The sequence below is a fragment of the Rhinolophus sinicus genome, linkage group LG05 (assembly GCF_036562045.2).
Source record: "Rhinolophus sinicus isolate RSC01 linkage group LG05, ASM3656204v1, whole genome shotgun sequence".
Taxonomy (NCBI): domain Eukaryota; kingdom Metazoa; phylum Chordata; class Mammalia; order Chiroptera; family Rhinolophidae; genus Rhinolophus; species Rhinolophus sinicus.
In genome coordinates this window covers 182,737,950-182,809,493 of record NC_133755.1, presented here as the reverse complement: position 1 = coordinate 182,809,493, position 71,544 = coordinate 182,737,950, and the positions used below count along the sequence as shown (strand labels likewise).

At 51.0% G+C, this 71,544-nt stretch overlaps 1 long non-coding RNA gene across 1 annotated transcript; it reads left to right on the top strand.

Moving 5' to 3' along the window:
* Window positions 1-35,801: 35,801 nt before the first annotated feature.
* Window positions 35,802-38,225, top strand: LOC141571742 (uncharacterized). Its single transcript, XR_012496833.1, has 2 exons — window positions 35,802-36,137; window positions 36,232-38,225. It is a non-coding gene; the product is annotated as an uncharacterized LOC141571742 (long non-coding RNA).
* Window positions 38,226-71,544: the final 33,319 nt, after the last annotated feature.

Below are 71,544 nucleotides of genomic sequence, written 5' to 3'. Positions count from 1 at the left end.
GAGGTGTCTGGCACTGTCCGCCACAGTCATGGACGCAGGGGTCTCGATCAGAAGCCCCAGTTCTGTTAATCCAATCATTACTAGCCCACCTGCCAAGTGACTTCAGTACAACGTTGTTCCTTGTGGCAGAGTTTGTATTAGCGGAAGGTTGGAAACGACCCAGCCGTAAATCTGTCTGGGGCTGCTTGAATACCAGGCAGCTGTAAGAGCCAGAAGGGTCTCTGCACACTGGTGTGGAAAGGTCTTCAGGATGATGCTAAACGACAAAGCAAAATACACAACTGTGTGTAAAGAGGGGATGACAATGTGTGTTAGCATTTGCATGAAGAGACACGGAAAGATAAGCACACGTCTAATGCAGAGGATTCGCTGTAAGGGTGATGGGAAGGGGGTGTCACACGTGTTTAAGGATCGTTTGGACATTTGAACAACGTGAAGTATCACCCGCTAAACGAAAAGCTGGAGACTCGGTGACAGGTGATGACGGCGCCACGTCCCTCGCTCTTCCCCTGTGGTGTCCTTTGAGGCCGGCTCAGGGGCCAGTGCACCCGGCCAGTTCAGGCAGGTGTAGTCACTCCCTCCAGCAGCTCCACACGCACCGTCCGTAGGTTTATTAAAGCGTTTACTTCGTTCAGTCTTCCGCAGGGCTTAGTCACCAGCTTTCCTGTCTCCCCCAAAAGACACAGTTCTTGAGGGGAAGAGCTGTGTGTTACTCACCGCGTGCTTTGTGCAGCGGCTGACGAGGGAGGACTTTAGGGTGCCCCTGAGAAGGCTTGCGCCTACGTGCTGGGTTCCGAAACCTCGTTGGTGACTGGGCTTCTCTCCGGGATGAACTGGGGTGCAGAGGGCTTTGGGAGCAGGTGCCCATCTTTGGGTTGACCACGGAATGCCATGGAGTCCCAGGTCCCCTCTAGGCCATGTTCTGTCTGACCTTGGAGTGTCGTGGACGGGCCAGGTGCTGAGTCCCTCCCCAGGGGAACGGTAATTCTGTTGTCCAATGGGAGGACAAAGAACTCTCCCGCCTTTCACCATCCACACAGATGAGTCTACACAGTGCCCCATAATTGGAGAATTGCATCATTTTAAAAAATGTGACATCTAGCTAATGAAAACAAGCAATGATAATAATGATGATAACAATTAATGAGATCTTTGACTCGATCGATACTTGATTAACTCATTTGCCCCTTTTCTTCATCACTATTTAAAGGGGAGCTCAGTTGTTGAGTCAGCAGAATTGAAACCAGGCGCTTTCCCCAAAGTGCCTGGGCCAGACCAAGGTTACGGCTGGGTGAGATGGTCAGCGCAGGCTCTGGGTTGTGGGGTGGACTGCACTGCGGTGTGAATCCTGGGGGCCTCTGCATTCGACAAAGCTCCCTGAGAGGGATGCTTGGCCTGCGTGGCACTGTGGCGTCAGCAGAAGGTTTAGGGGGCTGGCTATGTGGTAGCCCATGGTTTGGGGGAGAAGGCGAGTCCAGGTGGCCAGCACACCTGGGGAGGCCTACGCAAGGCCACCCCTGCCCCCCGACCGGCTTCACAGAGGGAACCCCAGGGACCCAGCCTCATCTTTCGGAATATTCCTCAGCCACTAATGGGACAGCCTTCTCCCCGGGCCTGGGAACTTGTGCCCCGGGTAAGGTTCAGGGCTGCTCCTTTTACATTCTTCCCTTAAAGACCCTGCAGACTCTCTGACACCAGGTGGCCAGTGAGAAAATGTCAGAGTCCCCTCGATAGCAGCTGCTGCCCACTTCCTACACCTGGGCTGGCCACTGGCTCTCCCAGTTCTCCAACCTGCCTAGGATCCTGCAGTGAAGGCTCTCAGCCCTGACACCAGGGCCAGGGAGGTTGTCTACCTGACCCCTAAGAGCTCTACCATATTGCCACCCTACGGAAAGGCCTAGAGACTGCAGCTATGCCAAAGAACCCAGCAGAGTCTGAGCTGTGGAACGTCAACGCAGTCATCCAGAAGGACGGGAATCAGGTCTTCTCCTAAATTCTTTTACTTCTTCAAGAGCGGCACTGGGAGAGGGCTCAAGGTCTGGAAGGAGACACAGACACAGGTGTGGGAGGAAGGAGCAATAAAAATGGAAGGTTTCGCTCAGCCAGGTTAGCGCTGGTTCCAGGAAGGGATGGGCAAGATGGACAGACGCAAACTGATGGAGTTGTGTCTGATTCCTGAGCTTCTCACGGTGCTTGGTGATGGGGGGTCAGGAGGTGGAGGTGACTAGGTGAGGGTGGGGACAGCAGGGGACAGGGACGGGGTCAGGGAGTGTGCCCTCGGTCCTTTGGGGTAGGACACCACCAGGGACGTTACCCATTTTGGGCACACACTTCTTTAGATGGTGTCCTTCTCAGTGTGTGTTTAGACTCGCACACACCTGAAGTGTTCCCCAGTCGGGGAGAGAACACGCGTGCCTGGTAAAAGGCCCCCGTTGCGAGCAGTCGTGTCAGGGTGAAAGTGAGCGGGGCAGACGGTCTTAAAAGTGAAGGAAGGGCCTTGGTGTTTATTGTGGGAGCAGAGCACCCCCATGAAGGCCCTCTGGGCCCCACGACCACGCTACTGAGAACATGCTGGGCTCCTCGGAACCCAGCAGAGGGGGCAGAAACAGGCCACGTGGCTCTGTCCCGAGCAAGCCCGCAGGTGTGTGGGGCCGTGTTGCCGACCTGCCTCCTCCCACCACCGCTCCTTGTTGCTCATTCTTGTCCTCCTGCCTCGCACTGCCGTCCTCTCCCACGGTCTCCCAGCTCCCTGTGTGACGGGGCCCTGCTGGCGCTCGGCTCAGAGGAAGCTCTGGCCCAGGTTTCTGAGAACAGCCTACAGCATCCCAATGTCCTGTCGGTCCTGTAATGTGAACCCTCTGGGACCAGCGTTGTAGCAGCAGTATCACTGCTGTGCTGTTTGCCCTCTGACTCAGAGGACGGTTTAAAGGATCTCCGAAGGCCACTAGAAACCCCAATAAACCCTTTCCCAGAGGGAGGGCGCTTTCTCCTTGTAGGAACCTCCCTGTATGGAGACGGTCTCCCCTCTTCTTGCTTAGCTGCAGTGAGACGTACCGTGTGCGGCTTCAGAAATGTCCAAGAAGGAAGGTTGGGGGCTGGTGGGGGTGGGCAAGGGCCTGGGGCCTCTGGAACAACTGTCATCAGCCGCCGAGGTCTGCGAGGTCTGCAGCTCAGGGAGTGAAGGGGCCTCCTTGGCAGGCACGGCGCCACCGTGTCTTCGTGGAGCAGATAAGACAAACTGTTCCTGTGAGAATGCCAGGAAGGCAGCAGATGTGCCGTGCTCTCCCCGGGAGGGTGAGTGTGAGTCCCTCGTCCTCAGGACACGGTGGCCCTGCTTGTCCTCCCTGAGCAAGAAGGACGGAAAGCGCACTTGTCTCCCAGGTTATGTGGGCTTCTCACTGAATGGGCGCCAAGCTGGAGGCCTGTGCCCTAAACCGAGACCAGTGCACACGAGCTGCCCAGGGCCGTCCTGGTGCCACGCGTGTGCCCACGTCTCCCGGGCACAGCAGCCAGATCCAGGGGCCTTCAATCCCCACTGGTTTCTTAATCTTTTACTTCAGAAATAATCGCTGCTCCAACCTGCTTTCTGGTGACTGTGCCCATTGAGTTGATTCGCTACTGTCTTAATTCCACTCGGAAAGTCTGAGGTTTTTGTAAAACTCTGGAACAAAGATCTGTTTTTTCTGCATGGCGGAGGAAACCCCGCTGAAGGCCGTGAAGGCTGAGGAACCCATGATCATTCATGCGGCTGAGGAGAGCAGGAGGAGGAAGTCACGCCTTCAGCCTGTGTAGCTGCAAAGCCACAGAGCAGCCTGGCTGTTCCCGCCGGTCCTGAGCCTGCCTCCAATCTGAGGGGCATGACGGGGGGCCCTGAAGGTGTGAAGGGACGTAGCACTGATCAGAACACTTCTCTTGTCTACAGATGACTGCACAGGTCCTGAGAAAAGTGACAGGCCTGAGGTCGCTCAGCTGGCTGGAGACAGACAGAGGCCACGGGCCTGTTCAGCACGCACAACTTCTGGGCAGCGCTGTCCCTCCGCCTCCGGCTCAGGGCCCACCGCAGTCTGGGGGGCACTGTGGGGGGGCCACTCACGCCTTTAGCGTGTCAGGTCCACCATGAATCCCAGGCAGCTGGTGGGAAGACTTGGGTCAGGGCGGCTGTGCCTGCCCTTCCTGTGAGCAGACAGGCAGCTTTCGTGAAAATGAAAGCCGAGGACTCTGGGAAGCCACACAGGACGAGAAAGGACAGAAATAGGTGATTTGAGCCCCCCTTCCAGCTTTCAGATTCTGAATGTGATTTCTCAGCTTCCTTCCCAGGAAAAAGAAGTCCCCTCACCATAGTGCTGGTCAGGGTCAGAGAGTGGGCTGCTAAGAGAAAGCCGGTCATCGAGTTAAAGGGTCAGTCCATTCAGGTCACTGAGGCTCAGGCCAGAGAGGGGCAACCTCCTGGAGGGGGGGAGGGGCAACAGAGGGTGAGGGCAGCAGGAGGAGATCGGGAGAGGCAGGAACGGGAGAGGGAGGGACCGGTGACCATGAGGGCAGGTGACCGAGGACCTTGCTCAGGGGTGTGGCCAAGCAGCCCTGGAACGGCTGTCCGCACTGCTTTCCCATGGAGGACTCCCAATCCTGAAATACGGGACTCAGACCCCCGGATGGATCCCGCTGGGCCGTTTGAGAAGCTGCAGAGCTACGAGCAACCTTGGTGGCTTAGGTAACTCATTCCTGAAATGACAGGCGTGTCCCCCCACCCCTGGAGCACACCCACGAAGTAGACACACAGGTCCAGCCACCTCTCCCGTGGGGTTCAGAGTCAGCACGAACTGGGAGGCGTGCACTGCCATCAGCGTTTGCAGAAGGACGTGGGCATGCACCCTAGCGGCTCGTGGGCTCTGAAAGCAAGGCCGGCCCCAGTCTGTCCACTGAGGAGAACCCACGGAGGGCGGGGGGTGGGGCGGGCAGGTCTTAGTGCAAGGCTGTGCAAACCTTACACAGATGGAAGAGTTAGGTGGTAGTGGCACTTTGGGCTCTCCATTTCTGGAGAGAAGTCGGAAGTGTATCAGACCCATGAGGAAAGCCCGCACACAGCCTGCTACCCGCTGGGCCCTGCGTTGGGCCCTGGGCACGCTTTACCGGGCTACACACACCTGCCCCGCAGGAACACTCCCATGGCCTTGAGGATTTTCCTAAGGTTGTGCGACTCAGGTGCTGGGGGCTCTTTTGCATTTGTAATGAAAAAGGTATGGAGATGGATTTTACAGGACATCCAAGTGGCATTTCACGTAAGTGTAGTGAGATGTACAGATTATTTACAAGGGGGTGTGGGAGTCCAAAATCTGGAGAACGCTGGTGACTGACAAAGTGGGACAAGGTTCTAACTTTTAATAAACTTGGAATCCCAAGGAGACTGTAAAGTTAAACCACCTGACCATTTAGCAATCTGTTCATTTAAGGAAAAATTAAATCATGAGGCCCTTTTCTTTTCCTCAAGGGTCTTAGAAGATGCGCTGATTTTTGAAACTAAACCTGCTGACACAGATGCTGTCTGCTGGCCTCACCTGCGTTCCTGACAGCTGTAATGGGTGCCCCCAGAAACGGGTTTAGAATCAAGATGCTCCCTGTGGCATAACACGCACGAATATTCCACACTGTGCTTTTTAATCTTCTGGGACAGCAAAGCCCTTTGAAAATCTGCAAAGCTATAGGCCTTCCTCCCAGAAACACACACACACACACACACACACACACACACACACACACAACCACAATTTTACAGAACACTTTATAGGTTTACAGATGCCTCTGAAAGCTGTCCAAGAACCCACATCCGCCCTCCGTCAGTGTGTGGCTGTGTCTCATCAGTCATAGCCCTCTGCTCGGCTGTGCCCACGAGTCCATCCGTGCCCATTTCCTAACTGGCCAAGCCAGGCCTGCATCCTCAGGTGATCAGAGAAGCGAGGGCGTGTTCTTTTCTACTGCCCTAAAAGTGACTTGTCTCTGCAGGTGGAGGAAGGACGGTGTGGGTGATTGATGGTGTTTGGGCGCGCTCCTCACAGCTGGCTCCGACCCTCACCGCCCCCGTGTTGGCATGGGGTGCACTTACTCTGCCTCTGCTTTATGTGAAGTCGCCAACACGCTGACATAGGGACAGATCGCATGGCCTGTGCTCTGGGACGAGGAGCCACCCAGGATGGGTGCAGACCGATGGTGACGGTGCAGCTCAGGGCCTGGCTGGCAGCACTTCGGCGCCTGTAGCTTGGGGGATCCTCTGCATCCCTCCTTGCTCCAGGGGCATCCAGCAGGTCCCCCGGGGCCTCCACCAGGGGGTTGAGGCTTTGAGTCAGATCCCTGCCCTTTCCCATTGCAATCCAGGCCCCGGCTGGCGGCTCTCACACCCAGCGCTCCAGAGCCTCGTGCTTTGGAGAAGTGTCTGGGGAAGGTCACAGGAGCAGCTGGTCCCCCCGGGCCTGGCCTGGGAGGACGGTCTGCTCCTTCCTTGCATCTGTGTATCCAGAGCCCAGCACACTGCTTGCTGCAGAGCTGACAGTCAGTGGTTTGAATTTAATAGAATCACATGAGCAAGTCCAGAAAGTGATTCCCTACTCGCTGTTTGCATGCTGTGACTGCAGTCAGTGGAGGCCTCCGAGACAGAGGACAGACCAAGCAGAAAAGGTCTCTGCTCTTGCAGTCGGGTCTGCCCAGAGCCAGGCCCGGGGGCTGGGCTGCTGTCGCCTCACGGATGGGAGCAGTCCTGGGGCAGATAGTCACACACTCCGCCCTTCGTACCCACAGGCCCTCTTCCTCCCACTGCTCACGCACACACACGCACACACGTGTGCACACCATGGAGTCTATGGAGCACGCACATGCACACGCACTCACACCAACACCAAGTCTGAGAATAGGAACCAAGTAAATGCGATCAGACGTCCTCCCTCTTTCCTCCCTCCCTCCCTCCCTCCCTCCCTCCCTCCCTCCCTCCCTCCCTCTCTCCCTCCCTCCCTTTTCAAAGCATGGACTAGTCAACACACACACAGCACAAAAGGAAGAATCTGTGTTAATTCCAAAAGAGTATTTTTACATTGCTTTGGTACATTTAAACCACCTAATTGGTAAACAGACAGACACTATTCTAAATACATTATTTATTTGGTTTAAAAATTTACAACCCACCATCAATAATGCACCCAGCTGGAGAGAGCGAATTCACTTCAGGCCACACACCAGCGCCCGGGGCACACGCGCTGTCCTCACAGCCCTACACTCTGCCGTAAGCGCACTCCCCGGGGCCGGCAGAAGCCAGCCAGGCCAGCACAGGATGCCCCTCTGCCCCACGTTCCCTGGGTCACGGCCGTGGCTTCCCAAGGTTCCCATGTGCATCACAGGCCAGTCTGTGGTGAGCCTGAAACATCCAAGATGTGGTTAGCTCCTTAAGAGGGGACGTTTGGAGAGCAACCCCACAAGGGGCTCAGACCTTTGGGGGTGACCATCCACTCCTGGACTCACAGGAAGTTCACCTGAGAGAGTGTACCAGCCACAGCAGGTTGTAAGAGGATGGTACAGGGCAGGCAGTGTGCACGGGCAGCAGCTCCTTTCCATAGAGAAGTTTTTAAGGTTCATCTTAAAATTGATGTTCTTCACAAAAAGAAAAGCCCCAGAGCACAGATCTTGCAGAATCCAATCATTAAAATATTCGAAACAACCAGGAGTCACTTAAAACATCAGGTTAGAACAGCTGTCATCTTTCCAACCCCACTGCCTGGGCCGACTTTGAAACAGGATGCCTGGCCCTGTGCTCTCTGACCGCAGTGGTGGGCGGATGGCCCTGGAAAGAGTGCGTCCAGACACCCCGGCTGGGAGGGCAGCAGGGGGAGGCCAGGTGGAGACCGAAACGTGGGGCTGACACTGCCCGGTTCAGCAGAGACGCCTTCTGACAGGCTTACCTCCAGCGGAGTCCCGGAGGGATGGGGGGGTTATTATTAGCATTTGGCAGCGAAACAGCGCGGAGGAATGTGAGGCCCATAAATGACGCCCTCCTGGTTTGTGTCGTTCAAAAATTCCTGGTTTCATTTCCATGGTTTAGCAGCAGACTTCTTAGCACATCCAGACATTTTTATGGTTGAATTCCTTGTGGAAAAGACAGGGGATGTATTTTCTCGAAAAGTGGAATTTCTCCTTTTTGCTGGGCCTCAGCAGCTCTGCTTCCCCACAGTCAGGGGACTGGCATGTGTGGGGTTGGTGACAGTCTTGTTTAGAACCAGGGAGCTGTGAAGGGGCCCGTCAGGCCAGGGTCACAGAGAGCTCTAGGATGCGGTTTCGGGGGTCTGGACCCCACAGGCCCGCAGGGTGGGAAGGAAGGGCCTGTGTGCCAGAGCCCCTTTCGTCTTTACAAAGAGAAGCCAGATACTTACGTTTTCAGATGAAATTTCATAAGCCAACCACTTGGCCTGTGGGATGGCACTCCTGGCCTGCAGCCCGAGCGCAGCTCTTGGTGAACAGATGCCACCCGAGGTCATGCACAGCAGAGTGACTTGTCCAAGGCCCCCAGCCTTTTCATGGCGAGGCAGGAGCTAGAACTTGGAATTCTCTCCACAATGACAATTACGCTGCGAAACAATCGTTCCGGCTGGGGAGCAGTGCCAACTTACATCTGCAGTGACAAAGCGGCAGCATTGTCCTGGCCTCTCACTGTCTTCAAGATCTAAGTATAAAAAAATTAAATATATGTGTTTTACATTAATATATCTTCACATATAAGATTTGAATATGTGTTTGCAGTACAGCTGGCCACATCTGGGGGAAATGACTGTCTCCAAGCTTCCAGTCCCCTGTCCTCTCTTATCTGAGATGTCAGTAGACGCTCAGGGGATTCTTGCCAAATGGTGCCAAGGCAGAGATGATGGAAGACTTCTCACTGACACTTAAGGAAGAGATAAGGGCAACCTCCTCGCCGTGCTGATAAGCCGGATCAGGGGAAATGCCTGGAATTCCCTTCCGCACGTCCACCTCTTAACACAGAGCAGGCGTGACGCTCAGGTCCCAGAGAGGGAGGCAATGTGGGCCCAGGAGCACTGGGGTGGGGGTGGGGGGCTCCTATCTTAGCCCCGCCCTTCGTTCTATGTGGCTTTCTGTGGATACTTCGCTTCTGGCCTTCAGCCTTTTTCATTCCTGAAGTGAGAGGGCTGGCCTCTTACCTCTCCAGTCTCTGGGATGTGAGAGACCTGGTTTCAAACGCTAGGCCTGCCGTGCGACTTTGGGTAGATTCTGTCGCTTTTCTGTGCTTCCACTGCCTTATCTGTGACACTCGTCTGTCAGGATTTACGGAGATGATGGGGCCGTGCCTAACGTGGGCTCCCCGCCCCCCCACAAAAGGTGTCTTCATTGAGCACAGTGTTTCCCTGAAATAAAAATTGATAGTAGAATGACAGTCTGCACCAACATAGCAGTCAGGGCGCGTAGGATTGGGCGCTTCACAGTGTCTGTGGCAGTCGGCCTGCCCGGGAACTGGCGTGTTCTAGTTGCTGGCCGTGCTCTGGTCGGCAGGCCTAAGGCCTGAGCGTGGGTCGCTGCGTGGAGCGTTTCCTCTGAGAACAACAATGGTTCTCAACTCTTCCTCCTGCAATATTGGGGCGACTTCATAGACCCTTGGAGGCTGTGATAAAAACTTGCAACCTGTCCCTAGAAAAAGGCACACACTAAATTCTGCTTTCAAAGCCACAGGTTCAAGGACCTCAGGAAACCCACCCCTGTATGCTGGTGGCTTTGGAATTTCATTCTAAGTCGGAGAAGCTTGAGGAATATTGGCCACTTAGGGCCTGCCTGGGGAGTAATGTTGGGGCTTACTTTGAAATTGCTTTTGCTCAGCAAATTCTCTTCCGAAGATGTGGGTTTAATTGTGGGTGAGTTAGGGGATGGTGGAGATTTCCCTACATTATTGATGGCCTTCCAGCGGTTCATAGGTTCTGGTCTGGGGAGTCCCCGAGTATGGGGCAGGTGTGGATATTGGGAATAACAGTAAACGAGATGACCGCCACTAACTGTGTGCCAATCGTCATATGCATGTCCTCAGTCCTCAGAGCCTGGGGCTCAAGTTCAGGTGCATCTGACTCCAAAGCTATTGACCACCATAGTCTTCAGTAACAGGCGTGTTTAAAATTACTCTGCTCCCACGGAAACTCACTGCTCTTTCCGTGCTTGGTCCCAGGATTTCTCACCTGTGATGTAGAACTAGGCGTCCTCCTCTCTTCTCGGTCCTGGTTCTCAGCTTTCAGCCAGTTTGCTTTTCTCTATACTTCTGGTACCAAAGTCAGTGTCAGTCAGCGTCTAATCAGAGAAACCGACCGGGAGCAAACATATATTAAGAGATTTAGTGCAAGAAATTGGCTTGTGGGATTGGGGCCTGGGCAATCCAGGACAGGCCGGCAGGCGGGGCTGGACCCTCGGCACAGCCACAGGTCCTGTCCACAGGGGCATCTCTTCTTCCTCGGGGAAGCTCAGGTCTTCTGTAAGGCCTTTCTGTGGATCAGGTCGGACCCACCCCATTATCCAGGATAACCTTCCTGACTTAAACCGAACTGGTTACTGGCTTTGATCACACTGACCTAGCAAGTGTTTGAGTAACTGAGGACTGCAGCCTATTCTGGTTGACAATGAAACTGACCATCACAGACCATCCCTTGTCCACTTGGACCCATCTACATCTCCTTAGCCCGTACCGAACTCCAAATAAAGGCAATAACGAAGTTGTACTTCCACCGGACATGCCACAACGCACCTGCATACAACCAAAAACGCACTCACCCCTGCCCCAGAACAGGAGGTAAAGTCCTTGAATGATGTTTATTCTTCTCTTGATATCCCGGAACTTGACATCCCGTATTTACGCTGTGACATAAAGTTAAGTTTTATTTATTCACCTTATGTCAGATGATAAAAGAAGAAGTAAGGAGAGAAAACAAAAATATCTGCTCAATACATATACAAATGTATTTACAACAAAATAAGGAAGACTGCTTATGACAAACCCCATCCTCATGTAACTGGTCACGTGCTTGTAGCTGCTGTGTGTAAGCACCTCCTCCTCTGCCCACTCTGTACCCCCTTTGCCTTAGTGGCACCCCAGCTGGTCATGGCCCTTTGCCTGGCTCTTTCCTGAAGGATCTGGGTGCTTAGGAATCCTACATGAATTGGCTGTAGTTCTCCATTGATTGTAAGGTCTGATTGTCAGGCCATGATAGCACTGGACAGCCTGAGGGACCTCGTGTACTCCTACATGCTCTGCCTTCCGTCCGCTGTGCAGCAGCCGTCGCTGTCCCCTGAGGCTCAGGGTCTCTCACCCAGCTGCCCAGCACTGCCTCCTGTCCCCGTGGACTCAGAGGCACGAGGGGCCAGAGTGCCCAGGCGGCAGCCTCGACTTCCAGTTCAATGGCGCCATTGTGTGTCTCCTGGAGGAAGCATTCCTCGCTCTGGAACTAAAACCTCCAGGCCAGCAGAGCCTCACATCGTAGGGATGGGAAGCAAATATTTTGCTAGCGGGTCACTAGGGTGGTCTTGCTGGTGAAGAAGATAAGCACATTGGACCTTTTCTTCCTAAGGCACGTAACAGATGCAATTAACTAAAAGGAATAAATATGTGGGCATTCCAAAGCCAGAGAAAGTGACCAGGGTCCTTTGGATACGTGTTGTCCCCCTTCTGCATTTAACAGTGAGAGCAGCTCTCCTGTCTCCAGCCACACCTCGCTATGGCGCACAGGTCTATTCAGTCCGGTGCCTGTGGCCCAAATGGGTGATTTACAGCTCAGCCACTCAACCCTTCCTTCGCTTATTCACTTACTCGCTCAGCCACACAGTCACTCGTATGTTTATAGATCAGAATAAAATGCCAAGCAGAGTCCTAGGTGCAGGGGCTGGTCCGGTGAGTAGGACACACACGTCTTTCTGCTCTCACAGAACTTACAATCAAGTGCATTGTAGAGAACATGCTGGATAAAGTAATTCTTAAGTTCCTTCTAGAAGAAAATATAGGAGAAAAATCAGCATGCCTCTGAGATAGGCAAAGTCTTCTCGGGCAAGACACTGAAAGCACTAACCATAAAAGAAAAGCATAATAAACAACTTCATGAAAATTAAAGTTTTCTGTTCATCAAAAGATAGCTTTAAAAAAATGAGCAGGCAAGTCCTTGATTGGGCGGAAATATTAGCAGCAGCACATATAGCTGAGAAAGCGCTTGTGTCCAGAATATATAAAGTATTCCTGCAATCAACAATAAAACGTGAACAACCCCATGTAACATGAACACAGGCTCGAACAGCGTACACACATGTGACATGAAAAGGTGCTCATCGTCCGAGTCGTCATAGAAACGCAAATCAAAACCAGAATGAGATGTACTTCCCACCCACTGGGAGGACCGACATGTTGGTGGAACTGCAAAGGGGGACAGCCACTTTGGAGACCTCTGCAGTCTCTACTTGAATTAAACACACAAGGTGTGATCACAAAATATGGTCAATGCTGCTGCCAAGTGCCCTCCAACTGAAAGGCAGGGACTTCAATGCAGGAAGCCACGCGGCGAACCTCAGTAACAGTGTGTGACAAGTTTCAATGTGTTCAGTGCAGTCAGTCGGGTGTGAGCTACAGTTGAGAGAAGGTGTGTTTTACAGTGTGCCGTAAATCATCCTCCATCATGACAACACTCCGTGTCACACATCACTTCTGGTATACAGCAATTTCTGTCAAATAAAAACATGACGGTGTGTCCTCATCCACCTTATTCACCGGATCTGGCACCGTGTGACTTCTGGCTCATCCCAAGAATTAAAATGATTCAGGAAATGGAGGTAGCTGCAACAGAGCAACTAAAGAAACTCATGAAAGAGGACTTCCAGAACTGCTTCAGAAAGTCGTAAGAATGATGGGGCAAGTGTGTTCAAAGCGAGGGGGAGTATTTTGAGGGGGATGAATGGCAATGTGTCTTTTACTGTAATCAATTTTTTTAAATTTAAACATTCACTGTCTGTTTTGATCACACCTCATACATCGTCCCTATGATCTAAAAATTTTACTCCTAGGCATTTACCCAAGAGAGATGAAAATATATGTCTATCGGAAGACTTTGTTCAAGAATGCACAAAGCAGCTCAAACTGAAAGCAAGGAAATGTGTCTGGGAAATGGATAAGCCCATTGTGTCACTCTCACAATGGAACACCCCTCAGCCGCACCTTGTACCTGCAGTACAGGGGTGAGCGTCAGACACAGTACTGAGCAAGCGAAGCCGCACGCAAAAGACTACATACAAGGTCTGACAATTAAGTTTGCGAATTTGTTGCAACAATGTTGCTAACCTTTTTTGATATCAGGGATTATTCATTATGAATTTGTACCAACTGGACAAACAGGTAACCGAGTTTAGTATTAGGAAGTGCTGAAAAGGCTGCGTGAAAAAGTTAGACGACCTGAACTTTTTGTCAATAATTCATGGCTCCTGCATTATGACAATGCACCAGCTCACACGGCACTGTCTGTGAGGGAGTTTTTAGCCAGTAAACAAATAACTGTATTGGAACAGCCTCCCTACTCACCTGATCTGGCCCCCAATGACTTCTTTCTTTACCCGAAGATAAAGGAAATATTGAAAGGAAGATATTTTGATGACATTCAGGACATCAAGGGTAACATGATGACAGCTCTGATGGGCATTCCAGAAAAAGAGTTCCCAAATGGCTTTGAAGGGTGGACTAGGCATCGGTGCATAGCTTCCTAAGGGGAGTGCTTGGAAGGTGACCATAGTGAGGTATGTAGCAGTTCTTCTGGGATGAGTTTGTGAACTTAATTGTGGTACCGTGCAATGCCATTTATAAGAGCCAAGACCAGGCAAAATTAATCCCCAGGGATAGACGTTAGGGGCTTTGACTGGAAGGCATACTGGGGACTTTCTAAGGTGATGGAAACTGTTCTATGTCTTGATTTGTGTTGTGTTACTTGGGTGCAAACAATTGTGAAACCACATTGAGCTGACCTAACAAGATCTGGGTTTTATTTTATGTTTTTTTAGAAAAGAAAGAACATACATCAGTGTGTGAGCTCTTGCTCTTCCTCGCACAGGCTCTTTTCATCTTCCTGGAGTTCAGTTCAGACGCCCTTTCTTTCTGTGGCCTGAAAGCCACACACCCTTCCTGTCATGGAAAGGCCGCTGGGCCGGCTTCTCATAACCCGTTCCCTTTGATCCCTGTGACTGTGGGCAAGTTTTTTTGAGCCACAGTTTCCTCAAATGTTAATTAGGGTAAGACCCACTTCACATATGTAGATGTCCTTTGCAGCAAACATTTATTCAAAAACACATATTGGGCTGGGCCCTCAGAATCCAAGACATAAAGACATGGTTTATATCCTGAAGCAAGCTTGGGACAGTGGGCCAGACCGGTAAGCAAACTCTCTCTCTCTCTCTCATATATATTTTCTTAATTTTTCTATGGTACAAATTTATTGTAGGAAAAAAAAAAGATGCACAAAACACAAATCAGAAAAGTAGGGGTGCCCACGATCTCTGAGACAGCTGCTACTGTTCCTCAGGATTTTCCAGACCCATTATTGTGCATTATTTTTCCCTAAAATTTTTTTCATCATATTGTACATGTTATGTCAGTGCTTTTCCATTTTTATGTACAGTGAAAACATTTCCCATGTGATTAAGTATTAGTTTACAACACAAATTTTAATTGCTGTCTGGTATTCCATCATATAAAGGTACCATAATTTATTAAATCAAGTCTGGTATTGACACATTTGTTTCTAGTTTACCTAACATTTTTGCATGTATGGCTGTATATACATTTTCTTTTTCTGACAAAATCATCGCATCCATTGGAATCCCAAGAGGCTTTGTCACAGGCAAAAGTGAAGACATTATTGATTATACATATCTGTGCACAGCTCCACGTCTGATTAATTTGCAAAAGTAGATTTCTATTGGCGGGGATGTAAGTTTTTAAGGCTTTTGTCACCTCACACCCCAGTACACATGCACATCTGGGCTCAGATCAACTCAGAAGTACCTGCTATGGCTGTAGCTACAAACGCCTCTTAGGGCAGGGACCCATCTTCCTCCCTGTGCCACGCGCAGTTCTGGGTTGTGGATGGGCAAATTCCTGGTCCTTACTCTGAGGGCTCTCTAGCCCAACGGATTAGACAAACACGCATCTGCTCTGATGAAGGCCCGGTGAGTTCTACCACGGGTCAGGGGCGTGCAATGTTCCAGAGGCCAGAAGAAGGTCATTTCAGGCAGTTTCCCAGAGCAGGGGACAAAAGTACAAACAGGTGAAGAATGAAAGAAACCAGCCAGGACAAGAAGAGGGCGGCAGGAGAGTGCCGAGGCCGTGACGTTGGGTGTGGCGGGGGTGGGGGTGTGGAGACCCGGTCAGTAGGGGTGGGGGTGGGGGGCGGATCGGTGAGACTGGCGTGGGCGGCTGGACCCGCAGCGATTTTCAGCTCCACGCACAGTGGGCCTTTGGGGGGCTGGATCACGGGTAACTGGGAGGACGGGTTGCAGGGAGCAGCCCGCAGGGGCCTCTGTGGCCCCGGACAGCAACGTGGGCTCGCTGAGCACCGCTGTGGATGTGCAGGAACAGGTTGGAAGGGAAACACATCAGTGGCTAAATTAGGAGATTCGGGAGCTGCTCAGATGTGACGACGTGGGCGGGCCTTGTGCCCGGGGCAGCTCTGCCCGGCGGTGACGTGGCAAAGGTCAAGTGCCCTGTTGGTAATCTTCTCGGAAGTCACACACGCTGGCGCTGATTCTACGCCCGTCTCAGCACAGAGACGGGTCAGCCGCAGGTGGCCTGTTACAGGTGGGAAAGGAAGGAAAGTCGCCCAGACACACTGCCAAAGGCCCGACTACTGGCGGCTCCTTCCCGCTGACCTCAGTCTGCAGGGCCGCAAGGCGACTCTTGCCACTCGCAGCCTGCCAGTGCCGCCTGCCCCTGTGCCTCTGTGTGTGCACCATGGTGCCCACGCCCACGGGAGGCAGCGCCAGGTCCCTTTAGGCTCTCTGAATCGACTTCACGGGAAGCAGCCCTCCACACAAAGGCCTGAGGACACATCCTCTTCTCTGGTGGCAGTGGGGCTGAACTCTGGGGACACGTCTGGGCTGGCAGGGTCAGGCCGGAGGCTGCAGGCTGGGGCAGTGAGCCCAGCACAGGGCACCCGGCCGCCCGAGCTGGCAGCCGCTGAGAAGGCTGAGATGCAGTTCCTTCTCCGAAGCACGTGACACGCACTGTGACTAGAAGTGGCTCCTAAAATGACAGTGACATCTTTCAAAGAGGGTCAGGAGGATACACCTGGAAGAACATTTGTTCCCGTTCAGACACGGGTTCTCCCGAGCTCTGAAACACTGGTACCCAGCGGGCATAACGACCCCTCATCAGCACGTGGCCGTCGCCAGGGCCTCAGCACCAGCATGGCCAGCCCAGGCCAGCCACCTCCGTGTCCCAGCACGGACGCCCTTCTGTTCTCTCTGCAGTCCCTGCAACAGGATGTCATCGTGACGGGATCTCCCAGGAAGGAACCTGTGTTTCCAAAGTGTCTCGGTGAGTAGATGTGGATTTAAGGAAAATCAGTGATAACAGACAGAGGAATGACAAGATGGGGAAAACGTGTGAGGAAACATCGCGCAGCCGAAGTGGGAGCAGGTCTAGTCGTCTGAGACCAAGGGCACTGGGTCAGGTGGGGCCGGAGCTGGACAGACAGAGGCAGCACGGGCCTCAGAGGTGTCGGCGAGGCCACTGAGAGGGCCTGTGGGCTGTCCGAGTTGTCACCGTGATCCCCTGAGAACCGGGACAACAGTTCTCAGTCCGAGGCAGTGGGCTGTGTGAGGCCGAGCTGCTCGTGGAGGATCTGCGTTTGTCCTGAGTCTCCCTCTTGCTCTTTTGTGATCCCGGGAAACCCATGGAAGCTCTCTAGGCTCCACTTTCCTCATCTGTGAAATGGGGACATGTAATGTTTAAGGACATGAGTCTAACAGAGGAGTGGAGGTGCCTCGTGTCACTGCCCTGGGGACCGGGCCCTCTGCTGCCCTGGGGAGGGCATGCCACCTCCAGGCATCTAGTTGAAACTCATCTTGGCTCCAGCTAAGTGGACTCCCCGGTGGTGATGTCCCGTCAGTCAGTGGTGCACGCCTGGGGCCCAGTGCAGTGACTGCACAGCAGCACTTCCTAACGCTGGCTCAGGAGTGGGTGGCTGGGAGCAGTGCTTCCTGGAGGTGCGGATATCAGGCCCTCTGAGGGGGGGTGGAATGCTGTGCCCTGGCCTCTGTCCCGTGCCTGCGAGTCAGGGTGTCTGAGGGGCACAGAGTAGCTCAGGCTTCAGGGGCCACGCCTCAGTCTGTTCACAGGCCCCACCCAGCCTGCAGTGAGGGCCCCGCCCGCGCTTGGCATCCGCTCCAGTATATGTTCAAGGTCACGTGGGATCTGAAGCTGCCACTGTGCCCGAGGGGAGGAGGGCAGCCCCACAGTCTGAGAATGACTAAGAAACTGGAAATGCTGTAATTAAGCGCAAGTCACCGAGGGGCACTGGGAGTTCAGGCTGTGCTGAGAGGTCGGGTTTGTTGGGCTCACGGCCGGCTGTGCGGGACTGAAACAGCCTCCTCCCTCCAGGGAATGACACGTTCCCGCAGGAAGCCGCACAGTGTCATCTGGATCCAAGGACACAGCGGAGTTCAAAAAGACGGAAAACAGTAGGTTGGATGTCAGCCTCTTAGGGATGAATTCAAGCCATTGTGTGAAATAAAATATTTCGTCAGAAAACCCACACTGTCCAAACACTGAGAGGGCGGGAGCCACGAGCTCGGCCCAATGGGGGTCCATACTTAGTCACACTCCCTTTTAGAAATGTCCTGCTTCACAGTAAGCAGGTCAGACCTGGGTGGATCTGGGTCAGCGCCCAGGAGGCCTCCGTGCAGACACCTTCCAGCTCAGTTGTCAGAGCAGTGCTGCTCCCGCCTGGAAAAACGCCCTGGGAGCCAACACCCCACAGGGCGCCTGTCCCCATGCCAGGGCTCCCCACGCCGTAGCCATGTCAGGGGCGGCTGTGATGACAGGGGCCCAGGTGACGCAGGAGGCACAGGTGAGAGATGGTGGAATTGTTCTCTACACAGGTGGGTGTGGGGAAAAGAGAGAATGACTTTGGTTTATATTAGGGTGCAGAATCGGCAGCGCTTCACTGTGGAGTGGGTCAGACACTGGTGAGCCTAGAGGTCTGCTTCCAGCGAGGCATTCCATGCAGCAGAGCTAACTCGGGAGGGGAGGGGCAGGACATGAGTGACCATGTGGGATTTGAGGTGACTTAGGACACGTGAGAGGACGGTCGGGTAGCAAGTGTGTATGTGGTGTGAGGTCAATGCAGAGATCCGGGCGGGAGCTTCATTAGTATTCAGATGGTCATGGGGAAAGTGGGGGGGCAAGAGGGCAGTGACAGGGGACAGGGCCTGGACAAGGGCAGCCTGGGATGCCAGAGAAGCTTCCGTGAGGAAGGGACGACTGAGAAGGAGCGGCCAGAGAGAACAGCTGGGCGCTGGGGAAGAGCCAGCCCACAGAGCAGGGGAGACGAGTATGTCTGTGGGCACGCAGCCCCACGTTCCCCTGTGGGACAGGCTGCTCGGGCTGAGAGGCTGGCCCTCTGTGGCTGGAGGGACAGACGTGGGTAACGGGGCCCAGAGTGCAGTGGGGGTGAAATAACCAGTGTCCCCGGGGAACGTGGAAAGCTCGGGGATCCAGGCTCCATGACATAGCCTAGACTTTGGCGCTCAGGCTCAGATCCCAGTTCTGCTCCTTGTCTGCTGTACACAGGGCCGCATGTCACAGAAGTCAACTCCAGTGAGCCCCAGAAGGAAAGACTTGTCTCCTGGAACTGGGTCTGTCCCCTGCCCGCCTCACCTCTGTGTTGGCTCTGCTCTCTGGCTCCTTGAGGGGGGAGCTCCAGAGAGAAGAGAAAACTCTTCCCAGTGGGACTGGCTTGGGTCTTGCCTGCCCATCTACAGTGGGGACAGTGGGGACACAAAGCCACATGAATGACAGGTCAACATGGAGCAGGAAGGGACTTCTCAGAAGGCGTGAGGCTGGGCAGGTGAACACGCACATTATTTAATGGGACACATGTCGTCATGCCCCTGAACCCCCCCCCCCCCGCCCCCTGTCTGTAACGTGCTCCTGCTAATATCGCCGTGCTGAGTGATCACACACACATAGCGCTCTGGGCCCACCTGTACTTTTCATGGCTGGAGAAAAGGTGTGGAAGTGAGCCAGTGGCCCAAGGTGTGAACAGGTACCTGGTGCACCTCAGTACAGGGCTCGCTGTCTGATGTCCAGTACAGATGGAGACACGGAAAAGCAGAGACAGGCCACTGAGCTGGCTCAGGGTTTGGGGGAGGCCTGGTGTCTGTCCCAAAGCTTCTTTGAAGAGCTGTGTGCTCGGTTACCAGTGAGGACAGGACTCAGAGGAAGGCCCCCAGCCAGGGCCCCCAATGCCTGCGAGCACGGTGTGTCCAGCTGTCAGTCTCCCTGACTGATGGGCAGCTCTGCCACGTGGCCCCGCCCACAGCAGCTTGGACCACCCAACTGGTGCTCGGTATTTACGTAACAAATGAACACTCGTCCTAATTTTGAGAAGCATTTCTGAATGTTTTCTCTTTGACGGCTTCTTCGCAAAAGGACAGTGAGGAAGAGATAGGGAAGGAAAGGAAGGAAGGACCTGCGTCCGTGTCCCCGTGTCCCTATGTCCCTCCCCAGCCCCGCCCCCATCCTGCTACCCAGAACCGCCAGTCAGGCGGTTATCTAAACACTGGGGACTTAGGAAGGAACGGAGAGCATTTTTCACTCTTGCTCCCCTAACAAGGACTCGCCCTAGGCGGGCCAGGCTTGGTGTCAGCCTTCAGTTAAATGACATCTGGGTTCTGGGAATTATCAAGTCAATGATGCCGTCTTGTCACAATTAAAAGGTGTTGTCCTGTGAAGTCATCGTTTCGAAGCCAGGATTTCCTTTCTTCTTTTGAACTCAGGGTTAGTTCTAGCCAAGCAAACAGCTGTGAAATCTGGAACCTCCAGTTTCTGTTTTAAGATGACAGTCTCCGTGTGAGGCTGGATTCATGAAACTGGCCCAGACCTCGGGCTTCTTCCTAATGTGTTTGCAGATGAGAGGAGAATTGGCAAGCGGGACTTCAGTTTTCCTGCCAATCACCCTGGACTTTCTCTCTGCATTTCCTGTGGAGACAGACAGATTGTAAATAGTCCAGCAACTCCGGACACAGCTCAGTGACCGGCACGCAAACCCAAGTCCTCCCGGTGGGGCCCAGCGCCCCCCAGCACCTCTGCGGCACAGGCTCTGCGGGAAACCGAGCCGGCAGGACTTCCGTTCTGTCCCTGGGCAGCAATGCAGTAGGACTGGGTAGGACCTTGGGCCTGTGCTGGGGCTCTGCTCCCTGGAGCACAGCTGGACATACAGCAAGGCGAGCTTTACCAAGACAGAGAATGGAGGCGGCTGAGCGTCTCTCTGGAATGACCTGCACAAGCAGAGCTCAGCAGCACGGGGGACAGACGGTGTGGGGGGCGGGGGCTGACCCACCCAACGTCCTGCTTCCTCTTCCTCCGCCGTTCACTAGACATCGGTGTGACCACAGATGAGTTACACAGCTTCTCTGTACGCCTTCCCGTTCGTGTGAATGAGGGTTAGAATAGTGCATGGCTTGAGGAAAATCAAATAAGATCACGGATTTGAACATACTTGCCAGAAATTGCTCTATGTACAATATATGCAAATTACAAGTCACTTACTATGATGAAAGATTCTGGGGTTGTGTGGAACAAAGGTTAAGATCAATAAAACCAAAGGTGCACGTATGTTGCAAGAAAGAGCGCTGAGAGGGGACATCTACCTTACTGAGTCTGAAGTATTTGGCGCTGGAGGGAGGAGGCATTTTATGGTGCACAGCGGAGAGCCTGTATCCATTTCAAATTAGTGAGGGCACTGTGGACTGTTTAATAAATGGTGCTGGGCAGGCATTTATATTTGAGGGGAAAAGACCCCAATTCACAGTATTTATAAAAGTAATTTTCATATAAAGAACTGCATGTTATAAAGAGAATTCTAAAGCTAATGAGTGAAGTTAAATGAGAGTATGTCTCAGTTTTCAAGGGTAGGGAAGGCCTTCTTCAGCAAGGACCCAAAGGACAAAGAAGTCAAAGACTATTAAGTTTGACCACAAAATATTTTTGTTGCTTACATTTTTGTCAGCAGACTTTTACTAAAGCAGACTTTTCCTCCACGCGGGGAGAGAAATGCACATGTCTGTGACTTGCTTTGGCAGCAGAACGCGCTTCCTTGACTCTGAGGCTGTGCCTGGAGCTGTCTCCAGCTCCCACTGTCTCGGGCCTGGGACACTCCCCTTGGGAGGCCCCCCAGTCACAGGCAGAGAATGGAGGTGCTGTGCGCCCATGGGGTGTGTGTGTGTGAGGTCAGCCTCCTGAATGTGAGTGTGCCATCTTGAATTTTCAGTGTGGCTGACTCAGGCCCCAGCTCAGGGGAATCAAACCACAGAAAATAAGACTGAGACCTTATTGTTTCCAGTCCCCAGGTTTTGGGGTGCTCTGCTATGCAGCAACAGACAATGGAAACACTCCTTTCCCCCTGTGGTGCAGAGTCAGCAAATTAGAGAAGAGAGGACCACTGTGGTGACTGGTCAGACCAGGGCGCACCCAGCAGGCTTGTGTGAGTCGTGTGCTCGTCCGTGCGTGGGGCTTACGATCCTGTCTTAGGACAGGGAGCATCTATCGTGCAGCTAGTTAATAACTGATAATATACACACAATTCAGGAGTAAATTATTTAGTGCACAGCACAAATGCTCTAGGCATTTAGGGAAAGGGAGATAAATGTGAAGTGGGGTAATAGTGCTCGTGTTAAAAATAGCTGAGTTTTTAATAGCATCTTTAAAGCTATATCGCTTAGGATTCCCTCTGATTCACGTAGTGGAAAACACATATGAGACAGACTTTAACCAGATAAAGGTTATTTTTCTTTTACATAAAATAAATCTGGAGGTAAGCCGTCTAGAGTTGGTTTGTTACACGCCAGGCCTCTTCTGTCTTTCTGCTCCAAATTTCCTCAGGGTTACAAAATGGCTGTTGGCTGTGGCCATCACATCTACATTCCATGTAGCTGAATTAGCCCCCTTTAGAGAACTTTCCTGGAAGCCCCACCCAACAGCTACTTAAACTCATGGCCATCCTTAGTGCCAGGAGCTGGGAAATAGTTTCACAGACGGCACATTTCTGCTTCCAACTTCTAGGAGTTTTGTGACTACAAGGAAGAGAAGAATGGACGTTGGATACTTAGTGGTAAGTGCCAGGAGCGAGCGCCTGACTGTGTGGGATACAAAACTTCTCCCCTCCTTAGTCTCTCTTTGTCTCTAGCCCACCCTTTTCCCTGACCGCCTCGTTACAAAGAGCCCAGGGATGTGTTATGTGTCCACACTATCGCCTGTTTACCTGGATCGGCTGTCTGTTCTCCCAGCTAGATTGTCTCACTCACCCTGGTGTGCCCGGTGCCAGGCACAGGGCCTGCATGAGCCCGGGCTCCACAGGACTCGGGAGTGTGTGTCACCTGCCCCACGCACATGCCCTCCTGTGCAAGCATCATCGTAGGGATTGGCTATGTCCGTCACCTCAGTGAAGGCAGAGAGGAGCTCCCGCGCCAGCTGCTGTGGGCGAATCACAATTCCTCTACCAAAGTCCTTTTTGGGTTTGCTTTGCTTTGGTTTGGTCCCACACTGTCATTTAGCCAGGCCACCTCTTGACTGATGACTATTCCGCCCGTGTAATGACCATCTTTGGCTTAACAGAAGGACAGTTTTGACTACGAGGTATATTCTCAGATTATTTTAATCGGATGGAGATAACAAGTTTCTATGTTTAAAAAGGTGGAGCAGGTCAACATGATGATGGGCAAATTGCTACTTGAAGTGGAGGAAATCCTGGTGAGCACGGTGATCGCCCAGCCGGGGGCCGCACGGTAACAGACATTTTCTCTTCTCTTTCCAGAATAACTTGCGTTGATGAGCGTGTTGTACGTGCAGAAAAGCAAATTCACCCCAAATCTCCTTCCTCAGAATCACTACTGTTCATGCTCCGTAAATGTCTATTCTAACTGAAGAGTAGGCAGAAATCATTTTACACAAAAGAGAGCCATGATTTTAAAATACACCAGTTATTACATTTCGTAGTGTTTGTGTTTAACCAAACAAAACGAAACTGAAAATGAAAAGGGAATGGGTAAGACACATGTTTTTTCATAAGTGATATTAGTTCCTAAAAAATAATAATAATAAACGGAAAGTTTGAGATTAGGGTCAACATTCACTTAAAAATTTTTAAGTGTTTTCTAATGTTATAACTTTTTTCAAAAGCTGTGATTTCCCCCACTGTGTTTGCACACGCATTTCTCCCACCGACCTTCCCTCCTTCCCCACAAATTCTGTTGGTTACACTGTTACAGACTGTCTCATACTTTCTGTATTCATAATCGCCACAACATTTAGTTGTCGTCCTTTCTGTATTCAAATAGATTCAGTGTCCTTGTGTTCCATCCTTGGCCTTCTTCAGTTTCAAAACATTTTTGGTTCAACTGCTGTGTGGCTCCATTTTGATAGCAAGTATTGTTTTTCAGCAGGGCTCACAGGTGCTCTGTTGGCTGAATTCTGGTTGAGAAAGAGACGGTAGCAGGGAAGGTGGTACAATCCTTGGGGAGCCTTTCCTGAGGCCCCTAAAGCTAACCAGCGCTTTTCCTGGCCCTGAGGGTTGCTGTAAGGAGTCTGAGGCCCGGCCTTTTTAGGTGAACCGACATCCACGTTTTGTCTGTCTGGACACTTGGACAATGCATTTCATCCTTGAAATTCACAACTTTCACTCAGATAAGCTTAGTGATCAATGGTTGTGAACCAATTTTTTTTTTAAAAAGTTGCCTTTTTATCTGGAGACTTGTTTTTTTTCTTCATCAAAGGAAAGCGTTTTCCTATATACGCGTACATATTCTGTTCCATTCGTTTCTGTTCTGACATACCAGTAGCCTTGTTTTGACCCATCTCCACATCAATTAGGTTAAACAGTATGAAATTGCCATTTTCCCCTGAACATCCCTGTCTTGGGGTTACTTTTGTCCTTGCTCTCGTGTGACAGTCTCTGAACAGCAGCCTTTACTTCCGTGTCACTGACCAGGCTTCAGCTATATGTCTGCTTCGTTGTGGCTTCCGAGAGACGCAGGCTTTGCTTCTCTAATGACGAATTATTGGCCTCCATCTGTTTCCACATCTCTGCCACTTCTGTTTTCATTTTATTCTGGTGTCCATTTCATCTTTGAATTCTTTTCTCAGTGATTTCTTATTCTCTTTATTTTTAGTTGAATTTCAAATAATTTGTTACTGAAACCTTTTCTATTTCTTGTGTGTTTTTAGAGTAGGTTTAACCTTTGAATTTTGAGTGTAATTTCTCGCTTCCTTGCTTTTTTCTTTTTTCTTTACAGCTGAAATAGTTGAAGAGTTCCTATGCCTCCCTCCCTCCTTCCCTTCCTCCTCCCTCCCCCTCCTATGCTCCCTCCCTTCCCCTCCCTCCCCTCTCCCCTCCCCCTCCTCCCTCCCTTCCTCCCTCACCACTCCTTCACTGTGGGCAGCTCTCTCAGAATCATCTCTGTGCCTGAACATAATGAAAGTTTCACCTAAAGGGTGGTTCTGTATCCTACCTGCTCCAAGAGCAGAGGTGGAGCCTGGAGCTGGAATCTGCTCTCATCTGCCTGCAGTTTTGTCCAGAGTCCGACCGTGGCATATTCCAAGTTCACAGCACAGCCTGTCCTGGGGGAACCCTCGGATTCAGTAGGGATGCCCCCGCCCCCAGTCAATCAGAGCCTACGTGGACACTTCCATGCCCGCCTCTCCTCCCTGTCTGGCTCTGGGCCCCGTCCTGCCCTCTGACAGGCCGAGTGGGTCGGAACATGCCACCCTGGGCGGGGCCGTCATCCTGCCCACCCCACCCAGCTCATTCTCAGGTTCTTTTCTGCAGCTCCACGTGGGTCATGGCTTAGGTCTTTGAGCCCCGGGTAATTTCCATGCTTTTTCCCTAAATTGTCCATTAATTGTTCCTTCTCACATTTAGGTTTCTTAGTAAACACTTTCAGAATTGCGTCTTTTCCCCCAAGATTTTGTTTCTAAGGGAGAGGAGCCGTTTGTCGGTAACTGTACTTCTCCCGGAGTTCCCTTTTAAGGGATAATGGCATGAAATGATAGGCTTTCCTTTTTGGATGTTAGTATTACTTTTTTTTTTTTTAAGATTTTTATTGGGGAACAGTGTGTACTTCCAGGCCTTTTTTCCAAGTCAAGTTGTTGTCCTTTCAATCTTAGTTGTGGAGGGCGCCGCTCAGCTCCAGGTCCAGTTGCCATTGCTAGTTGCAGGGGGCACAGCCCACCATCCCTTGCAGGAGTCGAACTGGCAACCTTGTGGTTGAGAGGACGTGCTCCAACCAACTGAGCCATCCGGGAGCTTAGCGGCAGCTCAGCTCAAGGTGCCGTGTTCAATTTTAGTTGCAGGGGGCGCTGCCCACCATCCCTTGTGGGACTCGAGGAATTGAACTGGCAACCTTGTGGTTGAGAGCCCACTGGCCCATGTGGGAATCGAACCGGCAGCCTTCGGAGTTAGGAGCACGGAGCTCTAACCACCTGGGCCGGCCCATTACTATTACGTTTTTAAACTGCTTTTTACTTATTGGCTATTGATGAAGTTTTGCAGGTTGATGGTTCTGTGGGGCATTTATTTGGAGGAGGGCCCTCAGTGTATTTTAAGTAATTTAACATCATAAAGGTAGTTCCCAGAACAGCCAATTCCTGCCTCCTCTTCTGGGACTTATGGGCCCTGCACAGTGGGCCCATCTGCCCCAGCCCCTCACCCCGCCCCCCCCACACACAGTCCCCTTGGCTTCATGCCAGTCTTCCACCCCCTTCTCCCTCCTCCCTCACTGATGTGATTTAACTTCCTCTAGATGCTGATGGTCCCACCACTGTCCTAGTGTCTTTTCTCCCCTGGGACAGCTCCCAGGCATCTCTGTGTCATTCCCGGTCCACCCAGCCCTCCAGCGGGGTCTCCTGCCTCCCAGCCCGGCCCATCCTCCAGCTGCCCAGGTGGGAGCCTCGGAGCCCACGTGGTACCTGTCTCTCTGTCAGAGATTCTGTTGGCTCCACTTTCAAAATTCAGATCCAGATCTGATACTGCTCTCACCTCCCCCACCTGATTCTGGCACCATCGTTTTCTGCCTGTGTGTTGTACAGGCGTCTGTCTCTCAGTCTTTCTGTTTTCCCTCTGCCTCCCCAGGTTTATTCTCAGCAAAGCAGCCGAGGATCCTGACGATGGTTCCCCATTCTTGTTCTTTCGGAATGAAAGCCAGTGGCCTGGCGGTGTCTGCCCCGGGGCCTCACCTCTCTGACGTGGCCTCCTCTGGCCCCTCCTGTCTCCTCCTCTGCACACTGACCTTCTCCACCCGCGGTTCCCACCTGGGGCTGCACTGCTCCTCCTTCGCCTGGGAGGCTTCACCCCACATGCCCCCCATCTTCTAGTCTTTGCTCAGCTGTCACTTGGCAGTGAGGCCACTTTATTTAAAATGGCAACTCTCAGAGGCTCCTGTTACACAGGTCAGTGCAGGAGCCTGGACCACGAACTCACCTCCTCCCGCAGGTACATTGGTCTACGGCTCCATATGGAATAATTTCCTCTAAAAAAGTAAAAGCTGGCTAAGCAACACCTAAAACTGCACCTGTCCCTCAGTCTCCCAGGCTCACGGATTGTGTCACCAGTGCACATACCATCCGTTTGTGTCATACTCTTCCACTGTCTCTGGCAAGAGTGTGAACTCCACGAGGAGGGGGTTTTAGTCTATTTTGTTCACAGCTGGGCCTGGCGCATAATAGATAGTAAACATGCACCGAATGGATACATGCATACAAACTCAGTTAGCGCATTACAGAGGAAATAAGCTATGGGTTTAGAGAAAAGAAGGCTTGGATTCGAGTCCTTGGTCTGCCATTTAAGTGGTGGCCTCTGTCCCCTGCAGCCAGGACAATAGTGCCTCCTGAGGGGGTCGCCTGGCACAGGAAGCATCCTTCTTAGCTGCAACAGGAACGTGGAGTCACCAAGGCTAGGAAAGTAACTGGAAGTAGAAAGGTTTACAAAGAGTGAGTTAGAGAAGAAATACGGAAAAAGTGTATTCGGCAACTGCACCCCCAGCCCACCCCCAGGGGAGAAGAATCCCCACCCACATCTGGTCAGGGGGCCCCACAACAGCCAGGAGCAAACAGGCTCAGAGTCACTTGTCTGAGGGGCAGTGAAGAGCCACACTGTTCACTTGCCTCGCTCCCCAAACCCTTCACTGCCCCTACACCCCAAATCCTAAAGCCTTCACCCACCCCTGCACCCCAAATCCTAAAGCCTTCACCGCCCCTGCACCCCAAATCCCAAAGCCTTCACCGCCCCTGCACCCCAAATCCCAAAGCCTTCACCCACCCCTGCATCCCAAATCTCAAAGCCTTCACCGCCCCTGCACCCCAAATCCTAAAGCCTTCACCCGCCCCTGCACCCCAAATCCTAAAGCCTTCACCCACCCCTGAGTCCCAAATCCCAAACTTTTCACCAGCCCGCTCCCCAGGAGACATGTGTCCTGTGCCCGAGTCTTCAACTGCAAAAGCAAAACTGAACCGTGCAGCTAGTTTTCTCATGTTACTCTCCACTTCCTCACGTTTCTCTGAGCTTCTATTAATAGACTGCACTTGGGTGGCGAGGGGCATACAACTTGCCATTGTCTTGAGTTTAGAAAAGTTTAATTTTTAAAATTAATGATTAGATTTAGTATTGCCCCTTTCATTGAAAAACTTCAATTATCAAGACTTGGTGTCCATTATTCAATCTGCACATTGAAACCTGACATTTCTGCTTAATTTTGGTTGTGTTGTATGGACGTTTCCTCATCTATAATAACACCATCATATTGACCATTGTAAAAGTTCAGAACAATACCCAAGTCCCCTGAAACCTGTGGTACTTCAGTTGACAGCCGACTTTCTAGCATTCTGCTTTCCTTCCTTGGTTTTATGCAAATTCCAAGTGGTGGGATGTTACTTGACTGTCTCTTCAACAGCTGCTCTTGAAATGCACAGAAAGAGCCTCTTCAGTCTTCCCCGGCTGGCCTGAATGGTGACAAATGTCCCAGCAAAGCGCAGCCTCAGAAGGGCTTAGGTGCAGAGATGTGGGGTGATCGCCCCCCTGAAGGGAAGACAGCCTGGCATGTGTGTGACTGGTGAGCTGTTCCTTCCCAGTGATTCTAAGTCACTATTCATGAAAAGCATCCCAGCGACCCTTTCTGTCTGTCACTCCAGTTGGACGGAGCCTGCAGAAATAGGTGTGCCCCTGGAATGAGGAAATGGCACTTCGCTTTCTCAGATGGGTTTGGTGAGCCAGCGGACAGGAAAGTACATTCAAAAGCCTAAGTCACATGGTGAGACCAGAGCATCAGGCGGGGTTGGTTTGCTCAGGCAAGAAGAATTTCTCTGCATTGTGACACCGCCCTGACTGTTTCTGCCATCTCCCCCAGTATCTCCCTCCAGGCCTTCACTGAGCCGTGACAGCAGGTGGGAGAGGTTTGGGTCCACATGTGGACAGAAAGCCTTTACTTAGTGTTGTGTCTGGCACCACACCAGCCTAGGACCTGGCACCAGGAACAAACCCGTCAGGAGTACGGGGCCCTCCCAGGCACTGCCCACCTGTTCCCCGGGAGTGGCGTTTCCTAAACATTGGGCGAGTGTCTCCTTGATGGCCAGGTTGGAGTGTGACCAGTGGGCTGGTGCAGTTTCTTTCCTCCTTTAATCCAAGGACCTACCGTTTTTGAAAATAGAGGTCATCGCATATCAAAAAGGAGTCATTAATTCTGTGCTAGCCTATTAGGATATGTCAGCAGTTTGTCCCAAGACAAAAAGCCGTTATTTAGAACAAATATGTGAAGGAATGGTGCTGTAGTGCGTGCCCACTCACTGTGGTAAGTCTCCTGCCTGTGTCATCGTGTCCCACCACCCCCGGATCCGCCATGCTGATTGCCACCTGCAGGGCCGGTGCATTTGCTTAAAATAAAGCAGCTTGTGGGTGCGAGGCCATGCTTGCCTTTTGTAATACGGAGGGGAAGGGGACGAGGCCCTAGCTGTGGGTCCCCACCACACTCAGTTCTACTCCTGGAGTCCGTGGTCACATGTCTGCACCCTCCCCGCCGGGGCAGCCGGTCTCCCACCGTAAGGCAAGTCCTTATGTCTATGAAACAAATGAGACTTTTTGTGGTAATAAACTCTCACATCACAAAAATGACTCGTGGTGAGGACCTGTGCCCCAGTTTTTAATGAGCCAATATTGTCGCTGGATTGGCACCACTTGGTGGGCACTTGTCATCTGTCTGGCATTTATGTTACTGGACTTTTTATGGATGCCTGGCTTATGTTCTCAATTAGCTCCTAAGCTTTTAAAACCGGGACGGCAACATAGAAAGCAGCTGGTTACCTCCCTTCTCACTGAGGGCAGAGCGCTGCTCCGAGAACGCGGAGTGAATGAAAACGTGAGGACGGCCTCCTAGGCCCTGGGCTGTCTGCACAATTTCTCTAGGTTGGAGTTTAGAGTAACCAAGTTATGGATGCCAATAGCTCCATTCTCTCACTTATTTCTTCTGTCACTGATTTAAAGATCACTGGCTTTGGAGTCCGACCGACCTGGGCGTAATCCCAGTTCCGACACTTGTGAGCTGTAGCTGTTAGGCCAAATGACGCCTCTTCTGTGACACCCGGGTCTCCTCACCCTCTCCTCCTTTTGTCCCCCTCTGTCTCTCCCTTCCCAAGTCTCAACACAAAAGTCAAGACAGGCCTAGAGCGGTTTGGAAGAGCTCTCGTAGTATGTTAGACAGACACCCAACCCCTTTTGTCCCCTGGATAGGAAGAAAAGTATAAGCTATTCATAGGCCACTGGGCAGGTGCCAAATGCTCTGTTGCTTACTCTCTTCCTGGAGCTGGCCACCAAAAATGCCCAGGAAGAAGAGCAGCCTTCATTATCTCGGAAGGAAGGAAGCGTCAGAACGAAGTTCAGCCTGCGCCCTCGGGGGGCGTTGGCCTGGGGTGGCAGATGGGGACCCATTCTGTCGCTCAGCCCAGTGGGGTTGGGGAGGGGTGTAGTGGGGCTGGCATCGGGCTGTTCCAACAGCCTTCAGCTAACATCCTCTGGGAGGTGAAAGGTGCAGGAGAACCCCTGCCTACTCTGCCCCGCCCTGCATCCTTGGTGAGTACCCAGATGCTTTCAGCTTTGGCTCATTTTTGAGTTGGGGAGTTTTGATGCAGAATCCTGCCATGTTCTTGCTGATTTGCTGAGGGCCTCACGGTGATGTCCAGGGGCCCTGGAGCCAGCCCAGTGCCAATCCTTCTCCTGGACTGGTGCTGTGGAAGGAGGCTGACAGGACACAGCTCCATCATCTGCTTTGGTGGAGGGCCACCACAGGGTCCTCCTGGACATGAGTGAGCACACCAGGCGGCCTGTCACCTCCCCCAGGAGCACTCCTGGGGGTCCTTTGGCCTCCCTGCAGCGCTCAGTTCTTTCCTTCCTACCAGGTGCATCTTGTCATAATTTAGCAAAATGTCACAACACATAACATGACACTCTATGGCTCTGAGCCTGGCTGAGCAGTCCTCAAAACACAGCCGTGTTCACGTGGTCGCAATGCCATCGCGAGGCCATCAGATTCCAGCGTGGTAGCGCCATCTCAGTGAGTGGCCACCAGAGAAGTCAGGCAGTGCCAGGATTCTGGGATTATGCCTCGTCGGCCACACCGGCCGCCCTTTCTCTGTGCGTGTCTTGGCCATTTTCTGCCTGTAAATAAAAGTGACCTAAGGTACACTATTAGTTTTAGTTCCAGAGAGTCGTTGTGCTCTTTTTTGTTGTTGATGAGACAGAAAGACAAACGGTCATAATTCCCAGGAGCCAATGAGAAGAGTAAAAGCCAAAGCCCTCCTTTCCTTTGCCTGTCTGATGGCTCTGCTCTCCGACGTGTCACAGCCTCTGCTCCTCCTTCCATTTATACAAGTTCCCATCAGTGGGGAACTGCGCGAAACACTAGCACGGGATACAGTAACTTTCTAAGATGTTTAGAAATGGAATGATTAGGATAACGCATTACACACACTTCAATTCATTATAGTAGGACACTGGCTGGGAGTGAAATTCTAAACTGCCAAGCACCTCCTGCATTATGTTGCAAAAATTTAGAAAGATTTATGACATTTACTTTGTTTTTAAATGCTTTATTCTTTAGTTTTTTCTCCTGGATATAAACACCTGAAGGCTGAATGCAGGACGTGGCTGTAGCCAACAGGCAGAACCTCCTGGTCTTTCTCTCCCTCCCTCCCTTCTGCCTCCCCTCCTTCCCTCCCTCCCTCCCTCTCGGAGGAAAAGTAATTCCCAGAATCTCACCTGCCTATAGTGCACTTGTCCTTGGTATCCTTGGGCAGAGTTGGGCCACATGCCCACTCCTAGCTGCGATGGAGACAGAGACAGCAAATCTGTGGGTTTCTAGGCTGCAGTGGAGAGCTATTGGGAACAGGAGTGGAAGCTGGGAAATGTAGACCAAAAGCAAACATGGCCCCAGGTCCTCACCCTGCTATCTCCACACTCTCTGCAATATGGCTGCAGTTGTGTTCGTCAACAGGGACCTCCTTCTCCATCCCAGGGACCTGAGGTGGCTTCTAACTTGCTTTGGCCATGGAATGTAGGGTGCCATTGTGAGCCTAGGCCTAAGTGGGTTTGTATACTTGCACCTTCCCTCCGAACCCCACACCAGCCCAGGAACATGCCAGCTGGAGCCTGAGAGACCCCGTGGATCCGAGCCACACTGGCCACGCAGTCCTGACAAGGGGTAGGGCTCCCTCAGCAGAGCTCAGCAAGGCTACCTAGCAGACCCAGCAAACATGTAAGTCCCCTGAGCCCAAGTCCCAGAACTGCCCAGACAATACCCAGACTCGTGAGCAAAGCAGGTAGTCGTCTTATAGATTTTGTGGTTGCTTCTTGTGGTTATCACTCCGGCAACAGATATTCAACATGAAACAATATTGTCTGACAGACGTGCTCATTTTAGAGCATTTAGAAAGTATAGAAATGTACAAGTGGAAAAAATCCCCCCGAAGCCTACAATGCAGAGAAAGCTACTGTTGACACCTCCGTGCTCTGGATAGTTTTTTGTAAGTATATCAGCAAACTTGAGCAAAAATCTTATAACTAATGATTACTCTTCTAACCAATTGGGTGTTCCTTTTTGCTTTGGCAACTAGGAAGCTCTTAATTAAATTTTAGACCAAATTCAGAAACAGAGTAGAAGCTTACTTAGATTTCTTTTGTTTGCTGTTCTTCTCTGATTTTATCTTATTAGGCTTTTTTTTTCTTTCCCTTCACTCTGATTTCTTTATTTTCTAACATACATTTTATGTAAATGTCATCAAAAAATAAAGAAAAGAATTAAAATTTTGCTCAAAGTTGAGTAAAATATGGAATGTTGAAGGTACCATACAGAAACTTTTAAATGAAATCCATTTTTTTACCCATTTGTGTCTTTATATAGTGAATATTTATTGTGTACAAACTACGATGCCTTGGGGTGAGCTGAGCACCGCGAAATGGCTGAGCAGTCCAGTGGGGAGGGAGCTGAGACCAAGAGCCTCCCAGAGAGTTGATGGTTGATGTGCCATGAGAGGTGTGGGAGGAACTGGGCAGTGTGTGCAGGGAGGAGCAGGGCCTCCAGGTGGGGGCGACTGAAGCTGGTCCTACTAATGAGGAAGGGAACAAATATGACAACAGACAGGGTTCAGAGAAGGCCCCTAAGAGGCAGTGACATTTGATCCTAAAGTGAAGGGTGAGGAGGAGCTTTCCTGCCTTCAAGAAGTTTCTGGAAGCTTTCTGAGGTCGCCCTTTAAGAGTAGGTAGCATGTTTGAAGCCCTCAGCACAAATGTATTGGTGGCCATACCAAGAATCCCTCTGACTGCAGTGGTCACGTGCCCCATTCAGAGTGGGTGGGCGGCTGTCTCCTGGACTCTCTCAGGGCCAGCATGTTGTCCCTCAGCCAAAGGTGGTCTCAAGGTGACCACAGCAGCTGCTGACGATGTCCAGAGGAAAACAGGTGGACCCCTTCAGAGAACCTCTGCGCCTCGGATTTCTTGGGTCTGAGTGGACCCAAGGCCCCTGAAGCCGCATCCGAGATGGGGCTGGGATGGCCTGTCACAGGTCAGCTTTCCCTGGGTGTGTGAGAGTGTGGGAGATGGGCACCTGAGCAAAACTTCCCGAGATGGAGGCACCCAGGCAGGATGGGCAGCCACCGGCAGTGTCAAGTGCATGTCGTGCCCTCACACACACACTCATACGCTCTCACACAGTCACGTATGCTCATGCACACTCACAAACACATGCCCGCGGTCACACCCTCTCTCACACATGCACGCGCACGTCTTCTCTCCCTGCTAACCACTCGCTGAGACTACACTCTTCTGGCAGGGCGAGTGGGTTGTCAGGGTGTCACAGGCTCCTGAAAGTCACTCCAGACGTGCCAACAGGGGTCACAGTGGAGTGTGAGGACTGGGACAGCAGTGTCAGCTCCATGTCCCAGCCGGGTTCCGTGCCAGTTGGGCCCAGGCCCTCAGTGAGCTGGGATCTACTGTCCACACCGCTGCCCTGGTGTCCTGCCCAGGGGATACACACATTCCTCAGCCACTGATCATGGACACGCTGTGGGGTGACCCATGACCACATACACCCTGTGCGGTGGGTCCCATGACCACATACACCCTGTGGGGTGGGTCCCATGACCACATACACCCTGTGCAGTGGGTCCCATGACCACATACACGCTGTGGGGTGGCCCCATGACCATGGATACACCTGGGACATAGCAGGCAACAGAAAAAATCTCAGTGAGATTCTAGTGTTCCCAGATGCATTTGTGTGCTGTCACGTTTTTGAGCACACTTTTGGTGTATAATCCCTGTGGAGGACCAGGGGTTCTGCTTCCAAGACCTCACATTTCAAAAGCCATATGTTGCTAAAACCATCTATATTCTTTTTGACTTATAATAAGTGAAAAGAAAATAAACTTATCAGCTTTTATTTGTTAAGTACTGGGTAAATATTTCTAAGAGTGGGATAGATATCATTGGGATTTTAGGAAGTAACTTCAGATAGTACATGTGTGAATACTTTTGTCTTTGTAGTTGTTTATTTTAATGTTTATTAGGAAGAAAAAATACTGCAGACCCATGACTTGGCAGTTAATTTTGCTTAAGAAAGAGGCTGTATTATGTTTTTAAGTGAAAAAGTGAGCCAGTTTATGGAAAAACAAGATAATGATGCTATATGTGGTAAGAAAATATGGCTAAAATTATGAGGAAAATACTAAAGTTTGAGAATTGTACAGCATGAATAAAACATATTTCCTAACTTGGTATTATTGTTTTTCGTGTTTTGGAAGACCACATGTCCTATTTTAAATTATACTAGTGAGTATATTTAAGTTTTTCAAACTAATTTAACTTATATTTTTGAAACAGTAAAGTGAGTTGTGTGTGTGTGTGCACATGTATGTTAATATGCATGTGTGTGTGTGTGTGTGTGAGAGAGAGAGAGAGAGACTGGAGGGCCGTTTATTCTCCTCCCTACCCGACACACCACCACCCTCAGCTTCTTGGCTTTTTTCATTTAATCTGGGTTTCTGTTCCTGATTGGATTATTAGGTCACATTTTAATACTGTATTTTTCTTGGAATTTGGTAGATTTAGAAGTTTTTTATTTGATTTTAACTGACTCGGTGGTCCTGGCCAGTGTGTCCATGGTGTGAGTTTCACATTCTTGAGCTACTTTTTGCTTTTTATCTCGGTTGGGTGTTTCCAAGTTAAGTTTTTCCAGGAAAGTATATACTTTGTAAGTTCTTGTGGAGCTGACATGAGTCCTGTTGCTTTTAACTAAATGCCCTTTTTGGATCAAAAGACAAGAATATCATTGAAATATACAAGCCTGTCTTTACACAGATATCCAAATTTGACTGGCGTTGGGGTCTGAGGATGTCGCTTTCTCCTCCTGAAGAGTCTTCATTGCTGCTCCATCACCCCCGACATGTAAGGCTGTGTGGCAGGAATCCACGAGAGCCTGCATTTGTATTTGTTTGCCTGTATTTTCCCCCTGCTAAGTGCTTATACTATTTGACTGTTACCATGCCCCACTTTGGGTAAGACGTGTCTGGATTGCTATTCACACATCCTAACCTCAATACCCACGGAGACAAAGTCAGACTGAATATTTTAATAGGCCTAAGAAGTAACATGCAGTGTTCTAATGTTCTTAAGAAAGACATTTTCAAACAAAAGCACTGGGGTTTAAGCAGATGCCGCTGGATTTCTATCCAGGGCTGGCCAGCACTGGGGAGTGGGAGCCCGGTCTCCCCGGGGTTTCCTCTGGGGGGAAGGTCAGGGGAAGGTCGGGGCGCTGGATCCCTTTCTCATAGCGTCCTTGATTTTATGGTTCTAGGACTGTGGATAAATGGATTTTACCCATAAAGGAAATAGGTGGTGCTTTCAGCTACAAGAAACAGAAACTCTGACTCAAACTGGTTTTGAAAGAAAAAAGGAAATGCACTAGCTCACACACCAGGAAACGGGAAGTGTGGCAGGCGTGGACTGTGGATGGATGAATCAGAGCATTTCCAAGGTCACCACGGCCCTGCTCCTAAGGCTGGTTCTCCTGGTACCAGAAGCTGGGAGCAGTGTCTCCCTTCACACCCACTGCAGAAGGGGGTGGGGAGGGAGGGAGGAAGGGATGGGGAGAGAGAGAGACAGAGACAGAGAGAGCACCCTGCCGCAGCCACCCAGGGAGTGGAAGGCCTGCCTTTACTGTGGTGGCTGTCCCCACCGCAGCTAGCACCTGCCTTGAGCCCAGAGTGCATGTTTACCAAAGCCTTTGGGTGTTTGTCATTCACAAGGCTGGAGCCCCAGCCAGGCCGGCTGGCTGACCAGGTGTGTCCCCTGCTGCTGGGAAAGGAAGCCCAGGGGTGGGATGATGGGGGGGGGGGGGGGGCGGTCAGCCGGAACAGACTGGTTCTGTGCACAGGGAGAAGCGGCCCTGAGTGGAGATGGGGACAAATTGCTCAGCCTCCCCTCTCTGTGCTCTGAAGAGGACACCAAACGGAGACAGAAGGCTCAGTGCCATGAACAGGGGACCTGCCTCGTAACCCCACAGCTTCGGTGAAGTTGGAGTTGGGGCCTCCTGCAGTCTCCCCACCTCTGGACCTGGGGTTGCTTGTAAAAGCGTGAGTTCTGCAAAGCAGGGTCCACGTGGATCCGCCAGCCGCCCTCTGTGTGCTGGACCCCAGAGCAGAGGGGCAGCCTGCTGGGGAGGGGCAGCCCTGACCCCACACGCGGGGCCCCCGCATGGCCGTGACAATGCAGCCGGTGCCATCAGGTTCCCAGCACACAGGTGAGTTCTCTCCTGCCTGCTGATGTCCAGGACCTGGGTAGGGGGCCACCTCAGTCACCGGGCGCCTCTGTAGCTGGAGACAGGATGCTAGGCAGGCGGCCTCCACAGCACCAGGCCTGCCCCTGCCGTTTCCCGAGCACAGTCCCTGTGGGCACCCGAGACGGTGGCCTGTGCCCCAACTTCCCCCTCTCGCTTCCTCTCCTTTCTCCCACGCCGTGCCCACCACTTCCTCTTTGTCTCTTGCCGCTGCCCAGCATGTCCAGGCCTGTGTTAGGTCGCAGTCCTGAGAGGATCCGATTGGGCCGTTGGTGACTGTCCCACAGCTCAGGTGTGTTTGAACGGGTCTCCTCCAGATGCGAGGGCACTGAGGGTGAAGCACCAATCACCGGAAGTGGACGGCCAGGTCCACAGTCCGTCCCCCGTCCCCGTGGAAGCACTGGCCGCGTGTCCTTGGGAGCCTTGTATGCGCACGGTCTCAACTTCATCATCTGGAAAAGAGGGGACACGGTCATTCTCGTCCGGTAGTGCAGTAGGCGTGGAGACATTGTGAGTGCCCTCGTCCCCCGTAATGACTGTCCCTGCTTGCAGTTCCCTGCGACAGGGCAGAGTCAGGGAGGGCCTGCGTCAGGAATCCCGTAGGACAGCCTGTGGCATCGCAGGCTCCTGGGTGCCATTGCCTGGACCGCTGGAAACTAATGGCTGTGTTGAAAATCCTAAAAAATAAGAAGACGATGACGGTGGAGGACCTGCATAGCAGGAGTACGGCCTTGATGCTCAGGCTGCTGCTCAGAACAGACGCTCCCCCAGCCCCACACGTTATTCCTGAAGGACAGCTGGCAGCAAAGGGACCAGGGCTACCCGGTGACACGGCCTCAGCGAGTGTCAGGGTCACCAGGGTCACCAGCCCCTGACGCCGATTTGATAGAAATGCTGACTGTCCTCCTGTCGCTCATTCATCGCACAAACATCTGTCCATAGACGTCGGGTGAGGATCGTGAAGGTTGTGAAGACGCCGTTTAAATGATCTCATTCGTTTTCTCTATCACAGTGAAAGTCACATGTCTGTAACTCCAACCGTATGTGACGTTAGCTTTGGCCTTCTGAGTTGTAGTATACGGATAAAAATACTCTGTAGGGTCTTTTCAAAACCAGCCCTTTCCCAACACAAAAAGCATCCTTTTACAGCCACACTCCCTCCTCCCCCAAGACAGAAGGAGCAGAAAAAGGAGAGCTTGGCTCTGTTCTTGTGTAACAGCAGCGGGAATCCTGGTGATTCTGGCAGATAAACAGACCTGCTGGGGCCTGAGGTGTCCGGGTACCTCGTTTCTTGCTGCAAAGGACAGCAACTTAAGAACTCACAGAAAGACAACTTTACATTAAAGGGAACACCTCTCCTTATTGTTCTTTCCCCCATCTGTACAATACATGCAGTCTAGGGAAAAAAATGAAACAATGGACAAGTGGGAAAAGATTGGAAAACAAAACCCCCTAATATCCAGCCCTGCCTACATTCCATTCAAAGAACCACAAACAGCCCCAGGCAAACACCCTTCCTGTGGTTTTGTTTCTGGGCCTAAACTGGAACAGAGAGCATGAATTAGTTCTCATAAAAATGGGCTTATGTTATGCATATGACTCTGTCACCTTTTCTTAATGACTGACTCAGCTGTCCTCCCATGTCAGTGACTACTGATCTGCTCCACTTTCTCCTGGCTGCCTGAGAGGGCCCCACCGTATTTATTACCCAGACCCTTGTGGATGGACATTGGGCATTTCCCAACTTTCTTATAAAAGGTGCTGTGGTGAGCATTCTTGTACATAAATCATCGTGAAGTTTTGTGACCATTTCTTTGGACACATGGCAGGAGTGGTGTGTCCTGTCCAAGCCCATCCGAGAGCAGGAGGGGTGGTAGAGTTCAGTGGGGGCTTCCTGAGAAGTGAAAGGCTTCATCCGCTGGGTCTAGGGCAGCAGCCTGTGGGCCTGGCTTCTGTCCCCATGAGGCTGAAGCAGTCACAGCTCCCGAGGGGTGGGGACAGTGATCTCAGGAACACTGCTCTGTATAACTATATGAAACACGAATTCCATTGTGACAAATGGAAATTGAAGGACCTTGCAAATTGAAGGACAGAGACTATTTCTCTTCTTTCATGTTTTTGGCAGTTTCTTGAAGTGTGGCCTTTGGGCCGTCTGAATGAGCAACTCTGGGGCACCTGGGTTTCAAATTGGACCTGCCACCAGCGGGTGTGTGACGAAACCCAGAAGGAATCATTTCTATGATTCCTCTGTGACAGTTTGAGAACTGGATTTAGACTCTGCTGTCTCATCTCACAGGTGCGTTTACTCTGTGTGTTTATGGCATTGCTCATATATTTGAACCTACTGCTGCCATCTCCATTGGTATTTCTATTTGCTGTGATTTTCCTTGCCTTTTTTAGATTAAGTTTTCTGTCTTTTATTGAAATAATCAAGTTTTCTTCCAGAGGTTAGAAGTTAGACATTCTGTATTTATTCTTTGAGTGTTTACTCTAAACATTTTAGCAAGCTTGTTCCACTTAACAAGACCTAAAATGACCTACATCCATACCCTCCCCCGAAGAATACAGATGTGGGGACACTTGAGCATTTCACTCCCTTGACCTATGTTACTCGTTGTTGGTCTAGTTTCATACTGTGTGTGTTTTTTTGGGGGGAGGGGCAGTCTTGTGGGACTGAGCCCTTAGCCATGGGGTCTGACGCTCTCTCCAGGTAGATAGTGTCAGGATTGAGTTAAATTGTAGCACAGCCAGCTGGTGGTGCAGAATTGCTCGGTGGGGGAAGCCCCACACATCTGGTGTCAGAAGTGTGAGTGTGGTAGTCATGTGGGTGTAAAGGAGACACACAGGGGGCATGAGTTTTTCCCGGACGTGTCTGGGTGTGATTCCATTTTCATATGTGTGGCTTGGTATTTGATAGGTTTCTTCAATCTGAATACACACGGCTTTCTTTAATTTTGGACCATTCTCAGCCATTAACTCTTAATTAATTCCCTCTCCCCCATTTTCCTCCCAGCTCCTTTTGGAATGTGCAGTGTACACGTATTGGACCCCTTGGTTCTATCTTCCATGTCTCTTAGCCTTTCCTTTTTTTCTCTCTTTAACTCTGTGTACATTCTTGATAGTTTTCTCAGATCTATCTTCCAGAGCACTAATTCACTTTCATCTAATCTGTTATTTAATACATCCATTGGGTTTTTAGGTTCCCTGTTATACTCGCAACTTCTAGACATTTTAGACAGTGCACTTGGCTCTTTGTCACCCTGGAACACGAGAGTGTTGTCGCAGGTGCTGTGCTCACAGGCGGAAGCAGGAGTCAGAAGAATTGGCCAGCTCTTCTGGGCAGGGCTGGGTCTGCCAAGAAACGGCCGTCTAGTAGAGGATGGAAGAAGAAAGTCTGCTCAGGGACACTGTAAGTGTGTGGTTGGAGACACATGGTTAGAAATAGGGTGTTTGTGAGGGCTCCGTCCCCCCCTGTGACATGTTAAGTCTCTGTTGCATTTCGCTTGGATTAAGGGAAAGGTCATGTGTGGTTCATGGTCTGAGTTTTTCTCTCTATCTGAGGTAAGCGGATAAATTGCTGTAGCCCAAGCATCCAACACTGTTAGGGCTTAAATAACAACACAACAAACATACGTGCACCTCAATTACCAGTCCTAGGTGAGTGTTCCAGAATCACAGGTAACTCCACTCCTTTAGGAACCAGGATTATGGGCTGCCACCTTGAACACGTGCCTTCCAGTGGGAAAGGGGAGAACATATGTTGAGAGGGCCAGAATTTCCTCTCAGGGACATGAGGGGACGTCTCACCCACCACCACGCTGTATGTGTTTCACTGGTGAGAATTTAGTCACATGTCTTCCCCACAGCAGCAAGCAGGTACGTGCGGAATGCAAGCCTAGCCCTGTGGCCAGGTCCCCCCAGCTCTGTTCCTGTGGCTAAAGGAGGAATAGAGTTCGGTAGCAATCTGTCACTTCTCCTAAAATGGAACTCCCTTTAGGTTCTCTGGTGTTGCAGAAAAATCTGCTAAGTCTTAGCGCCTTCTCGTCAGCTGGTCTCCTTCTTGGTTCTGGCTCGGCAGGCCCTCCCGTCTGTCTCAGGAAGGAAAAAGGAAAGGAAGGAAGGGAATGAATTAATATTTTTAAAGAAAGTAAAAGAAAAGGGAGAAAAAGGAAAGAGGAAGAGAGAAGTACAACTTGTTTGTTTCCATTCAGGCTTCGTTGGACTCCACTATGATTTTCAAGGAAGGTTTCGCGGATGCTATAAGGCACAATGCTTCATATCTGATAAGACCACTCTGTTGTTTTCACATGTGAATGACATCCAGGCCACCTATGTAATTAGGGCACCTTGTCATTCCCTCATTTCTCTGTGCACATTGCCTTTGTCTTTGGGCGTCTGTTATTACTGCATATAAGTCCGAAGCTGGTTGATTTTTTTTCTTTATAGAGACTGTTTCTTGTGCCCAGATGTCTAATTTTAGAATAACTTCTCTTCCTGGACTGATTTGTATTCCCATATTTCACGTTTTGTTAATGTCAATTTGTTCTCACCTCCCCCACCCCGGTCCTCCTTCCCTCTCTCTTACCCCCTCCTTCTCTGTCTCTCTTTTTCCGATAATGGGACATTTTATAGGTCGCCGGCTGGATTGTTCCACGTACCATTCATCCTTGAGTGGGGAGGTTCTATTGCGGCGTATTTCCTCCAGGGTGCTGTTGCTGATTCTCCGTACTGGCTCCTGTCTACTGAACCATATCCAACTTCTCCTCTTTCATCGCGACCCAAGGGCTGTGCACTCATGATCTGTAAGCTGTGCCTGGCCAGCTCTTTGTGGGGATTTGTTACAGTGGGGAGCTGAGTTCTGGGTTCTGATGTTCCCTCTCCAAAGGCTTCCTGGTTGTTCTCTCGAATCCTCTGTCACAGGCGTGTGTGTCAGGGACAGTCCGTGTGGTTGACGTCTCCCTTTTGGGTTATGTGAGGCTCACAGTTCTTTGTTTGGTGAGTTCGTTTTTAGTGCTTCTGCTCAGCTCACTCTTGCTAGATTCTGCAAACGGACTTGCAGGTCTCTGCTCCCCACTGTCTTTCAAGGACCAGGGCAATATTATTTCAAAGGAGACTATTGGTTCAGGTAGGCCATTTGGTGACCTGATGTTGGAAGGGTGCTCCAAGGATACAAGGCAGCTCAGAACACAAATACACAAACTCCAACAGAGAAGGCAGTAAACAGATGTATCAAGGCCCCCTCTCTATGTGGAGCAGAGCAACACTACTTTCCTTATAAGGATAAGAACACCAACTAATCTCATCAAGGTGATTTCAGACCAAGTGTACCATGCAGTGTTTGAAGTTAGACCTTTGGCCTTTGGAGAAGTCAGCAGTTTTCTCCATGTGAGAAAATGAGGATGCTGTACCGGTTGCTTTATTTAAAGGAGAACCTGGCTGAGTGTGCACGGAAGTTTGCACAGCCCCCCATGACACTGCAAACCATGGAAAGTCTATTTTGGGTATTTAAGTGTATTCCTGGATCGTGCAGATGGTATGCTCTTGTCACAGACTGTCGCATGCAGTGGGTGGGTCCCAGATGTGGCTTGAATGAAACGGAGGTGCTAACAGGGGCTGGGGAACAAATTCTGCTCGGAGCAGACACACCATTTAGCACCTGGCAGAACACGAGAAGTGCGGGGTGGTGAGAGGGACGCGGCGCTCAGAGGGTGACCCTCTGCTTCCTCTGCTGAGCACAGGCTGAAAGATTCCCTTCCAACTCGGACCAAACGTCATCTTTACAACTCACAGGAAGTGATTTCCTGTGTGGAGCCTCTTACTCACTGTTGACCCAGATGACCTGACGGGCGTTAAGGGGTCACTTGCAGGCAGGTTTGCAGATACATTCGCGTTTGCTGACAGAAGCAATGACGTCCTTAGATCATCCCACAGTCACGGCTGCATCCCTGAAATCCTTGAACAAAACGTGGGCTTGGCTACCACTCACAGACAGGACCTTTCCCGGTTCCTGATTTCCTGACCTGTGGGTTTGGGGGTCAGGCAGGGCACAGAGCTGGGGCTTCTCAGCAGGAGGGCTCTGGCCCCTCCTGAGGCAGGCTGTGCCTGGTGCTGCTGCTGTGGGGTGACCCCCTGGGAAGTGTGGCCGGGAGCGTGTCCTGTCTTCCTCTGCATGTTGCTGAGGTTCAGGAGGCAGCACTACCGCCTTACGCAACTAAGGGAGCCTCGCATTTCCACACGAGGGTGATGGCTCCTGGCCTCTGGACACGAGTGGCCTGAGCCCACGGATTTTGCCAGGACGAGCTGCTCACCCAGCTGTGAAGTATCCGGTCGGCTTTGGCTTGGGCAGAGTGCTGCTCCGTGGAGCCCAGTGGAAATAGGATGTGCGACATGGCGCCATCACGCACAAAGTCTCGGCAGCGAGGAGGACGCACACGTGGCAGGTGGTGGAGAAGCGTGGACCTCAGCAGAGCAGCGCTTCCGCTGGCTTTCTCCTGGGAGCGCCTGGGTCCTGAGCGGAGGGTTCCCTCAGGGACTGTCCATGTGTCCACCGTGCATGTGACAGTACAGACAACACCCTCAACGGGGACGCTGACGTGGAGGGGATTCCAGACTGGAGCTGACAGATCCTGGAAGCAGGAATTCGGGCGACACTCTCTCTAGGACCCATCACCATGTATGGTGCACCATTTTATTCTGAGCTCACTTTCCAGATTGCTGGTTTGATTTTCTGAAAATCTCCCTGATTCTTCCTGTGCTAAAGGCAGTCACCTCCTGCCTCCATCTGCTGTTTTTTCCTGGCTCCTCCTTCTCTGGGTAGAAATTGCATTCTAGAATGAAGTTTCAGGGAGACTGGCTCAAAGAACTCCTGAAATACCTGCCTTTCGCCTTCTGAGAAATTCTACAGGGTGGTGGCAGGTGTCACAGGCAGGCCGCGCAGGACCCTGGAGGACAAAATCCTTCCCCGCTGTGGCCTCCACGCTCAGGCGTCTATCTGACCGCCACATGGGCTGGGGCCAGTTAACTCTGCAGCATGTCAGAGAGAAATGGGCTTCACACTTAATCATGAAACTCAGATCTCACACCACTGAAAAATAAAGAAGCGATTTTGATATGAGCTCAGCAAAGCAGAGCCGAGCGCCAACAAGGTGGGGACAACGGCTGTATTTTTATTTGTCTCCTGTACCCAGCAGGTAAGGTCAGGGGCTCCCGGCCACTGTGTGCTCTCGCTCTGGGGTGAAAGGACAGCTGCTCCTCCAGAACGCACATGTGTACTTGCACACACATGCATGCACACACACCCACACCCTCACACACGCATACCCACACACATGTGTACATAAATGCACATTCACATGTACACACACTCAAATACACACATGCACACAGTCACATAGTCACATTCACACACACATGCACATCCAAATACACATATTCGTATATATACACACTTACATATATATGTGTGCACACACGCATACACACTCACACAAGTACATTGGTTATTTCCAGAGCAGTGAATGACATTTTTCCTGTTGTTGAAAGTAAATGAAGGGAAGCGAGGTGGAGACGGCCTCCCTTATCTGTGTCACATCTAAGTGTCCTGCTAGCACGGCCACTTGGCACACCTGTGCGACGCTGCTGGTCCTTCCTGGTCCCCAGTGCGGACAGAGACAGAGGGCCCTGCTCACTCCATGTGCCCGGTCCCCACTCCTGCCCTGACCTGCGGCTGACCCAAACCCTCCTAGAGCCGTACCTGAGCGTGGGGCGCTCAGTCGGAACGTGCTCACTCAGTAAGCCCGCACTGGCCATTGCCGCAAAGACAGGGTTTCTGCCACCAAGAAGCAAGTTCCCTCTGGGGAGACAAGCCTGAAGGAACTCAGGTGGCTGCTGGAGACTTTCCTCAATCGCAACTGGAGAATGGGTCCCCCTCCCTAGTGAGGTAATAATATTTCAGAGTAAAGGGAGGAGTCTCTTCCTTCCAGGGGCTCCTGGCGCACCCACAAAGCCTGTTGTCACCTTCTTCCTACCTTGTTCCCCTGAGAAGGACGTGGTGAAAACTGTTCAGGAAAAAACACTGGGTAGAATTTGCCCATGAAGATCAAGGGTGTCAGGAAGTGTGTCCTTTGGGGATACACGGTGGTGACGGAAAAAGCCAGAAAACTAACAGTTACCGAGCGCCTCATCGGCTGCTACGTACTCCTGGCCCCAGGAAGACAGAGAAGCTTGAAGCAAGCCTCCAGCCTCAGGAAGCTTAAAATCCAGCCTGAGAGACAAGTTAGAAAACATTGGAAAGTCAAATACTGAAAGAGACTATTTCCCAGAACCACAGTCGAGTGCTGTCACATATAGGCCACCCAGGATTAGAAACACTGGCTCTGGTGTTTCAATGAGTGTGGGTCAGTGTAGGATAAAGTGGGGGATGGGGCAGCTATGCACCCCTAACCGGAGCTGGGTCGCCCCCACTTGGAGAATGCATCCCTCAGAGAATGGAGCGGGGGGCGGGGCACAGAAACACCCCTTCCTCGGCGTTTGTGCTCCCTTGACAGACAGGAGGGGTTTAGGTCACTAAGAATGATTTCTGGTGACCAGCATCCACTGAGGGGCCTTAGAGCAAAGCGTCAGTACCTGGTTATGTGTTAAGCGAGCCGTGTCTGCAATCAAGTAAGTGCCTGAGATGAGATGGTCCCTCAAGCTGCAGTTTCTGGTCCCACAAGGGGAGGAACAAGATGAGCCAGCACAAGTCCCGGCTGCTTCCCTGGGCCTGGCGGGGCCCTGGTCGGCTCAGAGGCACACAGCCCGGGCCCCGGGAGATGGGGGCAGTAACTCATTTTCCAAAGCCCTCAGACCACAAGCCTCAGTGCTTTGAATCGTCTCTTCTCTGTGCTTCTCAAAAGAGAGGTAATTACGGACCGAGGTAAAGGGTTAATTTCTAGGAAAATCGTCTGTACACTCACCTTCCTGTACTTCCCCGATGGCTCCCTTTAAGTGCGTGCTTTCTCCATGATTGAGTATCAGAAAGGTCTCGGCTTCTTGCCAATGAGGATGATGGCATTTATTAACCTACAGGCACTATCCTGCTTCATTTCAAAACACGTTCAGTCATTTTATTCAAAATAACCCACAGCATATGTATTCACAGTGCAGCATCAAAAGATGAGTTTTTCTTTATCTCCCTAAGTAAAGATTCAAAGAAGCATCAGCTGCGGGATTTTTTGCAGGAAATTGGAACCCTGGAGCCTTGTGACCTGGTGAACCCCAGACCCTTCCCACATCTTCTATAGTTTGGAACCCCAGGGTACCAGGGAGGGGACTGTCGTGCGGGGAGGCCTGCGGGGTCTCTGGTCCCGCTCCCCACAACAGAACGCAGGACATGGTGAGGCCAAAAAGGAACACCCACGGAGCCATAGGTGGGGGAGTCACACCACTATATTCTCTCTGGCGGCGCTATACTCTCACTGGAGGCTGGATCCACACTGTCCGCAAACCGCCATCCACGCTTGCCAGCCCAGCCGCCATCTTCTTGCTAGCCCCCATCTCCTGCCAGCGTAGCCACAGCAGTTATATTGGTGGCCAATGGCTCACTGGTTACAGCTGATGGCCAACTAGCCACAGCTGATGGCCATCCAATCACAGTTGATGGCCATTTACTACCCGAGTGAGCACCTTTCCACGTGAGGCCGAGAGCCTGGAAACTACTTTCTGGGGCTCTGCCCCCACAGGGACGAACCCAGCATTCTCCGTCCTTTTTAACCTTCCACCCAAAGTGTCTTCCTTCTCACTGGTGTGGCCCCCAGCCGCTTCTGGATCATGCAGTCCAGTCCTTCGTGGACCTTGTCCCACAGGCAGCTGACACCTGTCTCCCGGATCTGGGATGCTGGACAGAAGGCACAGCTCCCCAGGGGGCAGCCGCAGCCCCTGTCCCTGGGACTCAGGGCTCTGGGGTGACTGACAGGGAAGCTGAGCAAGCCGGGAGGGACCATGCAAGCAACAACTATTCTGGGGGAGGGGAGGACGCCTTGGTTCATAAGCTGAGGAGCAAGGTGTGCGGAAGCTGTGCAACTGGCTCAGGCCCCAGGCCACGTGAGCCCAACCACCAATGGTGTTTAAAACGAATCTGCAGGGGAAATGCAACGCTGGCTCCAGTCCTTGGAAAGCTGGGAGCCTCCAGTGGGGGCAGCGACCGTGAGGAAAACTGTAAGGGGCTGCGGGTGTGGCAGTGAGCACAGTGCAGGGAGCCCTGCAGGCCCAGGCAGGCCCTGATTCCCAAACCTGCTGGCACGGAGCCTCAGTGTTCCCCTCTGAGCAATGGGAATAAAAACATCTCCTCCCGCGGTGGCTGAACAAACGTGATGACTATGCCTGTAAAGGCCCCCACGTGGACTTGGACATGGCCGTCAATACCTGGTACCTGTTCTTACTGCGTGTGGCTCTTTCCAGAGAGAAGGGAGTCCTGCAAAGGGGAACTGCAAAGGTGTGGCCGTGAGTTTTGGCAGGTCCTGCACTGCTTCCTGGGAGCCTCTCCCCTCACAGCCCCACGTGCCGCTTGGGGCTCTGCAGGACTCATGGCAGCATCAGCTGGGATGTTGTATCTGATGATCCAGGGTCTCACCTTGGGGAGCAGATGGGCCACTTCCCAGGAAAGGCTTATCATGAGGGACGGTCCTTGTCGTCCTGTAGCTCGTACTTCAGGCCAGGAGGGGTGTTCTGGATCACTCAAATGGCCCAGGCTGGGGGCCATCCTTTCCAGCGAAATGATTTCCCAAAAGCCCCTGCCCTTGTTCCCGTGACCGCAGGAGTCCAAGCCCAGCCCAGTCCCACGAGGAGGGAGAAATCAGACCTTTGGCCAGCTCACGGAGCCCCACCACTCCCGCCAACCCCACCACTTCCCGTCCCAGGGGGATTGCCCACATGCCCCAGGGCCTGCAGTTGTCAGGCCAATGCAGCACCTCTAAAAAACCATGTTTCAGAAAACATGCCACATTTGGAAACTGTGCTCAGAAGAGCAACTTCTTCCTGTCTGACCAAGCTTTCGTTGCTTCCCCTCCAGCCTGGCTGCAGGCCCAGTAGCCAAAGGGATACGGGAAGAGGAGCCCTGGGCCTGGGGTCAGCAGGGGACGCTTGTCTGCACTGGCCTTGTCAGGGCTTCAGGTCAGTCAGACAGGCGTCCACTAGTGTCTGGAAATTCAGCTTGACGCGTGCATGCCTGGACACGTGGCCAGCTTTTGTATTTCCCTGGGGGCCGCACTGCGGGCCTCGTCCGTGTCCTTGACTTCCAGTTACGCAGGTAACTCCTAGCTCTCCCGTGGGCCCAGCCCCGGGAACTCCGCGAGGCCCCGACCCACGTCTCCCCGGGGACGCTGTGCATCCTGCGCGTGATTAAACAGTGTTGTGACCGGAGGACAGCGCATCACACAGGAGGGAGCAGACAGGGAAAGTACGAATTCGTAGGTTATGTGCTTTTTTCCCATCCCAGCTTTTTAGAGTTAGGCAGTGGAGTGGGGGTGGGGATGGGAAAGAGGCCACTTAAGAAGCAACAAATAGAAACACAGTATTTGGGGAAAAGCCACGTCTCTGAAAATGGCAGGAAAGGCCAAGGACACATGAAAATGACAAATGAGGCTTATTCAGAGGCAGCCACTGGTGCCCAAGGCCATGTCGTGCTGCCGTCTAGTTCATCTGCACAGAAGAGATGAAGCTGACTCAGCCACAAATTCAGTGAAAGACACGTCATCATCGAGCCCACCCAGCGCCATAGCCCAGGGGACAAGGGCGGAAGTGCACGGGTTTGACAAAACCTGCTGAAGGCGAAACAGCAACTTCACCATCTGTGACCGAGGTAAACGACCGTTTTCTAAGTAAACAAGCAGAAGCCAGTGAAGTCTGTGACCGCCTGCAGCAACCCCACGAGTGCCCTTTGCAGCTTCAGAGCAGATGTTTCCATGCTAATCAAGCTGCCTGTGGCCTCCCGTTAGACCATGGAGCTTTGAGGAAGGGTCGAAAGAAACGTGTTTCTGGCATCTTCCATGCTGTGGGCTGTGCCTGTAATAAGTGCACTGGGATCGCGCCATGAAAACAGGTCTGTGGGGACAGAGTCCCAGAGAGCAGTTTCCAGGCTCTTGGCCTCACATGGGAATGTGCTGGCTTGGGTAGTAGATGGCCATCAGCTGTGACTAGTTGGCTATCAGCTGTAACCAGTTAGCCACTGGCCTCTGATATAACTGCCGTGGCTACGCTAGCAAGCGTGGATTGCGGCTAGCAAGTGGATTGTGGGTTATGGGTCATGTAGATCCTACTTCGTGTGTCTCGCTCGGCCGCCAGCCAGATGGGGGTGCAGAAAGACCCCTTGTTGGGGTACTGATGGATGTTTGCTTTTGTGTCTCGACCAGCCACCATGGAGAATATAATGGTATGAACCCCCTGTCTGTGGCTCCGTGGGGGTTCCTTTTCGGCGTCGCCATATCCTGCGTTCTTGTGTGGGGAGCGGGACCAGAGACCCTGCATGACAAGAAGAGACTGCGACACCTCCCCCATCATCGAATCCAGGACTAGAGGGCACCCCGGAGCTTGCTTTAGGACAAATCGAGGGAGGGCGTGCTGTTCACACAGGAGATGGCTGACTTCTGAGGCTTGCCATCTAGATGGAGTTCCGGCTGAAACGCAAAGCCGCTTGGCAAAGGCTTAGCTCAGATCACCAATAGCACGTTGGGAGTTAGAGCCGTGGGATCCTGCTGTGGGGGCCCCAGCAGGACTGTCCAGCAGGGCCCGTGCTGGGCTGCATGGAGTGAGTAGGGCTGAGCCAGTGGGGGTGGGGGGAGCTATGTGTGCATGTATTTATATTGTGGGAAAATACACGGAACACAAAGTTCACCATCTTAACCGTTTCAAGTGCACAGCTCAGTGGCGTTAAGCGCACGCACACCACGGTGCCGTCGTCCCCTCCATCATCACCAGAACTCTTCACCCCTCAAACTGAGACTTGGTCCCCATGAAACAGGAAGTCCCATCCCACTTCCTGTCGCTGTGATTTTCACTACTGCAGGCCCCTCACAGGCGTGGAATCTCACAGTGTCTGTCCTTTTTGTTTGACTTGCTGCACTTAGCATAGCATCGTCGAGGTCCATTCGTGCTGTAGCAGGTGTCAGAGCTTCCTTCCTCTTTAAGGCCAAACAATATTCTGTTGCCTGGATAGACCAATGGGATGGTGGTTTGATACCGAAAACCCACTTGAAAATTGGTAGAAAATGTGTGACCACTTTTTTGCTTAATGTTTCAATATCTCCCATGAGCTGTGGGTTCTGATCAAGATGCATGGGGGTGCCCGGCCAGAAGGGAGAGGGCTGTTGGGTGCTTCCAGGCACAGCTGCCTCATGCGTGCGGTTTCAGTCTTGGATGAACTCAGGGCTGTGAACCGGAGGATCCCGTGCTGAGCACACACCTTGGCCGGGCGTATCACAGCGGCCTGTGTGAGCGAGCATCAGTAGCCCATGAGCCCACCGTCACAGAACTCAACTTTGGAGAGCATTTTGGGCCCATAACACCGAAAGGTTTTAGGGAGATGATGGAGGTGGAGGGTGTTAGAGAGCAGAGTACCGAGTCCTGCGGTCATTCTGCTCACGGACCAGCACCTGCGGACACGGCACAGCCCGGGACCATTGGTGCTGCACAGAGTGCCAGGGCCGCAGCCGCTCGGTGCGAGCAGAGGGCCATGTGGGCTGAGATGACCCTCATGACTTCCACTCTGAACGTGGCCAAATAAAGCGGGTTCTTAGCCTTTCTGTCCTGTCATTAGCGCTGTGTTAGCTCTTCCTTTGGGAATGTGGTTAGAAATTTGGAGTCTTCAAGCAATTGCTTTAGAAAGGCCCTTTGTTGATCATGGAACCAACAGATGTGTAGCCAAGTCCCTGGGAACGCAGGCCCCAGAGTGGCAGCTAGCCGGGAGGTGGGGGAGGGAGGAGCAGATGGAGCTGAGGGCCCACGGCCTCCCCTACCCTACTGGGCTCTCTGCTCATCTCCAGCTCACACCAGAGCCTCAGAACAACTGCTCCCGAAGCACTGGGTCATTCGGCCCAAGACTGAGCCTGGATCTGGACACTTTTCTCTGCAAGAGTCACACAGAGTATGACATGGACCCTCAGCCTCTACCTCTGGTGACCCTGGCTATTCCTGATCAGTGTGGCAGAATCTCAAGGAGAACAAGCAGGGGTTAGACCCCTGGACTCAGCTCCCAGTCCCAGTGTGAAGGGCTATATCTCCCTGGAAATACACTTCCAACCTCAGTTTCCCCCTTGGGAAAATGAGATTGTCTTAAGCTTCAAATGGGTCAAAATACATAAACTTATTCATGTGTAAAACTGTAAACCATTGTACAAGTGAAACTTTGGTATGTGACAAACCCAGATAAAATAACTGTTGTCGAGACAATTTTGCGAGGGAAGGGGACACACTGCAGACGTCCGTTCACTCTCAGGACGGCCCCAGGTCTTGTGTCTTGGGAAGGCTCCTTCAACTTGGAACTTTAAAAGAATGACTCATTCTGCAAAAACAAATACATAATTTACTTCAGCTACTTACCTGGCACAAGTTCTATGGCCTGTAGATCTGTGTCCCCCCAAACTCATATGTCGAAGTCTTCACCCCCTTGTGGATGGGTCTGGAGGTGGAGCCTCTGAAGAAGTAATGAGGTTAAAAGCGTCATAAGGGCGGGTCCCTGATTCGAGAGGGGTAGTGTCCTCACAGGGGAGATGCCAGAGAGGGCTCTCTGCCTCTGTCCCCATGCACACGAGGAAGACGCATGTGGGGACAGAGGGGAGGGGACCCTCCCCAGGAACCGAGTCAGCTGGCACCTTGACCACGGACTCCATCCTCCAGAGCTCTGAGAAATAAACCCCGGCCTGTGGGACTTTATGGCAGCTCAAGCTGACAAATACAATAAGTGAACTTTAAATGTAAGTCACAGAAAGAGAGTAGGGCCCCATTTTGAAACCGCTGGCTTAGCTGAGGCAAGATTGCTATGATTCAGGACGATAGGCAAACACCTGGAGACCCAGTGAATGTAACCCCCGCCATCCTGTGTGACAGCACCGCCAGCACCCCCACCCGCTCGGGTGCAGGGCCAGGGAACTGTCTCAGGGGAGCCAGTTTGCACTAACTCTGCCTGGTGGCATGCTGGCGACATAACCATGACATGATTTAGTGGTGTTACTGTGACGGCAGCATCCAGTTTCCAGCCTGTTGTCTCCTCAGGCGACGATCGCGCCGTATTTATCTTTGATTCGTTAGGATTTCACCAGCTCCTGACACACAGCAGGTGCCTTGTAAGTACTGTGACTTCAAGTCCCCAACTCCATTTTCTTAGTTGCTTCTAACATGATCTTCTTTCAAAACCACAGACATTCTTTCATCCCCACATCAAGGTTGCCGTACCTGAATTATAAATTCCCATAAGGTCATCCAATAGCGAGATAGCAGTCTGAAAATATTGTACTCATTTTAGGAACTTTCAGCGAGCACGATGGTGTATTTACTTCTCTGAAGCTTTGTCCCGACTGCATTGTAACTGGGTATGTTCTCAGTAGGGCGCTCTGCGGTCTCTTCCCCCGGGGCAAGGTCACTCAGCATTTCCGTTGCTGCAGGGCCAGTTCCTGTCTGCCTCTGCGGATATCCAGTCATTCCTCTTGTCCCCCAACACCATCCGTCGTCCTGGGGTTTACACTCGCTTCCAGGGTGCACATTAAAGGAATCCACAGTCTGAACAGACATGAAACCCCTAGTAGGGCCACTTGCAGAGGAAATGCCTTCCTCCCTCTGTCTGGGCTGAGAACTCAGAGGGCTGGTGGAGAAGGGTCAGAGAACAGATGCTGCACCTCGCTACGGGCCTGTGGGGCTGGAGGCACAGGCACCCCAGAACACACACGGTGCGCACACAGCCATGCCTGCCCTTACCATGCAAGGGTGTCACTGAATTTCCCATTCCTCCTGCAGCTCTGAACAGACACCCGGTGGAGTCACCACAAGTTCGGGGGCCGTTGCCCGCTGTGCAGCCGAGGCTCAGGGCAGTGGAGTTGGGAGGGCGCATGGCCTGCGTCCTTCTGCTATCTGCACTGGTCACCCCTCCGCTGGATGAACCCAGAAATATGTGGTCTGGGCACTTTTGCTGAGCAAGGGACAGGATAAGATGCTGCTGCAAAGAAAAGCTCATGACGGAGCCACCAAAGGGTGGTCCCCAGTGAGGGGCATCTTAGAACAGCATCACCGGAGGGCAAAGAAGAGACAAAAGGTGACGGCCCACAGCGCAGTGGGTGGGCTTGTCAGCTGTGGAAACCCGCCTGCTGCTTTGCCGGTGATGTGAGTGTGTGTGGGTGTGATGGGGTGTATGTGATGGTGGTGTGTGTCAGTGAGTGTGTGATGGGGTGTGTGCAAGTGTGTGTGACAGGGGTGTGACGGTTAGGTGTGTGTGTGTGATGGGGTGTAATTGATGGTGGTGTGCATGTGATGGGATGATTGCATGTGTGTGTGTGGTATATGTGTGTGTGCACACATGCATGTGTTTTGGGGTGTCTGTGAGATGCTAGTTCAGGAGTTAGTTCCTTGGGTCCTTCCAGAGGTGGCAGATGGGTCTGAGGCACGTCTGCTCACACCGCTGGCCTCTCCTTTCCGCCCTGTGTCCGAGGCAGCCCTGACCCCTACTCCAGGCTCAGGTCCTACGGCCCTGGTGCACTGGCGCCTGACCTCCCTGGGCTGCAGAGCTGACCCTCCCCCCGCCCCCCGAGGACACCTGGGAGGCCACAGGGAGCAGACAGCCCCCATGCCTGTGCGCACACAGTGCACACAGGGCACACACTCAGCACTCCCTGTGGGTGTGTTCTTTCCTTTCTCTGAGAGAAGGATTGTGGGATTTCAGGAGCTGGGCAGACGGGGTGATGGGCTTGTCTGACCTGGCTGCGGGTTTGCTGGCCCCCAGGGGACTCCAGGCCAGCACATGGCCTGTGCTGGCGTGGTCTGCTCTGTGCCATTTTCCACGGGCAAAGCTACTGGCCCAGCACCAAGCTAACTAGTCCCTGGGTCAGAGGGGAGCGAGCATGGATGCTACCGCCACAGGAGCATTCTGTGGGTTACCTCTGACACTAGGGTGATGGCCTGGGTGCACCCCACTTGCTGGGTGTGAGAAGTAAAGGACAGTTGGAAGTGTCAGCCCTGTGCCTGGGATGTCATTCAGGCCGTGGTCACCCTTTGCCATCCGTGGTCTCACTGGTCCTGGCACTGCCTACGTGGGACGGGCTCAGCTTTATGTTCCTGGGCTCGGTGCTATCTTTGCACCCCGGTCCCATGTGGCCTGTCTAGGCGACCGACCTCCCGCAGACAGCACTTTTCTCAGAAAACCCTGGAGGCCTCGGAAGCCAAGCAGGAGGGGCCAGAGTAAAGCCATGTTTATGAAACTTCAGAGAGAGGAACGGTGGGGCCTGACCCTGCCTGGGGGGCGGGTGGCTAAGTGGTCTCAGGGGACCACAGTGAGCCGAGTCCCCAGGGGTCCCCTGAGGCCAGCTTGAGAGGCACTGCACTGAGAAACGAAGCCACCGTGCTTCTGAAACCACTATGCCAGCACGAAGACCTCCCAGCCGCGCCCCACACCCCGGCTGCCTCGGGCGGCCGCACATGAGTTCCATGGTGGTGACGTCACTCAGAATTTCCGGAAGGTGTTTTGGCATCTCCTCCAGGACCAGTTTTATTTGGGCTATGTGGCCTGGACACTATGTCATATATATAAAATGTCTCTCATTTCATGCTACTCTCCTCCACGCCATCCTATTTTTAACTCTGGTCCTGCTACAAAGAGGCAGAAGTTGTTTGGAATTCGGGGTGGGGGTCAATAAAGTGAATGATAATGCTAGCTGATATAATTTGTTGGTGAAAATCCAGAAATGAGCCTGGGTTACTTAGGTGGCTGACAAATTGCCCTGAAGACGAGTCCAAAAAAACGTCTGAAGCTGTGGACACACGACTGACTGGCTGGTGTGAGTGAGTGAGTGAGCATGTCCCTCGGGGAACGACTAACAAGCCGGCATTTGCTTCCATGGGGAAGTTATGGGATGCTGGTTGAAGAGACAGAGCTATTGGTTGCTGGAGAGTCACATCCACATGTCAGCAACTGAGAAATAATGCTCGTTCCTGAAGTTTTAATAAAGCATGGTAGCTAGCAGCCAACCAGCCTCCCAGCCCCAGGAACATTTTGAAAAAAGTTAAATAAGTAAGTACGTTTCTGTTTCTGGAAGATTTCCAAGGCAAGACAATGGCTCCTTCACTGAGGTCCTCGAAACTTGGATAGGGTTACTCCCTGCTGACACTGGGAAGGGCGCTGCTAGATCAGGAAAGAGTGGGAGGCGGGGAAGGGCTGGCATGACGTGCTGGCCAGTGTTAACAACTGAGTCTGGAAAAAAGTGTGTGTGTGTGTGTGTGTGTGTGTGTGTGTGTGCGTGCGCCTGTGCGTTGTGTGTAAAGTAAATCTTTCTGCTAGGAAGGGTGTGAAGCACACAGTTTATAAACTGACTGCACTCTTCGTTGTAGTAAGTCGATGCCTGTGGACGCTTCCGGTGATTTTTACTGAACTCTTGTGTCTGCAGACGCCTGTGGGTGCAGCTCACAAAGGATGTGACAAGTGGAGCTGCCTCCAAGTCTGCTCACTCTTCTCAGTAAGTTGGTCGTCGTTCAATCTGATATGCTGTGAGCCATTTTGCGGTGCTGCCTCATGCAAATTACATGGGTTAAAACGACTCCTCTCAGCTTCAGCACTCCTGATTTGAGAGTTTGTCATTGTCACAGGGACTGGGACAGTGTTTAATTCACATTAGTTCATAGAGTTGTGATCAGCAACTCGTCTGACCAGTCCCCCCAAAGCTCACAATTGTCCGTATGAGATGGTGTGTCCAGGAATGGGTGTGGGGGTGGTGGTGGCCAGGCTGTGGTCAGTAGTGAGTTATATAATTCCCTGGCAAATTCAGGGCTGCCTGACGAGAAATGAGTCTCCGAATCTCCTGCACTCATGTAAGCATGCCACCTGTCATGAATGGTCAGCTCGTCCGTGCCCCGTTCAGTGGCACAGGGAGCAAACGTGTGGGAAATGTGCCCCCAGAAGATGGATCTGACACAATCACAAACAGATGTGCCTTACCGTCGCCTTTCCAGTCTAACTCCTGATAAATAGAAGAAGGGTATTCTCGCAATTTGCCGAGAGGAGGCTCCATCCTGGGCCCCTTGCAACCACCATGGCTCGTTCCACTCACGGAATCAACATTCATCTCAGGACCAACTCCTTTCCCATTGCTTTGATCTTTCTGTATTAAAGGAAATTCCCTGACACCCAGAGAACAAGAAAGGCATTTAAATGTTTCTCTTTCCTCACAACCCACATTCGTCTGAGGGCAGGTTCTCACAGCCTTAGCCTGCGCTGTTACCTCAGGCTTCCTCTGTAAACACTCTCTGGTCGTAACTGGGGAGTGCTCAGGGGATCACAATTTGCCTCTGACTCTTGCTGAGAAGTGTTTTCTCAGTGTTCACACCTCGTCCCTTTGAAATGCAGAGGCATCGCCCCCTTGCTGTTTTGCTGAACAGATAAGCAGCGTCCACGGTGAGTGGGTGTGAAGAGCAGTAGACACACATGCATGTACATATGCAAACACATGACTGTGTGTGTGTGATGACGTTTATCTATACATCTCAGCCCCTTTACCAAGTTGCTCGTCACCCGAGAAACCTCAGCACTTAGGAGAAAGGGGAACCCCCATTTGAGGTCTGGATGCAACCGTGTTGATGCCAATTAATTACAGATAACTGAGTTATTTAGAGGGACTGTTCTCTCTATTTCCCCATTTCCATTTTTATTTTTTGTCTCAAAGACTCCTACTTCCTTTGTCTACATCTCAGGAACTGAAGTGTGAACTGTATTCAAGAATAATAGTGCATCATATAATATTTTTATGTATTTCATATTTTAAAACAACCATAAATAAGATGAAAATCCCACCAGAGAAAGTGTTAGTAATTATTAGAATGGAAAATTCACATAAAATAAACACTTTTTCCCATTGTATGGAATATTTATAATCTATCTTTGTAAGAACCTATTTTTGAATAATCAGAAACAATAGATTACAAACATATTGCCAAGGGAAGTTAAAACTGTCTTAATTAATGTTAAATGTAAACAGCACTGACTACAATTAGGTCTTGGTAGTCTTTTCAATCCACACCTACCTCTGTGCTCTGGGCTCTCACTCCACCTTAAAAAGGCCAAGGTTTGCAAGTTGACCTTTTCAGTCTTGAGCAAAAACACTCTCTTAGCTACACATTGGTAGACATACTGGGTTTTCAGATTATCTTTATTAAATAAAGTTACTGCTCTGAGCACAGAACATAAAAGTGTCATCGATGGCGGTCAGAATTGAATGACGCGTTTGGAAGCTGGGTGGGTGTTCTGGAAGGAGAACACGCGATAGGAGTCAGGTGGCGCTCAGGGGACAAAGTCGGGTGTGAGATGTGGACCAAAGTGTTTCTATGGAATTTGTGGAACAAAAGCAGTGTGATATGGTAGCATTTCCTTTAGTGATTGTGGGGAATGTGGGCTTTGTCTCCAAGCTTTCATTTCCCTTGGTATTTCTCCTTGCTGTTTAAACAGTAACATGCAGATACTGCCTCCTGGCCCAGCTTTCTCCTCCTCTCGTTCAGCTGCAGATGTCAACTCTGTCTAGTGTTTTAAGCTGCTCTTGTCTCTGAACTCCTACCTGCAGAGTTCATTGACAATGTATCTCTCCATTCCTCCATCCATCTCTCCTTCCTTCCATCCGTCCATCATCCATCCGTCCACCATCCATCCATCCATCCATCCATCCATCCATCTGTCCATCATCCATCCATCCATCCGTCCATCATCCATCCATCTGTCCATCCGTCCATCATCCATCCATCCATCCATCCATCCGTCCATCATCCATCCATCCATCCATCCATCCATCCATCCATCCGTCCATCATCCATCCATCCATCCATCCATCTGTCCATCATCCATCCATCCATCCATCCATCCATCCATCTGTCCATCATCCATCCATCCATCCATCCATCCGTCCGTCCGTCCATCATCCATCCATCCATCCATCCATCCATCCATCCATCCATCCATCGTCCATCCGTCCATCATCCATCCATCCACCATCCATCCATCCATCCATCCATCCGTCCATCTGTCCATCCGTCCATCATCCATCCATCCATCCATCCATCCATCCATCCGTCCATCCGTCCATCATCCATCCATCCATCCATCCATCCACCATCCATCCATCCATCCATCCGTCCGTCCGTCCGTCCATCCATCCATCATCCATCCATCCATCCATCCATCCATCCATCCGTCCATCTGTCCATCCGTCCATCATCCATCCATCCATCCGTCCATCCGTCCATCATCCATCCATCCATCCATCCATCCATCCATCCATCCATCCATCCATCCATCCGTGCATGCATCCATTCGTTCATCTGCTCATCCACTTGTCCATTCATCCATCTGTCCATCTATTCATCTGTCCATCTGTGCACCCCACAGACATTTTTCATCACCTACTATGTACCACTGTGGTAGGTGCTAGGGGTGCAATATGAGCAGAAGCAGAGAGCCTCAATCACTCACAGTTTGCTGTCTAGGGCAGGAGGCAGACGATCAAGTAATCACAGTAGGGATAGTTCATTCTAAACCGAAGGAAGTGTTTTGAAGGACAGGACCACAATTCTGTGAAAGCGTGTAACAGGAATCTGAATTTGCCTGCCTCCCTGGAGGAAAACGTGAAGAAGGGTGAGTAGGAGTCAGCTACATGAAAGGATGCGTGAAGGGGCAGCATCCCAGCCAAGGATTAACCACAACACATCAGTGTGGTTGGTGTGTGCAGAGCGAGGGGCAGAGGAATTTGAGATGTGGCTGGAAAAGCAGGCAGGCCAGGGCCTTGGGGACCCAGGAAGGGTTCTGCAGGTTCATCCTAAGAGCGATGAGTAAGGGGACCCTATTGAAGCATCTTTGCCAAAAGGCCAGTTACACACTCGTCTACAGGTTAACTGCAACAGTTAGAATGCTCGTGCTTTGTTTTACAGAAAATCCGAATTCAACTGATTAGGAGAACAAAGTGGATGAGGTTATTGGGTCATGTAACTAAACAAACTTCAAGGGAGGCTTGGTTCAGCTGCAAATGCTGGGACCTGGTTCGTGTCCCTTTAACTCTGGGGCCATGTGCATGGCCCGGCAGGCTCTGCCTTCCTGACGGAGGGAGGAAGTGGGACTGCTTGTTCCAAAGTGGTTGTCTGGGCTGCAAGCTTTGTTTTCTTGGCCAGTGAATAAGAAAAATCTGCTCCCTTGAGAGTTTTTAAAGATCGTCAGAATTTAGTTTGAATAATTTTGATTGGTGTGTCTTTGAATATGTGCCCGCCTTGAACGAATCCCTGTGGGCTATGCCCACTGGCCTGTGCGTCTGCTTCTTATCAGCCCTGCCCAACCTTCTGGTCGTTGGGATACAGTGTGGACCACACTCCTTTCTCTTCCCTTCTACCTAAGAGTGTTGGTGTTTCCTTTGAGCTCGGTGGAAGCACTAGGTGTTTCCTGTTTTCCACTTTTCTATAGTCTGAAGTCGTAGCGAGTGTAGGGAGGGTAGGGTTGAGGGCGTGTCCCGTGTTCACGGTGACTGTGTCTGTGGGGGGACCTCTTGGCCATCGTGAGGTCCTCCCAGTTTTCCCATTCCAACTCGACTGCCACACTCGCGCTAGAGAGACGTGTTTAGAGCTGCCCTCCCCACCCATCCTCCACCTGGTGGAAGCTGCTAGTTGTGTGTTTACTTGTGGACATTTGAATATCGATGATTGTACTGGATAGCATACGTCTGTGTGACTGTACATACGTGCACTTTCCTGTGTGCGTAGCTCTCATGCAATTCAGAGAAGGTCAGTCCTCGCCCCATATTTCAACACTGACCTTGATACTGTAATTGAAGTAGACTGGGTGATGTGCGAAGCCTGAGGCTTGACCTTTACCCTCCTGTCCACTTCACTTCCGCCCCTTTCCATCTAGTATCACACACACGGGCAACACCAAGCCACTTGCAGCGCAACACACACACACACACTCACACGCACACACGCACACACACACACACACACACACACACACACACACACTGCTCTCCCACGTCTCCATGGCTGTGTTCAGGCTGCTTTCTCCACCCAGAATGGGTTTTCTCTCACAACACGAGGGTTACACTATGTACTTTATTGCCAGTGCTAATGTCTCAGTTCACATACATCTTCTCAGCGCCTTCCTGCTGTACAAGCTGCTATGACGTATGAACACATTTTCTCCCCCTGAAAAGTGTTGACAGTCGTCTGCTTTAATAACTTGCTTTTGTACTTTGCTAATTCATTTGATATCAAATGCTGAGAAATACAGGATATATCATGATATCTTTGCAATAACACATTTTAAGAAGCAGTAAGGTCTTTCCTTCCCTCCCTCTTTCCTTTCTCTCTCTCTCTCTCTCTCTCTCTCTCTCTCTCTCTCTCTCTTTCATTTCTTTCCTCCCTCCCTCCCTCCCTCCCTCTCTTTTTTTCTTTCTTTTTACAACACTATCCGTCCATAACTGCTCTATGCACATGTGGAGGTGACAGGGAGGGGAACGGAGTCCCAAACATCTGTATATGTGGGTTTCAGCACCTCATTTTGTCTCTTAAAGCACATTACGCTTCTTAAACTATCACTGAACACTTCCATTTTACACCTAGCTGCACAAGACACAAGAACTGTTTGAGTAGAGTTAATTATATCCCTACAGTACATGTTAATTTTTCTGCATAAATATTATATTGCTTGTGACTTTTCATCCTCCTTTGCTTATGCAATATATAATAGATTCCAGAAGAACAGGTGAAGTATCATCCAATACGTGGAAACTGTTTCCGTTCAGTACATTAGCTTAATTTAGTTATATGAGCTTCACTATAATTAGATAACCTGAAACAATACATGAAATACCCGAGAGGATAAATAAAACCTTAAATGCAAAAATAGGACGGTCTGATAATCTTGAGAACAATACCTACCATTTGTTGGGTGACACTATGTGTTAGATGTCCTGTCTGCTGTTGATAAACCATCCCACTTGATCTGTGTGGTGGGGGTAGAGGAGGGCACTCAGCACAGAGAAGGGAAATTGCACGCGAAAGCCACAGGCTGTCACAGTCACAGGCTGCCGCAGACAGAGGCCACCACAGACACAGTGAGGCTGGAACCAAAGTCTCTTTGTCTCAGAGCCAAAACTCTGAACCTCTATTCAGAAGCCCTCAGTGTCCACTTGAAGTGAATTTGCTTAATGTGGACAACAAAAATTCAAGATAAATGGAATAAACAGTTTGGCTTGGGACTGTATCTTGAAAAACAGAACCAGAAGATATACGCATACATTTATTTTCTCACACATTTAGCAAAATAAAGGTTTTCATGGTAATTCTGACGAGTACTTAGAAAAAATGCGGAAGGAATCAGTTGTTGTGAGGGTTTCCTGGTATCATTTTTCTCAGTAGAGGTTTAGGTAGCATGATCCCTGCTTTCGCATTTATAAGCATGATTGTAAAGAAGGGAATTTTATGCAAATGTGTAGATCAGTTTCCCCAAAGGCCTTTCTCTGATATTCAAACAATTCTCTTTCGAATTTGTGATTGTGTCATGATCTATATTGCTTTTCTCTTCAATTGACAACAGATGATGTCATAGGCTGGTGTCTGTGTGAGACCTGAATTGCTCTCACATTATTTTTGTTGATTTTATGAGATAATGCCTCCAGCAAATTTGGTAATCTTATTTTGTAACAATTTGCATTGTATTCAAATGTTTGACATCTAATAGTCAGTGGAGGACTATTCTGACAGCCCCACTGTGATAATTGGCATATCTGCAGCCAATGCCCCTCCCCGGGGCAGACGTAAGTTCCTCCCCTACAGACTTTGGTCACGTGACTCGCTTTGGCCAATGCAATGTCAGTGGGGGTGGTATCGTCAGAAGCTTCAAATGTGCTGTGTGTTTGGGTTGGCTCTTGTGTTCCCACCATGGATCATGAGATGAACACTGGTCACAGGTGAATGAGAGACACTTGGAGCAGACCCAAAGCCAAAAGCAGTGTGTAACTATGGCCAGGTGAGCCTCAGCTTGAAGCAGAGCCCCCTCACCAAGCCAGCTTGGGTCAGTTGAACCACAGTCAGCCTGCGGATCTGTAAGCAGGAGAGTGATGCTTGCTGTTATAAACCACTGAGTTTTGTAGGCATTTGTTACACAGCACGTTGCAACCCTAGTTTAGTAATATACTGACCAAGGAAGATGTTGGCCCAGTGAGCAGAGTTAGACACCAGTTTTAAGCAGAGAGGAATGTCTGAGTGTCTGAGGTGCCGTTTCATTGGCAGATAGCTTTGTCTTATGGTAATTTTTCCTCTCCTTACAACTTCATCATTGGTGGCACTGGTTTCCCAGGATTTTGCAGAAATGGATCACAGGCAGATGTCTGAGATCTAACCCAGAGAGGGCAACGGTTTATCAGAAAAGTTGACTTTCAATGGCCTTTGACACACAGTAAACATTGAGCTTGCCATCAGGTGCTCACATCTGCGTTACTCTGGCACATTACCTGTTTTCAGAGCAGCTGGGGGAAAAGGAATGGGAAGACAAAGGCACGTTCGGCTTCTCCACAGTCCTGAAGAGTTTCTCACAGGACGCAGGTGGTACCCTTCGCTCTGAGATGCTAGAATAGCTTTAAAATCTATCTCAGAGTTTCAGAGCTACAAAGGAGGTAGGCGCAACTCCTTATCAAATTGGCTGAAATATCTAACCCTCCGTCCCTTCCTCCTGCCCCAATGAAAAAGCTGGGCTCTCCAATCACTGAGGGAGAAAGGTGGAGACAGGACGTGGAAGGGGACTCAGGTGTAGAAGGGAAAATAGAAAGCTGGGCTCCAAATGGGACGCCGAGTGGACCACACGCCCAGATAGACAGAGGAGTGGCCATGGCTGAGTTGTCCACGTCCTATCCCTGAAAGACAAGTGACCTTCATGGAGGTGATCAGAAAAGGCCCTGGGGCAGGACCGCAGGAGCCTCTGGTAGTGGCATTTCTTTCACATGAAGTCAGCTGCAAAATGAAAAATAAGACAAATAAAAACTCTGGAAAGCTTTAATAAGACAGTGATTCTGAAGCAAACGGTATGTGCAGATCGACTGGGAGGATGTAATCACCACTGGCAATTCCATACCAATCATTAGCCCTGGTTCTCTTAGGTCCAAATGAAAGGGCAAACAGTGGTTGATCAACCTGCTCAAGTTTTGGCAAAGCCACATCCTACCATGAAAGCACTTAATGCTGAATGAATGAATAGAAGGGAGAAGTGTGTGCAAGGAAACACTTAAATCAGTGTTGACTGAATGAATAAAAAACAAGCCAAGGTGATTGTGGTGGTGGTGATGATGGTGGTGATAGTGATGATGGTGGTGGGGATGGTGATGGTGATAGTGATGTTGGTGATGGTGGTGGTGGTGGTGGCAATAATGATGATGGTGATGGTGATGGAGATGGTGGTGTTGTATGTGTATGTGTTCTGTGTGTAGGAAGTTGATGGTGGTGGTTGTGATGGTGTTGGTAGTGGTCGTGGTGGTATATATGTGTTGTGTGTTCTCCGTGTAGGGAGGTGATGGTGGTGGTGAGATGTGTATGCACACCTGTGTGGCCCCCTCAGAGCCCTCTTCTTATGGTGGCTGGGTGTGGTTTGCAGCCGCACGTGCCATGCCCCACACAGAAAGGACTAGTTTTAGATTTCCAGGGTCTTGGCCAGCTTTGGGAGCATAGGAAGGGAATTTTAAAACTCCATTTCTGGTATTGTTTGGTCTCACAAATCGATGAGCCTTTCCTGACTGTCTTGCTCCGCTGAACAACTGTACTAGCAGTAATCCCTTATTGTGGGGACCCTGGGAAGAATGACTAGTGGAAATGACCGCGTATAATGACACCCTCTGAAAGCGCCAGATGATTAGATGCTAAAGGAAGATGCAGAAGAGTTGGAATTGCAATTAAACACTTCGTGTTACCCGAGGAAGGAGCCATTTGATTTTGCGCCCGTCCCAGGCCCTCAGCTCCAGGACCCACTGGGAACTCGTCAGGGGATGGCGTCTAATGAGCTCCGTGCTGTTCAGTTCTGGGCCAGGTGGGCGACTGGCATCCGAGCTCATGTGGCTGTCACGGCAGTGCTGTCAGCCGGCTGATTCTTTAAAATGGTGAGTTCTCTCTTTAGGAGATCTTGGTTCTTAAGAAAAATGTCGAAGAATTTTCAGAAACAGCAGCTCTCAGCAATCGTTTGTTGATCTGAGGAGCCGCAGGCCTGATTCACTGACTCAGATTCAACAGCCCTTTATTGAGAGCCCAGTGGTTGAACAGGCGGGTCTTCCATCTGCTGGGCATGTAACCCCCTGGACTGAGGCTGGGACACCTGTCACAGGCCATAGCATGGGGACTCTGGGGTCTCCTGTCTCTCTACCATGGATTCCAATGGGACACAGCTGAGTACTAACACCCCCGCCCCCCCTACACACACACACACACACACACACACACACACACGAACACACACCGCTGGCTCAGGGCCTGGGTGGTGGCCACTGAGGCCGGGCTGTTCTAGCTCTGTCCCTTGCCCCTGGTCAGCTTGGGGAAATGACTCACTAGTTCCCCCTGTTGCTTAGTGTCACTTACAACCTGGGATCGTGTCACTGGTGAAGGATAGTTTCCATGTAAATGCCATTTGGGAAGCTCGAGGCCCTGTGCTGGGCAGAGGGGCCTGGAGTATATCAGCACCAACACCCCACACCCTGGGATCAGACACTCACAGACCCCAGGCGGCTGGACCCTCTCCCTGGTGTCTTCCCAGGAGGGCCTGGATGCTTCCAGAAGGAGTTTTCCGCACAGCAGTAGGGAGTCCCACACCCATTGCTGGGCCATGCAGAGATCATCTGTGACTTAAAAATGTATTTGTAATTAACACAGGCTATGATTTTTGTCTACTTTCAACACTGGCTTCTGAACAGTGTGCAATGTAGTCTCCATTCCAAGATTCATGTTGACAGCAGTTGATGAGTGAGCCATTAGTACTTCAGATTATGTGTCTGAAATCAAATCTCAGAGAGAAATGCAAATTGTGAGCACTGCGTGGACATTTGTCCCCTCCCCCACCCAAATCGGGTGTCCTGGTATCTGGAAAAAGGAGTCCCAAGTCACATGCAGAAAGACTGCACCTGAACACCCTGGTGAGCGCTGCTCCCGCCCCAGGGAGGCACCGGGAGGGATGTTTCCGTGTGGGCTGCACCAGAGGCCATGAGGCTGTTACTTTTCCTGAGGTTCTGTTGTTCCAGTTCCCACTGTTGGAAAGCCCGGGGAAACACAGGAATGAAGCCAAACATGAGATAAATGATACCCATGCCGCTGCCTTCTCTTATGAAACCAAGGCTGGTAACAGGGTTCAAGCTCCTTAAAGAAAACTATTCTTTAAAAAGCAAACATACAAATGAATGAAATCACCTTTCCTCCCTTTGGGACAAATGACCTGAAACCCAAATGTGTCACTCATCAGATGCTGTCAGTGTGTCTCTGAACAGAGAACATATAACACACTGTGCAGACCCAGTGTTGGAAGCAGACACAACCCATCTATGCTACATGCAGGTGAAGCGTTAAGTCTACAAATGACCCATGAAACTTAGTTTACGTGGAAACCAACCCTAAACACTTTCAGACTCTAAGCATATATGCTTTATTTAAAACATAATCTCATAGAGTTTTTCAAAAGTTCTTTTCTGAACATTAAAACTTGTTTCTGAGGTGGCCAGATGGCTCAGTTGGTTAGAGCTCTGAACAACAGGGTTGCCAGTTCGATTCCCAAATGGGCCAGTGAGCTGCGCCCTCCACAACTAGATTGAAGACAACGAGCTGCCGCTGAGCTTCTGCTGAGCTTCCTCAGGGGAGGCTGCATGGCTCAGTTGGTTAGAGTGCAAACTCTCAACCACAAGGTTGCCGGTTCCATTCCTGCATGGGATGGTGGGCTGCGCCCCCTGCAACTAAAATTGAAAACGGCGACTGGACTTGGAGCTGAGCTGCACCCTCCGCAACTAGACTGAAAGACAACGACTTGGAGCTGCTGGGCCCCGGAGACACACACTGTTCCCCCGTATTCCCCAATAAAATTTAACAAGCAAACAAACAAAAACTTTGCCTGCATTTTAAAAGAAAGAAAGAAACAAACAAAAAACTTGTTTCTTAGGTCCCATCCAGACTTTCGTTGTCGTGTCCAGCATAGCGACAGTGCATCGGGCTTTGTCCTCCACTTCCTCCCATCTCTGTTGTCCCTCCGAGTGCCCGTCTTCTGGGGGGTGTCCAAACACCCACCTCACCAACCTCACTGACAGGAACCTTTGAGTAGCTCCTCCCAACTTATCTATAAATTATGGAGCGATATTATTGTACTAACAAGTCGTGGGTGTTAGAGACCATAAATCATAAAGGACGGGATTTAAAATGTAAGTGCACCTTCTTTTCACCTCCCCATAGACCATCTCACACAGCTTCCGGGTGGGCACCCCCTGCAATGAACAGGCTGATGAGAGGCTCATCTGGGTGGGTGTCAGCCTTAATATGTGTCTGTTTTAGAAAAATGGGTCGTTAGCTTTATCTGATCACAATTTCAGTCTTTCTCTTTAGTGCTGATTCGAATGGAACACATCCAATTGTCCCTTTGGAGAGGTCTTTTAAGAACCATTCCATGAGATTACTTAATTTTCTTCCGGTTTCCTCCCTGAGTGCTGCACTTCTGCTCCAGAACAGACTGAGTCACTGAGCGAGTCTGACCGTGGATTTCCCCGTGTAGTTTTAACATTAACCTGGGTGGGGGGTCGGGGTCTAATTTTCTAGTCTTCATTTATTAACAGCTTGCATTTTTTTAGCTTTCAATGTCTTTGTAAATTAATTTCTCCCATATGTCTTTTAAGAAAAAATTCCAGCATGTCATTTTAACACTGACTGTATTTGAAATGGCAAAGTACATACATGATACATCGAGGGGGTAAAACCTCAACAGCGTCCAGGAAAATCCTTGAAATTATTGTGAATCTTTCATCTCCCACCAAGAGACAAACTCTTCATTTTCAACTAAAACCATCTTTTTCTTTTTTATATCACAAGCATTTTTACTAACATGTCTAAAGAGTGACACGCCAATGAGAACTGTGCCAAAAATAGGAAGCGTGAAGCCTTCCTGACTTCCTGTCACGTGCTTCGCATGGCAGCCAAGCAGTTCACAGCCTTCACCTGTCCCATTAATTCTCCTTGCCTGTGGGTGGCTGGTCCCGGCTCTCTGTGAACAGAGATCTGACACATAAGGGGGACCAGAGATAAGGGTCTTGCTATGGCCACAAAACAGACATCTAATCCTCATCTTTGTTCCTCCAGATGGCAGCGGTACCCACCCAGGGCAGCGGTACCCACCCAGGGCAGCGGTACCCCCCCAGGGCAGCGGTACCCACCCAGGGCAGCGGTACCCCCCCAGGGCAGCGGTACCCCCCCAGGGCAGCGGTACCCACCCAGGGCAGCGGTACCCACCCAGGGCAGCTATCCCCCAGCAGCCTCCTTGCCCGACAGCTGGCCCCTCTCCTCCGTAAATTTCCCTCTTTTCTGTCCATCATCTCGGGCTCAGGGGAGCAGAGCCACCCGTGCTCACTAATGGCGCTACGAGCTTCCTGCTGCCTCCTGACATCATCCTTTAAAAGTAACAAGCAAGAGAAAGACAGCAAACTTGGAGCTGCAGACACCAGGCCTGGCCCTCCAGCAGGTGCTTTAGATAATGAACTTCATTGCAGAAATGAAAAGGCTCTGAGCTCTGGGCTGGGGTAACTCTGGGGGAAGCAGATCGTTCGACATCCATGGGCACTGTTTTGGGGTAAGTCAGCGCCGTCACAGAACTTTAGTTCATAGGGTGTGAGATAATGAACAGGACATATGAGCTGTTGGTTCACACAGAGACAGGGCCGTGAAGGAAACATGGGAGTGGTTCAGAGCGTGGTACAAAGTCCCAGGTCGTGTATCTTTAAAGATACCGCAAACTTTAAGATTCTGGGTGGAATTGTGTCTCCCAGAAGATATGCTGACGGTCTCAGCCCTGGGCTTGTGAAGTAGCTTATTTGGAAGTAGGGCCTTTTCAGACATGATCAAGTTAAGGTAAGGCCATTAGTAGGCCCAAATCTGGTGTGACTGCCATCCTTATAGGAAGAGGAGGTGCCATGTGAAGACAGAGACCCAGGGGGATCACCAGGTGACAGCCAGAGACTGGAGTGACACAGCCATGAGAAGGACATCCTCCCGAAACCCCTCCCAGAGAGCAGGTCCTGCCGACACCCAGATTCCAGACCTCTGGCCTCCAGAACGGTAGTTTTAAGCCCCTCCCCGTGCCCCCTCCAAGTTTTTGGTGCTGCATTACAGTGGCCCCAGGCACCATCCTGGAATCACAGGACAGGTTACGTCCTGTACTGAAGGGATCGTGGAATGCCAGAGATCTGTGAGGGTGACTCTCGGCATTTGATTATTTCTCAGCTTCAGCTTAGGACATAGTTGAAGAGAACAGAAGAGAGTTGCCGTGGTCAGTGCGTCACATTCAGGAAAAGTGCAGTCCGTTCTCATTGGGGAGTCTTGCCAATACCCGGAGTTTGACGTCCCAGGTCCACAGAACGAAAACGTTTGTTCCCAGTAGGTGACGTCACACAAACAACACAGCTGCTGGGCCAATTCCCCATCTGAATATCTCAGGGCCCTTTGGTGCCCCCACCTCACCGGAGAGATGCCACTGACCTGTCCTACACCCGAGGTCCCACGGCTCCAGCCACCTTGAGAGCGTTTTTGACAGAATGAGGTGTGGCTATTTCACTCCTCCCCACCTTCTCAATCACCTTTACTGTTTCAGAATCAGGCCATCTTGGCCGTGGCTGAAAAGCAAGGCTCTGTGATAAAAAGTGCTGGCCCGTCCAGCAGTCACTGGTCAGCCCCTTTTCAAGCGTGTCGACTCTTCTGGGAGAGGCGCAGAATCAGTGCATTCCCAGCACCCCAGGCCTGACCTGCTGGACTCACGTCTCTGGCAGGTCCCACCCATTAACGCAAACTCGCACGTTTTGATGCCAGCTTTCTTGTTCCCAACCCTGCAGGGCCGGGTTGCGGATAATAGGTCTACGCACACACTGTCTGGAGGCAGGTGCGGCCTCCGCGTTTCCAGGGACTGAGGTCAGCCTGGTTCCTGCCCACAGGCCCCTGTGGGATGAATGCCGCTCTGTGCACCCCACCCTCAAGCGGCTGGGGAGTGCTGGGAACCTGACCCCTTTGTGAGCGGTCCAGGGACTGTCCGCTGCTGACGGCTGGGTGCACACCCCGGCCAGTCCTGCTCTGAGGCTGAGTTTCTCTTGGCCTTTAACCACCCCTGTTCTGTAACCAAACACCACCAACAGAAAGTTAGGCTTTCTGCTTGTTTTTCACCTAAAATGCTCTGGGCAGCATTCTAAACACTGGAATTTGAAAAGAAAAAAAAAAATTGTTTTTAAATAGCGCTCTCCACTGAGGGAACTTTCTCCAGATCTGACATTAACCCACGCCCTCCTGAAGCATTGGGCACTTTTACTGGGTGCTTTCTGCAGGCCAGCATGTGCAAAGCGCTTTTCTTGCTTTTTTTCTCATTTATATTCACGAAAGTTCTATGAGGTGTTTATTACCACCATTTAACAGATGAAAAGACAGGTTCAGAAAAGAGACATAAAATGTAGGTTGTAACACTGGCCTGTTGTAGGGTGGAAGGCCTACCAGGGATGGGGGGTTGTGTGTGGGGGGCTTGGGGGGTCCTGCACCTGGACTGCAACCCGGGTTTGCAGGGCTGTGAAGTGAAAGAAAAGTTGCTAGGGCCGGCCTGGTGGCTCAGGTAGTTGGAGCTCCATGCTCCTAACTCCGAAGGCTGCTGGTTTGATTCCCACATGGGCCAGTGGGCTCTCAACCACAAGGTTGTTGGTTTGACTCCTCGAGTCCCGCAAAGGATGGTGGGCTCTGTCCCCTGCAACTAAGATTGAACATGGCACCTTGAGCTGAGCTGCCACTGAGCTCCCGGACGGCTCAGTTGGTTGGAATGCGTCCTCTTAACCACAAGGTTGCCGGTTCGACTCCCGCAAGGGATGGTGGGCTGTGCCCCCTGCAACTAGCAATGGCAACTGGACCTGGAGCTGAGCTGCGCCATCCACAGCTAAGACTGAAAGGACAACGACTTGACTTGGAAAAAAGTCCTGGAAGTACACACTGTTCCCCAATAAAGTCCTGTTCCGCTTCCCCAATAAAATCTTTAAAAAAGAAAAGAAAAGATCCTAAATCATGGAGAACAAGGAAACTTCCAACAGCCACGCCAGAAGGAAGGCTTGCTTATCTTTTTCCTCTCTTTGTAGTAAATACTACAAAATACTTGTCACCATCAGCACTTAATCAGTAAAAGGGCAATTTCCCTCTCTCTCTCTCTTTTTTTGTATTGCACTTGTCAGCATTTGAATAGTTATAACTTGTTTTGATTTCTTTTCTAGTCTAAATAATTTTTCTCATTTATATTTCGCTCTGTGCCCGTGTTTCGCACTCTTTTCTTGGAGACCCCCCGAGTTGTATCGGTTTCAGGCCTTCAAATCCTCCTCATGAAAAACTGGGGCCATGAGCCAGGGAGAGCAGGGTGCAGGGGACAACCCCAGGTCCCAGCAACCATCAGGGACAAACAGAATGTGAGGGGGTGGGAGGGTTGTGGCCACTACACGACCCCATGAAGAGTTTTCAGAGAATAAAAAAGGATTTTGAGCAGCTGCTATGAGTTTGGAATTTCAGGGAGTGGCAGAGATGTCAAGTAAGAATTTTGAGGAGTTCTGCTTGTATTTCCGCCTGGGTGTGTGCGTTGGCGGGAGGCCGAGAAAGAGAAATCCAGAACTCAAGTATTTCTGAAACTTTTTTTTCCAGCAGCTAGACGTCATTACTTCAGTGTTACTTTAAACTAAGATTGAGCCTTGTGGGGCTTGGGTGTCTTTTTCAGGTCACTTGGTGATGGAGTGTCCGGGAGTCCAGAGTGCAGAGCTCTCTGGAGCAGAGGCAGGAAGGTAGAAATGAACAGATGTCTTCAGCTTTAATTAAGGTGCAAACTGTCACCAGGCATGGATATGACCTAGGCCCTCACACACTGCGGGTGCTCAGGAAAACATTCAGGTTTATCGGCTTCCTGCTCTCTCCATTGCTGCTGCTGCTGCTATGTTAATGCCTTCTGATTCTCCCGTGTGGATTTTCTTGTCAGGTGATGAGCTGGTGGTTTTCTAGGTTGCATTGCATTTTTGCTGCTACTGGATGATAGTCTCAGGAAGGCTGTCTGCAGCCTTAATTCAGTATTCATGCTGCATAGGGTGAAGGTAAATGGAAATAAGCTAATTTCAATTTTTCAGCCTCTTCAGAGGCAATGAGGATGGTGGAGCAGTCCAGTGGTAAGTCTGCGTGCGTTGCGTCTCAGGCTGGGCTGACCCCCTGCTTGTGGCTCTGCTCTGCTCATCTTGTCTTACAGTGTCCTGCTTCCTGCCTCTTGGGAAAACAGCACAGTAACTTCTGTTCATTTCTCTTACATGGTGGTTTTGATGATTGCAATAAATTCCTTATTCTGACATTATATTTGGTCCCAGAAAATATAAGGCTAATGGACCCAATGAACTCCAAAAGGACATGATAATAATACAATGGTTCCCCATTCTCCAAGGTTTTGATTTCTGTGGT